The sequence below is a fragment of the Chelonoidis abingdonii genome, chromosome 10 (assembly GCF_003597395.2).
Source record: "Chelonoidis abingdonii isolate Lonesome George chromosome 10, CheloAbing_2.0, whole genome shotgun sequence".
NCBI lineage: Eukaryota > Metazoa > Chordata > Testudines > Testudinidae > Chelonoidis > Chelonoidis abingdonii.
In genome coordinates this window covers 6,484,549-6,555,617 of record NC_133778.1, presented here as the reverse complement: position 1 = coordinate 6,555,617, position 71,069 = coordinate 6,484,549, and the positions used below count along the sequence as shown (strand labels likewise).

The 71,069-nt window shown below is 45.2% G+C and overlaps 1 protein-coding gene across 2 annotated transcripts; it reads right to left on the bottom strand.

The window, feature by feature from the left end:
- Nucleotides 1–10,468: 10,468 nt before the first annotated feature.
- On the bottom strand, nucleotides 10,469–67,114 carry PCBP3 (poly(rC) binding protein 3). Of its 2 annotated transcripts, none has more exons than XM_032769701.2 (13): nucleotides 66,973–67,114; nucleotides 63,435–63,458; nucleotides 62,213–62,245; nucleotides 61,463–61,579; nucleotides 52,861–52,992; nucleotides 52,232–52,360; nucleotides 48,707–48,850; nucleotides 40,287–40,328; nucleotides 28,881–28,956; nucleotides 27,910–27,969; nucleotides 22,908–22,960; nucleotides 13,822–13,991; nucleotides 10,469–10,622 (listed from the first exon to the last, which is right to left on the bottom strand). In XM_032769701.2, the coding sequence occupies exons 1-13, from the start codon at nucleotides 67,039–67,041 to the stop codon at nucleotides 10,586–10,588; spliced, it is 1,086 nt and encodes a 361-aa protein (XP_032625592.1). In that variant the 5' UTR covers nucleotides 67,042–67,114; the 3' UTR covers nucleotides 10,469–10,585. The 2 variants fall into 2 exon arrangements, with proteins under 2 accessions (XP_032625592.1, XP_032625625.1); XM_032769734.2 differs by having other exon boundaries at nucleotides 48,776–48,850.
- Between the last annotated feature and the right edge of the window lie 3,955 nt (nucleotides 67,115–71,069).

Sequence of the window (71,069 nt, the reverse complement as noted above, 5' to 3'; positions counted from 1 at the left end):
TCCTGGTAAGTACAGACTCAATTCCCTTGAGCCTCAACTAGGGAAAAAATCAAACTGGTCTTAAAAAGCAAAACTTTTAATAAAAAGAAAGAAAAAAAGTAAAAGTTATCTCTGTAATCTAGATGGTAAATATTACAGGGTCTTTCAGCTTATAGACAATGGAGAAAAAGCTTCCTCCAACAGAAATACAATTTAAAATACTTTCAGACAAATACACATAAAAACTCTACCACCCAGATACACAGTTGCAAATACAGAAACAATCAAAAGACTATAACCGCCTTTCTACTCAATACTCACTATTATGAATATATAAGAGACTGTAGCAGGGAGATTGGCAAGAAACCTGGTTGCACGTCTAGTCCCTTCCAGGACTCAGAGAGAACAAAGCAAAATCCAAAACCCACAAACAAAGGCTTCTCTCCACCGAGATTTGAAAGTATCTTGTTTCCTGATTGGTCCTCTGGTCAGGTGTTGTTTGTTAACCCTTTACATGTAAAAGAGACATTAACCCTTAGCTATCTGTTTATGACAGCTAGGTAGTGGTATTATTTACTGGCTGCCAAACATTTCCAGATAGGAACCCTGGTCTCAGTCAATTCCAAAGGAGAACCATACCACACCATTATTTTGTGATGAATTTGTCCCATTATGACTGTACCGTCTGGAAGGGCTTCACACCCCTTCACATTGCTACAACAGTCAAATCTGGGTGGTTTGGCCTTTCTTACAGCCATTCACCCCTGCGCAGAGAGTCCACCGGGTCCTCCAGTCCCCTACAGATGATGAAATCCACCTCTGTGCAGATCCACGCAGGGTCTGTTCACCACATCAGTCCCACATAGCCCCTTCCAACAGGGCCCTGCACAAGGATGAAGGATGCCCCAAGGGCTCTAATGTTTCATGGGCCCTTGTACGGACCCTCTACACTGGTGCACCCTCCTTCCATTGCTTGCAGCTGAGCGATTAACACCCATTGTGGTCTTGTGAAAGAAACAGCCAGGATAGTAGCAGCAAACCAAGAGGCGGGAGTGCTGTTTTACTAGAGTCTGTGAGCAGAGCAGAGACCCACAGCGTGGTTAATCGCAGCTATTACGATAGCGCTTGTGCCCCTGCCCCGAGGAGATGGCTTTGGGCCTCTGGGGGAAGCGTAGAACACACCAGCAGGGAACGGCGTAGTAGTGCCCCGATGTATTGACTTCTGGTGGGTTTAGTTAGGAGGGGAGCCACTACATGGAAAGACAAGGGGAGGAAGGGGGCAGGTACAGAGTAAAGCTGAGTGAAGCACCAGTGAGAGCACTGGAGCAAACAGCCAATGAGCACAGGGCCGAGACCGTCCAGTCAAACTGTAGAAAGTTCTCCAAATGTCCCTGCCTGCCTGGGGCAGTGGATGGCTTCCCCCTGCAGCTCTGTGCTGCGCTCCACTCCGCTGGCTCCTGGCATCAGCTGCTGCCACAGGACAGACGGACCCTTCCCTTTTCTGGCAGGACCCTCCATCAGCACAGCCCCCCGTCTCCCACCCGCCCACAGTCACTGCTCCTGCCCCACACTGGGCAAGGGGCAGCCCCATCCCCCACCCCCAGTGAGGCGGCAATGAGGAGCAGCAGCAGGGAAGGAGGCGCACACGTGATGGCAGCCCACCCTTGTACCCACCACAGAGAAGGTGAGGGGGCTTTCTGGACATGGGAGGGGCCCTAGCATGTGCAGTGACAGTGGTGCCAGGTGAGTGTGCTGCTGGAGGGGGGGTCCCCCACAGGGTGACCAGATGCCTGATTTTACAGGGACAGTCCCGATTTTGGGGGCTTTTTCTTATACAGGCACCTATTACCCTCCTCCCCTCTCGTCCCGAATTTTCACATTTGCTGCCTGGTCATCCTACTCCCCCAGAGCTTGCTCTGTGTAAGCTGGAAAGCTTGTCTGTTTCATCAAAGAAACTGATCCAATGAAAGATCTGACCTCCCCTACCTTGTCTCTCTAAGGGGCACTAGCAGTATTTTATAGAATCACAGAACTGCGAGAGACCTCGCGAGGTCATCTAGACCAGTCCCCTGCACTCAGGGCAGGACTAAGTATTATCTAGATGATCCCTGACAGGTTTTTATCCAATGATGGAGATTCCACAACCTACCTAGGCAATTTATGCCAGTGCTTAACCACCCTGACAGTTAGGAACTTTTTCCTAATGTCCAACCTAAATCTCTCTTGCTGTAATTTAAGCCCATTGCTTCTTGTCCTATCCTCAGACGTTAAGAGGAACAATTTTTCTCCTTCCCCCTCATAACAACCTTTTATGTACTTGAAAACTGTTATCATGTCCCCTCTCAGTCGTCTCTTTTCCAGGCTAAACAAACCCAATTTTTTCAATCTTCCCTCATAGCTCATGTTTTCTAGACCTTTAACCATTTTTGTTGCTCTTTTCCAGATTCTCTCCAATTTGTTCACATCTTTCCTGAAATGTGGTGCCCAGAACTGGACACAATACTCCAGTTGAGGCCTAGTCAGGGTGGAGTAGAGCAGAAGAATTACTTCTCATGTCTTGCTTCCAACATTCCCCTGAATACATCCCAGAATGATGTTCACTTTTTTTTTGCAACAGTGTTATGCTGTTGACTCATATTATGGCAGGTTCTTGACTCTATTTCATTCCCTTTGTGCCTCTCGTGCAGCAGAAGCCTCCCTCAAGTCTCCAGCTACAGCAGGACTGGGATAGCTGGTTCCTGTGCCCTCCTTTACCCTGTGGTGCAAGGGGCATATTAGCTATGAGGACAGGTCATGGCTGCAGATCATTACCTGATGGGGCAGAGCATCAGGCAGCTGTCCTCCTTCTCTCCCTCCAGGCGACCGGACCGGCCCACAACAATTTGGCACCAGAGGTGGGGAGCTCAAATGATGCCCCCATGCCCCCTCGCATGGGCCAAAACTTTGAAAGTCTCAATTCTGCCTTCTTCCTGTTTCTCTCTTCTTATGGTACTGCTCTGCTGCCTACCCCAATAAAGGAGAACTAACAACTTAAAATGCCTTGTTCAAAATTTTTAAGTGACACTTAACTTTCAAACACCTGAACACCAAATGTAACTTTTCTTGTCTGCAGAGTGAACACTGGCATTTTTATCTGTTTGAATAATCAAAGTGCTGCTTTCCGTGTCTTTTTGGTTGCAAAGATTTGAACTGCTTCCTGCTGAAGGTCCACAGTCTGGGACAGCTCATGGTCTATTGAGATGGTTGCAAGGCAAACCGGCCTATCCTATCTCATTGTGAGAGTAGATGTGTTTTTATTAATTTCAGCTTGGAGAAGCTGCGTTCTCCACTGGCAACTGTTACAGGAAGTGTTAGAAGTATGCACAGAGCAACAAAAGCATATGGAAAGACGGTGGTCATCTTATTTGTGCACATATATTCCAGAACAGCCTTTGGAGTTGATCCTGCTGAAATGTATCTTGAAAGGGCCTTCAGTTCATCACCTAAATCACTCGCATCAATATCACACGTGCCATCACGTGTCAACACATTCTCTGGTGCCCTGCATTGCTGGTGCAGGTCTTCCTCAGATATAGGGAGGAGTTTGGGAAAATCATACAATATCCCAAATATACTGCTGTGTTCCTTGAGCTGCCTGAAATGTTCTTCAACTGACTGTATTGCACAATCTAGCACCTGGTTAAAGAATTCAACTTTGAATTGTTGTCTGGGGTCTCTTATGGGATTATCCTGTGCCTCATAATCAAAATGTCTTCTTCTTCGGTGACTCTTGTATTCTTGAATGGGTGGGAAAATAGCTTCAGTGTGAAGTTCCTCTGCCAACTTCTGTGCATTCTTCAGAACATTTTGAAATCCCTCATCTGACGGGTAAGACTGTAGGTATGACTTTGCTTTGTCCAGTTGTTCCATTGCTCCAGATATATCAAGGTCAACACCTTGGAGTCTCTTGCTTACAACATTTATTTCAAACAGTAGGTCATGCCACAACACTAAGCCAGACAATAATTTGAAGTTATGTATGTTTCCGGTGATTCCATTTCTTTCTGACACTGTTCTCCCACAAACAGTTCCTGTCATAGCATTATCCTCCATAATGGCAACTATGGCATTATCTATCTTCCCAGTTTGGTGTTTGACAGGCTTTATCGCCTTCACTCAACTTTCTCATCGTGTAGCACTCAGTGGTTTCAGTGTCAGAGAGGATGTTCCCAGATGTTGATTCAAAATTTGCAATCAATGAGTTGATGCAAATAAAAATACATATATGGTTTGAATTACATTAAAAAATTCAGCAGCCTCACTAGAAGCTGATGTTGCATCACTGACCACCAAGTGCAATGAATGAGAACTGCATGGGACAAAAAAAACTTGAGAGTTTAACTCTTGGATCCGTGTCTGCACTCCTCCGATCTTTCCTCTCATGTTCGCACCATTATCGTATGTAGCCCTGACCTCTCATGTCAGCTATCACAATTCCCGTATCTTCCAGCTTTTTAAGAAGCACATTTGTCATACCAGCTCCTGGAGTATCATCAATGTCAATAAATCCTAGAAAATACTCTCTGACAGTCACCATTGCAGGGACATTTTCACTAGGTTCTGTTGTTACAAAACGCACAACTAAAGTCATTTGTTCCGTATGGCTCATGTCAGGTGTGCAGTCCAGAATAACAGAGTAATATCTTGCTGACTTCAGATCTGCCACAGTCTTCTGTTTGACTTTTGTTGCCAGTAACTGTGTCATCTCATTTTGAATTGTTTTTCCAAGGTAGTGGTGTGTGTACATTTCTTGGGTGGTGACTCTTAGATGCTCCTGGAGTACAGCATCAAACACAGCCATCAATGCCACAATTTTAAGGAAGTTTCCACTGTTTGGCACATACAGGTGATCTGAAGTGCCACGCAGTGCTAGGTTTTGGGTAGCAAGCATTGTCACGACAATGAGCCTTTTCAGAACATTTTGCCAGTAAAGAGACTCTGATGCAATCTTCTCTTGATGCTGATCATCTATGGTGGCCTTTAACCTTAGTCTCATCTCAAGCTCTTTCCACCTATGGAATGTTCTCTGGTGATATGCTGCCTTCTCATGGCATGCCAGATTTCTAGCCAGAGTTTTCTCAGTCCTTGTTCGCTGTAAGAACCAATGTGCTTGGAAACAATAGACTGGAGAGTTGCAAACAAAACAGTTACAGCATGTCTGGGTTTTTGAGTACATAAGCCATGGCCTCTCCAAACTTTGTTCACAACATTGGGGATTTCACACCAAAGAATGTGTTGGACTGAAATTACTATTTTCAATTGAACTTTGAGAAACTAGAAGTGTTCACTTGCTGTGCCCATGCAGTACAGGAAAGTCCCTCAGGCTACTGCTCAAGTGGCGTTCCACTAGTCTTGGAATCATCTAGACTTAAGGAACTAAACTCAGCAGCAGCTGTGTCTTGTGCCTCCACCATCACTCTTCAGGAATGTCATGGTTCCATCCATTGAGATGACTATGGATGCTGCCAGTATGCCTGCCAGGTCACCTGTCACTACTGGAAGATCAGGCATCTCCTCACCATCTCACGATCCCCTGGGGCTGGAAGTCTCAACGTGAACATTTGTGTCTATGTATCTCAGGAGAGCTCCTTCCTGCTTAGATAGAAAAGCTTCCTTTGCTTTCTTTCTTTTTCTGAATGCTGCCCCAGAGGGGCGTTTTCTTCTTTCACTCATGGCTGCTGTTCTGTGCCAACTATAGTGGCTCTCAACACTCAGTTGAAGGGGACAAATAAACAGGCTGGTAGCAGGGCCTGAGTGAGGGAAGATATAACTGGCTCCTACTACTTCAGCTGACTGCCTGTTCTCCTCAAGTAGGTTCAGGGAAGCAGCAGGATACAGGAAGCTCCCTGAGAAGCTGGTGTGAATCAGTGCAGGCTCCTGGGGGTGCTAGAGAGGTACATAAGAGGCGCCTCCTCCTCTCTCTCCCTGCAGCTCCTGCTGCTTTCTGTTATTCCCTCTCACCTTTTCTCCTGCCTGCCTGTTATGTCTCCTGTGCCCTCCTTCCTCCAGCACAGCACTCCACCAGCTCTGTGCATCTAGAGCAGGGAGAATACATATGCACCAGCACCGGACACAATTTTCTACACTCTGGGTCCTAGTGGCACCTCCCACACTCTGGCACCTGAGGCGGTAACCTCATTTCTCCTCATGGTAAGGCCAGCCCTGCAGAGCGGCCCTGGGCCTTTCTCGGGGCCCTTCTAGGGTCAGAAAAAGATAGTCAAGCTACCACCAACATGAACTAACCATTCCTAGCAATTAACATATTTGATGAATGCCACTCGGTTGTCTCTCAGTGGAGTTTATGGTGCTGGTTTTAACCTACAAAGCCTGGGAGCTGGAGAAAACCCTCGCTCCCCCTGCTGCACCACTGCTGCTGAGATCAGACGAGTGGAGGGGCACCACCGTGGCCTTCACCGCTGGGAGAAACGTTTGCTGGTGGGACCTTCTCCACAAAGACCCCTTGGCTCCGGCACTTTATCCCCACACCTCTGACCTCCGGAGCATGCTTTCAAACCCGAGGTGGGACCAGTGTTCTGCGTGCAGAGTGATGAGGGATATTTTGCTGCTCTTCTTACTAGCTGGTGTGTTAGTGTATGCTGGTGTGAAACACGGCTGGGTGCCATTCTTCCATGGGCCATGTGTTGGTTTGTACAGGCATTTCTTGTCACTGAAATCAGAAAAACCAGTACAAATGCGACAGCCGAGTTAGAAATGGGAAGCCTCTGAGGAGTTCTGATACTGGAGGTGCCGGTCTTTAGCTAAGTCAGGGATAGGCAACCTATGGCACACATGCCGAAGGCGGCACGCAAGCTGATTTTCAGTGGCACTCACATTGCTGGGTCCTGGCCACCGGTCCGGGAGGCTCTGCATTTTAATTTAATTTTAAATGAAGCGTCTTAAACATTTTAAAAACCTTATTTACTTTACATACAACAATAGTTTAGTTATATATTACAGACTTATAGAAAGAGACCTTCTAAAAATGTTAAAATGTATCACTGGCACACGAAACCTTACATCAGAGTGAATAAATGAAGATTTGGCACACCACTGCTGAAAGGTTGCTGGCCCCTGGGCTAAGCTATTAAACTGAAATGTGGTTTGTGCTATAGAGTGAAATGGAAAGCTCACCCTTCAAGTGTTTGTTCTGTTTTTAAATGAGGAGACAGCTGTCACCCAGGCGCCTGCACTCATGGATTCTTTTGCCCAGACATCAGCACAGATGGGCCTGCGATCACTGTCTCCTGGCCACGTGGCTGCTGGCCCTGTTCGGAGCATGCAGCCCTCGGTTACCCATATGTAATGAGACACTTTGTAGTGCACTTGGGTGCCAGATCATGTGCACAGAGCCAGGGAAATACAAATGGGCGTGGATACCAAGTCACTCTGGCAGCAAGGCGGGAACGGGACAATGCATTTTAAGGAGTTTGACGCTCGTTTAAACATTTGGCCTTGAAATTCCTCAATGAACTCAAAATGCTCCAGACTAGAGTCACAACAGTACTTAGGTGCTTAACTGCCACTTTAGGTGCACAAAACCCTGCTCAGCTGCCACCAAACCTGTCGGTGCCCAGACTCATTCGGCACCTACATTTCTGCAGTAAAAGTCCTAGTCTGATCTCATGTGCGGCAGCCCCAGGCCCGGTGTCCAAGCACCCGAGTCCCAGAGCACTGCATGAACTGGCATTCCTCTAACTCACCTGCGCAGCCCAATCCAGCCTGTGGGCTTAGAGCTTGCCCTATAGGTGAGCTTACACTGAAGGGTACGGGGAGACGGTGCACCCTCATAACCATTAGCCTAGTGGTTAAAGTACTTGCCTGAGATGGGGGAGACCCTGGTTCAAGTCCCTGCTCTGCTTGAGAGGACAAGGGGATCTGAACAGGAGTTTCCTACCTCTCAGGTAAGCATACTCATCGGTGGGCTATGGGGTATTCTGATGTGGGACTCCTTCCAGCTTGCCTGCAGAAGTGTGGATAAATAACTAGAGAAGTCACTGAGACCAGGCAGGATCTCCCAGATGAGTGCTCGAAGCACCAGGCTACGGCATCATGCACATGATGGTATCCTCTCTCTGGTCCAATGGTTCTCTGAGGCCAGGCCTGTCTCCCTTAGGGGGCAGGGCCTATTACACCCCTCTCTGGTCAGCATCTCCCAGGTCAGGTTGGATGGGTTCCTGTCTAGCGTGCTGGCTTTTGTGGATCCCATTCTAAGGTGCCTCTCCCCCCCTGGTCATTGACCTGGGAGCCCAGGTGCTCAGCTCAGCCTTTGTGAATCCCAGGGCGTTTTGAGGCCCCTAAACTTAGGTGTTGAGATGCTCAGTGCTGCCATTTCTTTGAGAATCTAGCCCCTGAGGTTCAGACTTTTTAATGGGACAGATTCCAGTGCAAGGGAAGGGGGAAGACGCAGGGACCCCTGCATCTTTTGCACATCTTTCCAGGAGGCAGCCAGAATCCTGCTGCTTGCCCACCCATAGCACAAAGTGTGAGGTAATGTTACTGTACGAGGAGTGCTGTGCACCAAATAGAGATGTGATGGGAGGAGCTGGGCCACTGCCCCACCCTCTTCCTGCTCATAGACTGAGGCCTGCGCTGGAAGAAGCACATACTGCACCCCTTCAACTAATGAGTACAGCTCCAGCATGAACCTCCTCACCAACCTGCAGGCATTGCCCCTGTGTCTGTTATCTGCAGGAAGACTACCTCTAGCAACTGCCACTGCTGCAGAGTGCACACACACACACACGCACACCCTGACTACAGCGGTGGCTTAAATAGCTAGACCATGAAGGGTTATAGCTGCTGGAGAAACAGAAATACTTACATGTTCGTTCCTCCCCAACTGAGCTTATCAAATTGCAGTGGGTGCCGTGTGCAGCACTACATGAAAAAACATGGACTGATCTGCCTAACACATTTGTGGCCTCAGGAGCAATGCTGACCACACCCGCTAAGCTCAGCTCGGACAAGAGCATTACAAGCAGACTGGTTGAACAGTAGGTGCTAGGCCAGTAGCACAGTTCCTGAGGCAGAATAAAGGAAACCTGACACGTATGTGTTTATAGGTGTGCGTTTGTGAGAGACAGAGAGAGAGTGGGGAAGAGCAGGAGATCATGGAACTCAGATGGAAAAGTAACATATTTCCCATGTGTTCCAATGCAAACACGTATTGCACAGAGATTGTAGCTAGTTTTTATCATGGTATTTTATATACATGTAATATATTAAATATGTGCAATACATTTTGTACAGTATAAAGTTGTTACTTATGGAAAATACATAATTTTCCCCACATGGGAAATAGGATAGTGATACAAAGACAAAATTGTGGAAGCAGAAAGCAGGGCTTGGTCTGAAGAACAATAGGTAAGAGCACAGGACCCACCCATGGCTGGAGATGTATGGGTTTTTTTCATATTACAAGAGGTAAATTAATCTTACGGGAAAATGGAATCATTTTGCAACAGGAATACCTTCCTTTTATAAAAAGCATTGGGGAATTCAAAACCTCTCAAGCAATGCATCAATCAATGGGGAGCTGTAAAAAAAACCAACAGATCAGAAGGTTTTGTAGATGATCCCAGATTTTTCAGACAAAATGGAAAGTGCAGAAGGGGATGAAAAGCTCAGGATTAGCCAAGAAGCTCATTCGGGGAACCCAGGGAGAAAAACAGAGTCAGAAGTCAGAGCTCATTGGTAGCAGAGCTGCACAGATATTTATTGAATACAAACAATGGCAAACACAGCAGGCTCACAGAGATTTAAGCTTCCTGAGCAAAGTCCCAAATTCACTATGGGCTATTGTCTTCAGAGGTCCCTGTGGCTTTGAATTGGATATCACTATATCCACCACCCACCCCATTCCCAATTACTTCTGAGTTAAAAAATAAGACTGAATTTTTTTCTTCTTTCATTAGTAATAAAAATGGCTTTGTTTGGACCCTGCCACGTTGGAAAGAATATATTGTGTGTCGGAACCAAAGTGGACTCGTGGGTGTATTCATTGGCTGCTGCACATCCTGCTTCCAAAATTACATGGGGTAAACCATGCCACATTCTCTGGACATGGAGTCAAGGTTTAAAAGGTGAGCTGGGACAAGCAAAATGAAAAACGGACCTTTCAATAGGATAATTGTGAGCAGAGTATTTCAAAGCAAGCACAACTCTAGCTGGCATCATAAATCATACACTACAGTAAATGCTGTTAAAATGTCAAAATAAAACATTAAAAGAGCAAAGCTAAACTGACACCAGAGACCAAGCCTTCTTCCGAAGTCTCACCAATGGAAACCCTCCAAAAGGTAGTTAAAATAATTAACACTATACTTTGAAAAAATGGACAGGCCTGGGACCATAAATAAAGAGTTCAGGAGCAATATCAGGAGCACAGTATGGAATATATAAAGAAACTCTGTGTGTGTGTGTGTGTGTGTGTGTGTGTGTGTTAGTAAAGAAAAAGTATCTATGGAGGTAAAGGGAAGGTGGTAAAAATACAGATTGTACAAGCCGGGTGAAGTGTCGTTGGCTGGAGAGGGTCAGGTGATGCAGAATGAAGAATGATGGGTAGAAATTAGAGTGCGCCCATTCCAGTGACCTCAGACGTCAGCCTAGAATAGACAAAGGGGAAAAGAAAGGGGAAAGGGAAGAGATAAAAACAAACAGCAGGATTAGAAAAGAAAATGAAGATTTTGTGGCATACTCACAAGTCCTCTTTTCTGCTGTCTCCTACGCACTCTTCCCTTTCTGCCAGTGCAACCTGCCAGCTAAAGTGTTCATCACCAGCCTGGGTGTGACACCACAGTCAAGACTGCATTTTAAAAGGGGTCTAAACTGGAGGCAATAATGTCTGCTGGTCTCCAAGAGCAGATGGCCAATCAGTGACATTTCCCACAAGGTCAGTTTTATGCCCGCTGAAACGTCGAGGTAGCCTCTTTGGTTTCTTTCCACAAACTTTCAGTGGGAAGGTTCTGAACTGGGACTCCAGATGGCTGCTTTCCTTGGCACCCTGCTTTCATTGTTGACCAAGATCTCTTAAAAAAGATGGTCAATCTACACGAAGTGTAGTAGAAAGTTGGCCCTTGAGATCTCGTCCAGTGCGGAGTGAGAGGGGGAGGTTCAAAAAAAAGAGAGAGAGAGATTGGACTAGGGTGATTTTTAGACATAATTCACATAATGAATTGAAGTTTATGGCACTGTGCATACAAGCCTGATATACATGAGCCTGGGCACATGCAAGCCTGATTAGTCGGTGAGGAGGGACCTTGAGCTCATCCAGGCCTGACTGATTGGCTGGCCACACAAAAATCATTTCCTGTCTGCAATTATCAGTGATTATCCTACAGTGCACGAGAGCTCATGCACAGATTCTGACAGATAAAATATTTTCCTTCAGCAGCTGCACGTGTACTGTCACAAAGGTCTGCACCGCCCACACCTATGAAGCATTGCGAACCTTGGAAATGAACACACAGAGACTCCATTGTGAAGCAGTGAGGGTTGCTACCCACACAGAACACTTGACATAAGCCCACAACAACATGGAGATGAAAAGTTAAGTCACCTAACAGTACATACCCTCTACTCTCCCTCCAAGGTGCGTACTTTGCCACTATCATATCTCTTGTTCAACACAGACCCCACAACCTTAACTCTGCCCCCTGGATGCTAGCCTTCCCGCACCCTCTTTTGCACATGACCCTTTGCCAAACTACCTTCTCACAACACAAACAACTACTATGCCCAAAAACCTCCACCCACAACAACTAGTGTTGAGGGGGGAAATAATCTGGTAAAGAGTGTGTGTAGAAGGGCATAAGCGGGGCAGAATTAAGGTTGTGCTATGTGGCCTGTGATGTTCAGATCCATTAAGTGGCTTAACTTTTCATTTCCTTGCTTTTGTGAGTTTGTGTCAGGTGAAGTGTGTTCGTAGCACCCCTAACTGTGACATAACAAAGGGTTTTATATATTAAATTTCCTTTTTGTCTTTTCACGTTGCCACAGATTTTAAAACGTTGGGAGGAAATGATTTATTAACAATTTTGCTACATCCCAACTCCATCGCTTTCTCTGTGCTATTGGCAGCTGGAATTCAGATTGCCTAATCGTTATTATTAACAACAGCCCCGCCTGCAAAGAAAAGAGAGTTTGTTTAAAGAGGCACTTAAAGTTAAAAGGAAGTTCTATGCCAGCAACTCAGATATGGTTTTCAAATGTGGCTTTGCAGCTAGGGAAGGACAGACATTTCATACGAGACTTTGAGCAGTGTGCTAATCTCTGCTCAAGGGAAACCCAGGACTTGACCAACAGAGGTGCTACAGGTCAGAATGCAGGTGTTGCGGCACAGGGGTTTCGGATAGAAGGGCAGAGGTTGGGACAGGTCAGAATGGAGGTTAGTTGGCACAGCCTCCATTATGGCAAGAACACTCACACAGACCCTGTTTGCACTATACCTGATCTAGCCAGCGCAATCAGTCCCTCGCCTGAATGAGCACCAAAGTCATGAGGTTACTAAGAGAAGAGCACTCCTCGGGGGGCATTCTTACTGCAGGTTCATCCTGACAGTGTGATGGGGCAGGTGGAGAAACCCGTATCAGAAGGTAAAAAATGTGATGGGTAAATGCTAAAATTCCAGTGACCTCTCATGATTGGCTGGCATAATACAGACTCAGCCCTGTGTGGAAAGATTTGATAGTCAATCTAGCTGTATGAACCCCTTCTGCAACTGGTCCCTTTCTAATGTTAAAGTGATGCTTTGTTCAAGGGGCTCATAAATAGAAAACTATCACATTTCCTGTGAGGTCCGGTCCACTCTCCCCATCTCACCACCTGTGCATTTATACTAAGACACAAAAAGTCTGACTAAATCCAACTCCCTCCCCTTTTCCTCCTCGAGACTCGGTTACAGCTTGCCCTCTGGGATAAACTCAACCAACCACACCCAATTACAGCCCTCTTAAAAAGCATGTTTTATTCAATGGTTCCATACTTGCACATTCAGATTTGCACAACTAGGCTTTGCTCGGGGCATCCTTGCCCCAGCGAACCATAGACACTGTTATGACACCAGTTTGGGTCAATGTTGATAGTGAACATTCACCATCAGTTCAGCTACTTATTAGCTTAATGAAATCTTCTCTCTCCAATGTATTGCATGTGTGCTATTAGTAAAAGAAAATAAACAGGCTGTTTCATTTTTTTATTTATTGGTCTAATTTGTTTGAAAGAGGAAGACATTCCTGAGTCTTGGAAACACATAAAAGAGGCACCTGGGACTTAACATTTAGCATTTGTTGTTCTTTATATGTTTGTCATGTGGCCAAAGGGGCTAAATGAACTGTTTTCAAACTATGCCCTCTCCTCCAGAACAAATAACTTCCCACGCCCTGGCTGAGAACTTGCCATGCTTTTGAGGGAAAATAATATTACAGCCTAATCATAAACTCCTGCCAACAAGAGTACAACTAGAGAGACGTTAACAGTCCCATAGCTAGAGCAACACAAGCTCTGGCCCTGAGTTCTAGCACTGAGAAAATGGCTGAGTTGTCATTAGGAAGGTTTTCATGGGAGAAAGGCCGAAATCAATGATATAATATTCCCACTCACTTTGAATATCAACAAACAACAAAATTACCAGCGTGTTCACTTCAGCCAGTGCCCTGACACCTAATGAAATCACTCCCATGAAAGTAATGCTTGGAGTATATGTTACTGTCTGAGTTTTGTATGACTTATTCAATTGGCTTCTCTCTTTACAGGGAGGTCATGAGACTGTGGTGGATGAATGTGGCCTTGATTAGCACATCTCACCTGGCGTTGATGAGGTACTGGGCAAGGCTGATGTTAGCTGGGGTTCCTGTGATGGTAATTTGACGTTCCGATGAGCCTTCTGTGGCATTGGCAATTTTGATCTGCGCTCCAGACATCTGTCGAATTTCATTGATTTTGGTCCCTTGGCGTCCGATTATGCAGCCTATTAGCTAAAAAAAAGTATGGAGGGAATTTCTTAAAGCAGATCCTCAGACAGTAACTTGCAGGATGCAAGCATAATCACACGGTGAAGTTCTTAGGGGTTGTCAGACAACTCATCATTTCTGCTAAAGGATGTGAGTGACTTTAATGCTCATGAAGGCAAGAGACTAAAAGCACTGGTTTAAGCCATAGGTAATATGAGCAATTTCCTGCCCAAAGCTCTGCCATTGTAAGTTCATCCTGACCTGCAACAGCCTGGTGCTATTTCAGTCCTTTGGCTCTCTTGAGCAGAGACTGCTAGTTTTAGTGAGATTATGCCAACTAGTGCTGAGGGCCAAGATATAGACAGAGTACTGTGTCACCAAACTCATTTTCAGTTGTGTCCTCAGCTGGTTGGAACGTACCAAAGATGAAAGGCTATCTATCTGCATTGTTATTTTAGTGTGTGGGAGAGTTACAGAGTTTAAAATAATGAGTTACTGAACTTCTGCCAAATCACCAAAGACATCATCTGCTTCTGCCTTCTCCTTCTCTTTCTTTTAATAACACTTCGAATCAGCATGAATGGGTCTGTCCTGTCCCTGACACCCTCCTGGGTCAATCTGCCTCTCCACATTGAGTCAATCTCATGATAAGCAGATCCTAGAGGTCTCGATCTAAACAGGTCTGAAGTGGCCTGAGTTCACAAAGGTGAATGTCAGAGAGAAGGTGGTGGTATTTATTTTTGTGCTAGTGAAAGATAGCAGGTTGACAGCACTAGAGCCTGTCGTTCTCTATTCCCAGAGAAGACACATTACAGACATATGCTGCACATGGTTCCTCAGCCCTTTTCTGGAAAGGTTAGCTGTAGGGATGAGAAGGTCGGTCAGGTCTCCATTCCCATGCACTTGATAATGTCTTACATCAGAATGCCCTCAACGGTTACATGTTTACAAAAGGAATACCAGTCTACTTATGACAGCAGTGAGATCACAAACTTCCTTTGCATAGGCCCCCAATGGAGAAATTTATCAACAGTAAGAGGAAAGAATAGATAAACAAAGTGAGGGGGAAAACTGAGAGCCAGGAAAGTGCAAGGAGGATTTCTGAACGTTGCTGGGTTATTTTTCAAGAAAATCAAAACATTGCCAGAGTGGCTACTTTAAGGTATATGGAAGTAAGGAAAGTATGTCTATCTCCAGAGCTTCACCACTGTGTTCAAAGCAGTCAAAGAGAGCTAACGAACTTTGGGCCTGAGAAGTGGTGGTGAGGTATGCTAAGAAGATTTGCAGTGACCTGTTCACATTAAATATTCAGTTTTCCTGCCTTTCATCAATGGCATTCCCTCAGACATGGTGAATGACATAAGAAACAGACAGAGGGCAGGATCCTTCGGACAAGTGTCCCACCAGGAGATGAGGTGCCACATTTTCAGTAGTTCTCAATAATAACTCCTACTCCCCTTTCCCAATTTCCTCTCTCTCTCACTCTGTCTGTATGGGGATCAGAAACAGACTATGACACTGAGCAACCTAATAGACTCTCCAATACAATTCTCAAGAAATATGGGGCTAGAACCTCAGCTAGTGAAAACTGACCTAGCTTCATTGATTTCAACAGGACTTAAGCACAAGCTTAAAGTTAAGCTTGAGCTCATGTCCTTTGCTGACTTGGGGTCAAAGTAGACAACAAGTTATAGGGAAACTTATCTATTTAAAAATATGCTTATCTTAAAGATTAAGAAATCAGATTTTACCTTATACCAATTTTTAAGCCTCAATTTTCCAAAGGGGCCCAATGAGGGCCTCTAAGATTTGCCCTCCCTGCAGAGGTGAAAGTGGGCTGGTACGGGCCAGTACTGCGTACCAGTAAAAAGTGGCCGCTGGTACAGGGCCGTATACAGCTGATGTTTAACATCACTGCCCCTTTTGTCCTTTTGCCACTCCCCATCCTACAAGGCCACCAAGGCGGGGGGAGGGAGAAAAGGGACAGCTGCCCTGGGGCCCAGCAATTTAAACCTTTACATCGCCGCTGGAGCCCCAGGCGGCGCAGGCCCGCTAATGCAGAAGGGCTGGCTGGGAGAGGCTGACCCCAAGCCCCACCTCTTCCACCCTAGGCCCCCGCCCCTTCCGCCCGAGGCTGGGCCCCTGTACCAGTAAGACTTTTATGTTACTTTCTCCCCTGACTCCCTGACATTTGTGTGTGCAAATCATAGTATTTGCAAGAGCCAACAGGACTTGTGTGTACAAATCAATTAGCTGTCTAACTACTTGATTCGATGTATGTCAGTCTCATTTGTGTGTGCACGTTCTATTTGGGCATGCAATTTAAGTTCACTTCCAAGAAATTTGCCTTGAAATTCTGTATTTCATTCAAATGGCAGCTGTGCTCCCTCTGTCACAATCTGTACAACTGGTGACAGCTTCTTATCTGAATGTTTATTCTTCTTTGATCACATTGAAGACACATTAATAGAGCTTACAATGATTTGCTCCACTTTGAAATTAGATTTAGTATATGAATGCTGCTTCTATTACAGTGCAGATTTCCTCTTATTGCCAACTTCTCAGTAAGTGGAGGAGAATGATTAGGAAAGGGAATTCTCACTGGTAACATGTTATGTCTCCTTCTTCTGTGGCCCTATAGTACATAATACTAGCCTTACCAATGGAGCAATATGAAGTGGCGGTAAGTGAAGAAGGTGAACAGAGTTATCCTGGTGAGAGAAGACGGCACAGAGACCATTAGGCCACTAGAATTCCTCTTTAAAATCTCACAGGAGGCTCCTCCACCAACGAAATGCTTCTTAGCTCGGAGCACTAGGAGTGAGATAATTATAACATCACTTCATACAACATCATTCATCTAACAGGATGGGGTACTATATCCTGGAATGCAGAGACTCTGAAAAGGACATGGGGTCCTGGTGGAAAACCTGCTGATGTGGAAAACCTGTGTGATGCTGCAAAAAGGGCAAACATGATTCTACGATATATAAGCAGAAGAACATCAAACAGCAGTATGGAGTTGAGACTATTACTGGATACTGTGTCCAGTTCTGGCATCCACACTTCAGAAAGTATATTGATCATGTTGAAATGATTCACAAAGAATAAAAGAATGATGTGAGGTCTGGAAAAGCTGCCTTATAGTGAGTGACTAAAGGAGCTTAGTCTATTTCGTTCATCCAAGAGAAGGTTAAGAGGTGACTTGGATCATGGTCTATAAGCACATCCATGAGGAGAAAGATCTGACCATAGAGGACTCTTTAATCTACTAAGAGACGAAGACATAACAATGGCTTGAAATTGAAAGTAGACCAATTCAGACTAGGGACAAGGCAATACTTTTCAACAGTGAGGGTAATTGCCATTGGAACAATGTACCAATGGATGTGATGTACTGTCCATCATTTGAAGTATTTAAATTGAGATTGGATGTCTCTCTAAAGGATCTGTTCCAGCTCAACCACAAGTTACTAGGCTTTATGCAGAAATCACAGGATGACTTTTTCTGGCCTGTGTTACACAGGACCTCAGACAAGATGATCCTGACAGCCTTAAAATAAAAATCTGCCAATCTCCAAGCATTACTGGAGAACATACATACCCCAAAAAGGCCCAATCCCACAACTGAGAAGGAAGACTGTGCTGGGTAAAAAAAAAACGACCTAGTTTAGAGGGGAAGTGAAGGCAGCTATAAAAACTTTAAAAAATAATATATAACAAATGGAAGAAAGGAGAACTTGATAGTAATGAATATAAATCAGCAGTTATAAATTTTCTACAACTCCTAAGGGAAGCGAAGGAACACAAGGAAAAGTCTATGGCCAGCATAGTTCAGGCCAATAAGAAAGAGTTTTTCAAATAGGAACAAAAAGAATCCTAACAATGGTATTGGTCCTTTACCAGATGGAAACGGTAGAATTGTCAGTAGTAATGCAGATAAGGCAGAGGTTCAATAAAATATTTCTGTTCCTTATTTGGAGAAAAACAGATTATAAAGTCTGATCATATGGTGATGATAACACTCTTTCCATTCCATTAGTATCCCTGGAGGATGTTAAACAGAACTACTAAAGTTAGACATTTTTAAATCAGCAGGTTCATATAACTTGCAGCCATGAGTTTTAAAAGAGCTGGCTGAGGAGCTTGCTGGAATATTGATATTGATTTTCAATAAGTCTTGGATCACCAGAAGACTGGAAGAAAGCTAATGTCATGCCAATATTTAAAAAGGGTGAATGGTGTGATCCAGGTAATTATAGGCCTGTCAGCCTGCCATCAATCAAGTGAGAGATAATGGAGTGGCTGATATGGGACTTGGTTAATAAAGAATTAATGGAGGAGACTGTAGTTAATGCAAATCAACATGGATTTATGGAAAATAGATCCTGTCAGACTAGCCTCATATCTTTTTTGATGAGATTACAAGTTTGGTTGATAAAGGTAATAGTGTTAATGTAAGATATTTTGGCTTCTGTCAGGCATTTGGCTTGGTATCACATGACATTTTGATTGGTGTAAAACTAATATGGTATGCATTACATGGATTTAAAAGCTGGTTACTGTAAATGAGAAATAGTCATTGAGTGGGTCTGTTTCCAGTGGGATACCACAGAGATCAGTTCTTGGCCCTGTGTTATTTAGCCTCTTTTCAAGCAACTAGAAGAAAACACAGAATCATCACTGATAAAGGTTGCAGATGACACAAAAATCGGGGGACGGGTAAATAATGAAGAGAACAGGTCACTGACACAGTGATTTGGATCACTTGGTAAACTGGGGACAATCAAACAATATGGCTAAATATTAACACATACATCTAGGAACAAAGAATGTAGGACACACTAACAGGATGGGAGACTATCCTGGGAAGCAGAGACTCTGAAAAGGATATGAGGGTCACGGTAGATAATCAGCTGAACATGAGCTTCCAAGGTGATGCTGTGGCCAAGAGGACAAATGCAATCCTTGGATGCATAAACAGGGGAATCTTGAGTAGGAGTAGAGAGGACACTTTACTTCTGTATTGGCACTGGTATGACCACTGCTGCCATACTGTGTCCCCTTCTGGTGCCCACAGTTCAACAAGGATGATGATAAATTGGAGAAGGTTCAGAGAAGAGCCACAAGAATGATGAAAATTTAAGAAACCTTCCTTTTAGTGACAAATATCAGGAGCTCAATCTATTTAGCTTAACAAAGAGAAGGTTAAGGGGTGACTTGATCACAGTCTACAAGTATCTTCACATGGGAAAATATTTAATAATGGGCTCTTCAATCTAGCAGAGAAAAGGTCTAACACGATCCAATGGCTGGAAGCTGAAGCGAGACAAATCCACACTGCAAATAAAGCACAAAGTTTTGACTGTGAGGGTAATTAACCATTGGAACAACTTACCAAGGATCGTGGTGGATTCTCTGTCACAGGCCATTTTAAAATCAAGATCAATTGTTTTTCTCAAGGTCTGTCCTAGGAAGTATATTGAGGAAGTTCTCTGGCGTGTGCTATACACAACAGGTCAGACTAGATGATAACAACAGTCCCTTCTGGCCTTGGAATCTATGACCTTAAAGATGTTCTGCTCCTCCAACATATTTGTCAAGAACCTTGAAGCGTCTGTCTCACTCCTGACTGGAGACAGATGCTACATAACCAAAAGAAATGCAGGATTGGTCTGATATACATGTGCTACAGGAACAGAGAACCGTAATTCAGAGACCAAGTTTCAGGACTGATATTTTAAGCTTGTGAAGTTGAAGTGTGCATGAAAAAGGCCTTTTGCATATGTGGCTGCAAAGTGTAGCTTGCTTTCATATTAGAAGAGCTGTCAGTTAGCCATGAAGCACCAAGGACAATGGTGTTTCTTTCATTCAGGTCTGGCATATTAAACGCTTTTGCAAAAACCCAGGAGGTGATGGGGAGTGTTTGTTGACTGCTTCTGTGTTCTGCCGCAACAAGATTTCCTGTGTTTTTTGCCTGAAAAGAATCAAATTGAGATGGAAGCCTCCTGATTTGGAGATTTCAAAATGTTTTGATTTTAAAATAATGTTTTGAAAAGCAGAGCAGTTCTGAAATTAACCTTCTAGGATCAAAGAAAATACTTCACACCCTGGCACTCCCTTGACTCTCCCCACCCTGCCTAACACAGTTGACAAGGAACGCTCATGAGCGTATTGAATCATGATTAGTCAAGCAGAATTTCCAAACCCTAGGGCATGCATCCTTTGACTTCTGGCACTGATTCCTTCTGTAATACAAGGAAAGCTATTCCACATCTGCTAACAAGAGTTGTCAGGCTATTTGCCTTACGATATGGAAGGGCATGTGAGCCCTTTTTCTCCAGGTGAAGATAAATTAGGGGATTTGAAACCTTTCAAAACAGACTTCTTTATTTTCTTGGTCAAAATTATTTTGGTCACCAAGAGGTAAAGATAAAAAGATATTTTAGCATCCTGGATGAAAAAGCAGCTGCAAATATTCAGCGTGCTGTCAATGTCTGACAAAAGCTGTGTGAGAAGAAGTTTAGTTTCTAGTGATTGCAAGTCCCAAGTCATTGAAGTAACATATAGCAGTTTGTACATCACCTTCACAGAGATCAATACTTTATCAGAGACTAGAGCCTTCTGCAAATAGTTGCTCCAATCTTCACAAAAATGCTTTAAGAATCTCTACATTCACGTTTTCAATACCGAGATGACCCAACTATCTGAACCTTTGGGAATCAAGGCACAGGAAAGCACCTAACTGCCCAAGAGGATTTTTCTAAGAACATAAGAACAGCCATACTGGGTCCATCTAGCTCAGTATCCTGTCTTCTGACAGTGGCCAATGCCAGGTGCTTCAGAGGGAATGAACAAAATAGGAAGTTATTGGGTGATCTATTCCCTGTCATCCAGTCCCAGCTTCTGGCAGTTAGAGGTTTAGGGACATCCAGAGCCTGGGGTTGCGTCCCTGACCATCTTGGCTAATAGCCATCGATGGACCCATCCTCCATGAACTTATCCAGTTCTTTTTTTAACCCAGCTATCTGGCCTTCACAACATCCCTGACAACTAGTTCCACAGGTTGACTGTGCGTTGTGTGAAGTACTGCCTTATGTTAGTGTTAATCCCTCTGCCTATTAATTTAATTTGTGTGTTATGTGAAGAGGTAAATAACATTTCCCTATTCACTTCCTCCCCACCGTTCATGATTTTGTAGACTTTGACCATATCCCTCCTTAGTTGTCTCTTTTCTAAGATTAAAAAGATTCAGATGGTTTATCTCCCCTTATAGGGAAGCTGTTCCATACCCCTAAATCATTTTGTTGTTCTTCTCTGTATCTTTTCCATTTCTAATGTATCCTTCTTGAGATGGGGTGACCAGAACTGCACACAATATTCAAGGTGTGGGTGCATCATAGATTTATAGAGTGGCATTATGATATTATCTGTCTTATCTATCCCTTTCCTAGCTTTTTTGACTGCCGCTGCGCACTGAGTGGATGTTTTCAGAGAATGATCAACAAGGACTTCAAGATCTTTTTCTTAAGTGGTAAGAGTTAATTTAGACCCCATCACTTTATATGTATAATTAGAATTATGTTTTCCAATGTGCATTGCTATGCACTTATCAACATTGAATTTCAGGTGCCATTTTATTGCCTCATCACTAGTTTTATCAGATCCCTTTGCAACTCTTCACAGTCTGCTTTGGACTTCACTATCTAGAATAATTTTGTATCATCTGCAGATTTGCCACATCACTCTTTGCCTCTTTTTCCAGAGGTGAACCAGAGGAATAAGAGTAGCTTGGAAAGTGTCCTGTGACTAGCTATGTCATCTATGCTAGCCTCCAGCCTACTCATAGCGGAAGCTTGCCAAGGTGCAAAAGGCTTTGAGAATTTTCAGCTTCCCTGACCCTGGGCTGCCTGGGGACCAAAATGCCCTGGACGGCATGTACAGCAGCCTCAGGGCTGCTTTAAAATATGCTGCCTCCAGTGGTCCTACAGAAACCAGTGTGACAATCCAGCATCAATGAAGTGCCATGTGCTGTCTCTTTCATCCCTGTCCCTAACACTTTTCAATTTTTCAGTAGCATAGAGCTGGCTATGCCCCTGCAGCTCCACCTGAGAATTCCCCTTGAAATCCTTAGATTTTCCATTGGGACAGCTTTGTGCCTCAGCTGGGGCTGAGTCTAGCCCTTGAATGCTTCATTTCTGTCAATATCTGAGCATGTGAGTTTGACATTTACTTTATACTAACATACCAGTAACACTCAACAGCTCAGATGCTGTCAGAACAACCATGGGTACGTGCACCCATAGGCAATCTGCATGAATATTTACAAAAATATACATTCTATTTCCCTGCACCTGCTGAGGAACTTCGATCGTCTCATACTCTTCCTCCACACACCTGCCAATTTTTCCTAAATTGGAATTTCTCTTTCTCTGTACAATCAAGATTAAATTATAGTTAATCTCTTTCTAGATCTTCTTACAATAAATTAAACATATTGAACTGGCACTCAGCAGAGAGAACAAGGATTGAGTGGGCAGGTACATCACAGAGGTCCACATGGCTAAGGCACATTGGTGGGACAATGGAAAGAGTCTACTCCTGCTGCACTGGTCATGAAATATTAAACGACTTCATTCTCTAGAGCTGTCAACCAGGCATATTTCATGAGCATTAAATTCACTTTAAAGAAAAGACATAGTCATAGATTTTAAACTAGCAAAGACAAAAAAAAAAACGGGGAGACCCAGATTGACCCATTCTTAACGTTGTTTTTTTCTGTGCATTAAGTCTAGTAATCATATTAAAAGTTTTGACACACCACGGTCAAACCACATGGCTGGGCTCAATGAACTGGCTGCTATAAAGCTATGTAACTGATTTATTTGTAGCTTTCATATAGATCCTGGTACAGAGAGCGGTCAAAGGTGCTATACTCACATCATTGGGAATGGTGAGTTCATGAGTACTGGCCGGGGGAGTGGCATCCAAACCTGAGCATATGCAAGGGAAAATGATTACAGCTTGCAGAGAAAGCACTGTGTATTGCCTGTATTTTACCAAAACAGCAGACATTACAAATATTCCATACTCCTTCAGGGTCAGGAGGGAAGTGGACACCACAGTCTGGTATAATGACAAGGAACAAAAGTACTAACAACACTCCTGCAACGGGTTACCACTGTTCTTCTGGGACCCCCAAACCTCCGAGCTGATTCTCATTAGGAGGTTCACAGCTTCCAGTCTAAAAGCCAGTGACTGTAGGTGCCTTCCCATCACTTTGTCTTCCTTCCAAGAAACAAGGAGGCGGAGCTTCTTGCTACTGCCAGCTGGTCCATGCTTCCTTTCCTTTATTTTAACACTCAGACAATCCCTAGATTACTGTAAACCACTGTGCAAAATTACAGACCCACCTGGGAAATGCTGAAATAGGTTAAGCAAGCAACATTCTGTATTGCTTGAAGTCTGCCAATGAGAAATAAGAGATGCATTTTGTGAGGGGAAGTCTGTAAGTAAGCACTGGATAGTCAGAAATCACATGGCCCATAGCATATTAGAGGTAGTAAATGCCTTGTAGGACGAATGCTTTATCATCATGGTGATGACATCAAGGGGTAAATAGTATATACACTACAAACCTCTCTGATCACATGATACAGCAGAATATGCTTAAGGAAACAGTCATGGAGAGGAGGTACAACATAGATCAAGAATGGTCTTTGTTAGGACATGTGGCAGTGCTACATCACATGATATCATATTTCTGCATGTCCTTCTGGCAGCAGTGTTCACCAGTGGTTTACCAATGATACTGAAAGTGGAATACTGTGTCACAATGCATCAGATAATACAGGCTGAGAGTAAAAGTTCTTCATGTGTACTCGTTTGTGTTCTGCAATGCAACTCTGGGAGTCCAAGCACCACAGATTTACACTCAGTGAATCAAAGACACAAATATGAAACATGAACTGACTAACTGAATTCAATACCTATCATTCACTTCCACCATAGGAAGAGCAAGACATCCAGTTTTAGAGCCTGCATCATTGTTTAACCAGATAGAAACATGTGGTACCTAGTGATCGATATTTATAGAGACATATTTCCTTTCAGTTTCCCTAAAGAGATAAAGAACACTTTCGTTAAGATGGAAAGTGGAGGACTCGGGACAAATCTCTGCAGCTTGAAATGTAATCAATCAGCATTTCATAATGTTCTCAGTACAGGACCAAGCATATGTCACCAGTAGTTTCTCTAAATAAACATCTTCACTTATTGCTGAAATAGTGACATTCATGTCCCTATTTGCAGCACTAGGAGAGTGAAGGTTTCTGGTAGCCAATGTGAATTTAGTTGCTCACAAAAACTTTAATCATTATATAGAATAAACTACCAGAGAAGGAATTTAAGGCAAAGAATATAAATGAGTTCAAGAGACACCAAGGTTTGTGTCTGGAGAAATAGGGGATTAAGAGCATGAAGAAAGAGCACACAGAATATAGAATTAAAATGAAACAAAAGAAAAGGCAGGTGTGTTGAGGCCAGATGGCTTTCATTGTTGCTAAACTGCCTCATGTTTTCTCACTTCTCCCAATTAACAGCGATTAATGCAATTACTTACAGTGTCACTATGAAAAAACACAGCAACATTACTGAACTCTATCATGCAAGTCACAAAATGAAATGACCCCAGAATTGCTGCTGCATGTCCTGTGGTATTTTGAAGTTGCTCCAAAAGGAATATATAAACAATACAAGTAATGATCTAGCATTGCTACCCTTCAGTTCCACCAACATTTTCTGTCCTGCTAGAGAGAATTCCCCATCTAATTTTGCTGATAACAACAGAGTACATTTAGAAAAGGAATGAACCAATCATAGATGCTGGAACTAGGGGTCCGGGGGTGGGGGGTTGCCCACTATACAAATTGTTCCACCACCCCTGGAACCAACAAGCCACATTTCTGTTAGTATCATTGTGTTTTAAGAATTCAAAACAGAACAACCATAGTTTACAATATTAAGTCCATAACAAAGATTGACGTTTCATTAATAATACAATGAAGACTGAATATATGGAAAATTTCTTAAAAGAAATGTGATGTGTTGCCATTTTCCTTAGCATGCCAGAATTGACATGATGCAAAGTACTTCTCACCAAGACTGAAATCTATGACCATATTGGAAAATAAAGGTTTACGTTTAAATAAGCATTTCGGAGACTACTCCTGGAAATAACTCTGTCAAATTGCTTTGCTTTGCTAGAAGATATAGCACTTCCCATATATTACTGAATTTAGCCTCACGACCACCCCAGGAGGCCAGGTAAGTGTTGTACCTATCCTCTAGAAGAAGAAACTGAAGGAAGGGTAAGGCCACAATTTTCAAACTTGGCTGCTCGAGGTTAGATACCGAAGGGTCCAGATTTTCAGAACTGATGAGCTCTCACTAGTCCCAGAAATTTCCAAGGGATTTGGTAAGAACCTCTCAGAATCTGGGCACTTATTTAAATATTTAACTATAGATTTAGTTGCCTAACCTTAGGCCCCCAAGTTTGAGTATTTTGGCCGAAATGACTAGTCTAAGGACCCGAGACAGGAGGGGCAGAGCTGGGAATACAAGCCAGGTCTTCCAATGGCCAATCACGTGCCTTACCACAGGAGCACGCATCCTGTCATGCAGCATTAGCCGTTGGCTGGGACACCAGCACAAGAGACTTACCACTAGCTCTCCCTTGGGTTTAATATTGGTTTTACAACAGAGGAAAGACTTTACTGGTCAGCAGTAGGCTCCTAAATGCCAAGACTTAATGAAAAGCACTTCTCACCAGGTAGACTTGCAGAGTAACCCACTCACTGAAATAGATGCAGCCTTCTTTTCTATTACTCCATATTGTCACTAATACTCCCTTTCTGGGTTAACAAATCCACCCCCACAGTGTTAACGGGAAGGGCAAATCATAGAGGCAAAATAACAGCTGATCCTAACCAATACTCAAATGGGACTGGAGCCTCTGCTTCAAGCCCGGACAAATTCCCTCCTCTCCACCATTCCATCTCCCCCTTGCTCCCAGTTCTGATCCAATCCTGACCCCATGGATCCCTCCTCATAATGCCTATCTAGAACCTACTCCTCATTCACTCTGATGCTCTACATCCTCTCCCACACTGAACATTGGACGGTCCAGTAGGTCTTCTGGCTTCCTTGCTGGGTGCCCCTAACTATCACATCCCATAGGCTGGAGTCTGGGTTGTCCCTGTTACTTGCACCTTAGAGTGCACCACACAGCAGTGATGGAAAATCCCAGAGTCCATGACCTTGAACTCTCTGGAGTTCTCACATGCATTATGAGGTTCAATTTAGTAACTGTTGCAATTCCACAGGTGACATTTTCTAAATCGATATGTTACACAGTTACAAAATTTATAGTGGGGGCGAGGCGAGGGGATGCTATGTCAGTATCCACGTCTGTCATGAAGTCGTGGAAGTCACAGATTCTGCAATTTTCCGTGACCTCTGTGACTTCTTCAGGGACCAGTGTGGCCGACCACAGGGCTGCCCAAGCAGCTGGCAACTGGGCCAGCTGCTCAGGTGGTCCCCAGGACATCCACACCAGCCACTGCTGGAGTGGCCCGGGGCACAGCCACACGAGCTCCTTCTCCGGCAGCCCCAGGCAACGGTCCCCAGCCAGCCAGTCAGCTGGAGCAGCCACAGTTCGTTGGCTTGGACAGCTGGTGCCACTGGCCTCAGATGCGCCCCCCCGAATGGAATCCCTCCCCCGATCCCACCCCCAGACACCCTCCAAGAAGTGGGCCCAGCGCAATACCCCCCTGTCCCCCCCAAGATTTAATCACAGGCATTTTTAACACAAGTCATGGACAGGTCACGGGCCATAAAAAAATTTTTATTGCCTGTGACCTGTCCATGACTTTTACTAAAAATACAAGTCTCTATATGTAAGGCTACGATTTAAACATAAGGCGAGATCTTCAGCTGACATAAATAGATGTGACTCCATTGGCTTCATTGGAGCTAAGCTGATATTTACATGGGCTGAGGATATAGCCCACAAAATATACCCATACTGCTTTAACCAAATGTACTTCCATTCCCCAACAAGAGATATTATAGTACAATAAGATCCCAAAAATTCCTTTCATTGGCATGCAGAATAAAATATTCACTGGAAAATACATTAACTTATTAGCACTAGGCCATATTATGAAATGATTATTTTGCAAATGTATGTTTAAATTAATGGTATTTTATGTTATGTGAATGTCAACAATATTTTTCAAGAGGTTAACTTCTTTTATCATTTACTCTCAAGTGCTAAAAACACCCTGTTCTGACTGCATTTAAGATATAAACAATCATTATTATTAAAAAAAGTCTGTGCTGGCATGTGTTAGCTTCTTAGCCAATTGTCAGCACAGAAAATTTGAAATAGGAATTTATCAAAAATGACCACTTTACTCAGATACATTAATGCACTGCATAGCTTAGAAAGTTATCTTACTTTGGATGGATTAATAAAGCTACACTAACAGAGCAATGCTGTCTCATGCCTCCCATGGGTATTCTTCTGTTATCCCATGGAGAACTTTATAAAAAATCAAATACAATAATATAGGTCATAATTCTGTTATTTTCTTGACCATGCATAATACCTATTAGCGTGAATGATACACACATATGAAGAGACTATATTAGTGGACTATTGAAGTACAGTACAGTATGGGCAAATGTATTCACTTCCGTGGATATACTGTAGAAGGAAAATGGCAGATACTGTCCTACACCATCAGTTCTTGCCCACTGGAAGTCGCACTGTCTTGTCAACACAATAAGACAATCTATGTATGGTTACAGCAACGATAGGGTCCTATTCAAGAAATATTGCAACAGAAGCCTACTAATTTCCCTGTAGCTTTTATTTTACCTGATGATTGGCCCATCAGATTTTGAGCTTCTTCGGAGGAATGTAAGGGCAGCTTTTCTCCTGAAGAGCAAAGAAGAAACAGATTTAATGCTTTTGCCTTCAAGGAGATAAGCAATGTCACTTCATCTAGGAAGCTCAAAATATGATGGACAAAATGGCAGAAAACGAATTTCCAGTTGGCATTTTGACCATCGAGTGAAATGAAGGTATTTTAAGTATTTTAATTCCCTACTCTATAGCTGCCACCCTAGTTCACAATGAAAAATTTAAATTGTATTATCAATTCTACTAGCAAAGTTTGAGACATAGCCGTAACTAGAGTGCTGGGGGTCCTCCATTGTAGCATACTTCTTCAAAAGCCTCCTTCACCAGAGGACAGGATTTCCCCCTAAAACTAAGGTTAATTCCCACCACTTCCCATGAAGCACAACACAAAGAGGCTTCATGCATGGTACGTTTCTGTCAACATTCTACTGCTACTTTGTGCATATGAAGAGAGCATCCTGGATAGTGATTGAGATCAACAGGAAGAGCTGAAAGGAATTTACACAACCTTTACAGATTTTGGAATCTGCAGACAATGCTCAACAAATGAAGCACTGTCAGAGTGCATGGATGTCTCCCAAAGGACATACCAACCCGTGGCAGTAAATACCCACTCCTCTGTGCTAGAAAGGGCCCACAAATATTAGTTTTATCCCAAGGTTGATTAACCTCTACTCAAGCTAGAAAAGCAGGAAGCAGATAAACATGGCTTCCCAAGAGCAGACTGTACAAACACAATTACAGGGAACTGAGCCATAGGAAAAGCACTTTGAAATACTAATCTTTGTTAACTTTTCACCATTGACATTTGCAACTTCACTTTACTTGTCCTATTTATTTCCATTAAATAAAACAAGCTTAGAAAGAGAGAGAAATTCTACAGGTAAGAAGAGAAGGAAATCTGTAAAGGGCATCTGGGTACGTACCAGGGAAAGCGGGGGTGGTCTGTCCAAGGGGAGTAAAGGGGGTTTGCTGCATAGCCAACTGGTGGAGCTTGGTCAACTGCTGAGGGGTAGGAGGGACATTAGAACTAAGAAGGTTATTGTTATAGAATACAACAAGTCACACCAAAAAAATTAAGAACAAAAGTACAATAAAAAAACCAAAGCAGGACGCCATGTTAAGACATGGCAAACACGACATTAACAGAAGGACTTGGCCTGGGTAGACACGGTAAAGCCCAAATCTTTAGCAGAAGTGCTTGATCAGGGTCTGAAGTACGATACCAGCACCAAGCCCAGTTTTGGTTTCTAACTAAAATCATTTAACTTTGTCAGTGCAGATCTCTCCTGATCCTGCAAGCCCACAGATAGTGTCACGTGCCCTTATGGAACAGGGAGCTGTCCAAGCAGGTAGAAGGGTGTCAAAGCAAAGCAATTCCAGCTGCAGCTTGGCTGATCAGACTTAGTAACTCATTGTGACTGACTGCTGCTAGCTGAGAATAGCTGTAAAAATATCTGAGCAGTGTCAAATAAGCTGCCTGGTCCATAACAATCAAATTCCAATATTTTAAAAGCACGGCTAGTTCCTGGGATAGCTCTCAGAAATGTACAGTAATTGGCCATTTTGGGTTATTACCCACTGGATGTTCCCCTTGCTTGACTTGGATACTGCACATTTAAAGGAAAATGTATCTAGCTGTCAAACCAATTGTAGCTCTTGAAGTAGTCGCTTTTTCAAGACAAACCACCCAGCAGTTGGCAAAACATGGGCTTCAGCCAAAACAGGTAAGTATTTCAGAGCCTGTATATCCCTTCTTGTGCTCGGAGTCTTTTCCTGGTCCCTTAAAAGGAGACCTCGGAAGAATGATGTGTTTGGAATACATTTTGTGCTCTGTTTTATTGCTTCAAATTTAAGAAAATTGAAGAGATAGAAATTCCATCCTGATAAGGCCCCCTTTGAGATTTTGCTGTGTATGCAGGAAGGAGTGCCCTGTAACACTTCACCTTCAATAACCTTCTAGAGCTTGGGTGGCCTGGGAAGTTTAACAGAATCACAGACATCAGAAATGGAAAAGACCTGTTAGATCAATGAGTCCAGTCCCCCACAGGTAAGTGGGGGAGCTGTCATTTAAATTTGCATGTGAAACAACATCCTAAAGATACTGGCTCCTGCAGCACATCTGAGGGAGGGAGTGCAGGGGAGTCTGACATCAGCAGTGGTGAGGGTGAAGCACTGGAGGCAGAAGAAAGCAGGTGGGAAAGCGGAGAGGAGTTTTGTAAATGGTATCTATCAGTCAGTTACCAGAGAGCTGGCAAATAAGAACATCAGAAGCATTTGGCATGCAAAGTGTCAATTTTTAAACAAACTAGTGGAAAAGAGTATCATACAATATCAGGGTTGGAAGGGACCTCAGGAGGTCATCTAGTCCAACCCCCTGCTCAAATCAGGATCAATCCCCCACTAAATCATCCCAGCCAGGGCTTTGTCAAGCCTGACCTTAAAAACCTCTAAGGAAGGCGATTCCACCACCTCCCTAGGTAATACATTGCAGTGCTTCGCCACCCTCATAGTGAAAAAGTTTTCCCTAATATCCAACCTAAACCTCCCCCACTGCAACTTGAGACCATTACTCCTTGTTCTGTCATCTGCTACCACTGAGAACAGTCTAGATCCATCCTCTTTGGAACCCCCTTTCAGGTAGTTTGAAAACAGCTACCAAATCCCCTCATTCTTCTTTTCTGCGCTGCAGACTCAATATAGCCAGTTCCCGACGGGCCTCTCCTCAAAATCATGTGCTTTCACCCCCTAATCATTTTTATTGCCCTCTGGCGGACTCCTTCCAATTTTTCCACATTTCATTTAAGTTGGTGGGCCCAAAACTGACACAGGTAACCCAGATAGGCCTCGCACAATTGTCGAACAGAGGGGATATGATCACGTCCCTCGATCTGCTGGCACATGCCCCTACTTTACAGCCCAAATGCCATTAAGTCTTCTTGGCAGAAGGCACGCTGTTGACTTATATCCAGCTCTCGACAACGGTAACCCCGCAGTCCTTTTTCGCAGAACTCTGCCTAGGCCATTCAGTCCCTAGTCTGTAACAGTTGAATGGGATTCTTCTTCCTAAGTGCAGAACTCTGGCACTATGTTCCCTTTTGAACCTCATCGGTTCTTTTGGCCCAGTCCTCCAATATTGTCTAGGTCCCTCTGTATCCTATCCCTACCCTCCAATGTATCTACCACTTCTCCCAGTTTAGTGTTCATCTGCCAACTTGCTGAGGGTGCAATCCACACCATCCTCCAGATCATTAATCAAGATATTGAACAAAACCAGCCCCAGGACCGACCCTTGGGGCACTGCGCTTGATACTGGCTGCCAACTAGACATGGAACCATTGATCACTACCCATTGAGCCCAACGATCTAGCCAGCTTTCTTTCCACCTTATAGTCCGTTCATCCAGGTCATACTTATTTAACTTGCTGGCAAGAATACTGTGGGAGACCATATCAAATGCTTTGCTAAAGTTAAGGAATAAAAGGCCAGATTCCAACCAACCCAAGAGGGTGAGCTTGCATCAGGTGTTCAAGTTCAACAACATACATGAAGTATCAGCTTTTAAACTCTTTCAAGACTTTACTGATCGAGGGGGCACAGTGTCATGTCAGTGCACAGAGTTTTGTGTATAAGTCCCAATGAATCAAAATGAGAATAACTCCTAGTGTCACATGCAGTATGATTCCAGCAAACCAACATGGAAACCTGGGAATAAGGCATGTTAGTCTACTGGGCAGATAACTCTCTAACTCAGGGGTGGGCAAACTTTTTGGCCTGAGGGCCACATCTGTGTATGGAAATTGTATGGTGGGCCATGAATGCTCACAAAATTGGGGTTGGGGTGCAGGAGCAGGTGAGGAGGAGGACTCCTGCTGGAGGTGTGGCTCTGGGGTGGGGCTAGGGATGCAGGATTTGGGTGTAGGAGGGTCCCCCAGGCTGGGACCAAGGAGTTCGGAGGGTGGGAGGGGGATCAGGGCTGGAGCAGGGAATTGGGGCACAGGGGAGGGTGAGCTCTGGCTGGGGGTGTGGGCCTTGGAGTGAGGCCAGAAATGAGGAGTTCAGGGTGTGGGAGGGGACTCTGGGCTGGGGCAGGGGGTTAGGGTGAGGGAGTGGGATCATGGCTGAGGCAGGAGGTTGGGGCATGGGAGGAGGTCGGGGTGCAGGCTCCAGGTGGCGCTTATGTGATGCAGCTCCTGGGAACAGCGACATGTCCCCCCTTCAGCTCCTATGCGGAGGTGTGGCCAGGCTGTTCTGCACACTGCTCCGTCCGCAGTTCCCAGCCAATGGGAGCTGTGGGGACGGTGCTTGGGGCGGAGGCAGTGCATGCAGCCCTCTGGCTGCCCCTAAGCATAGGAACCAGAGGGGGGACATGCTGCTGCTTCTGGGAGCCTCGCCTGCGTGTGTGGAGCAGCCTCCAACCCCACTCCCCGGCTGGAGTGTGGGAGCAGGGCAAGCCCCAGACCCCATTTCCCAGCAGGAGCTCAAGGGCCAGATTTTCACCCCTGCTCTAAATGAAACAAAAAACAGGATTATTTTCTAAAAAACAGACCTTATCCTGCTTTACACTAAAATGGAGACCAAAACAATCTCTTGGGGTTCATTTTCAATGGTTCTTTACCCCTTCACTTTCCTCTTTTAAAATTTGCATCTCCATGCTGAAGCCTCTCATCGCTGCCACACAAGAACAGCTGCTGTGCAGCACCTTACAAGAGCAGTTTCCTCACTGCCACCCTTACCAGACTAGCTTTCCTATCCTTCCTGCCCTGAACGACACAACTCCTGCCCACTGCTATTGGGGCTGTGAAATGGAAACCAGAGTAAAGCCAATCAGATTGCTCATTGACCTGAGCATTCCTAACTACATCAGTGTGAAGAGATGATGTTTTGCCCAATGGAACGACTTCAGGAGCCACAGACCATTTATGGGAGCTGCTCCGGCCCAGGGAAGACAGTGAAACCCTATCTGTTTCTGTTATTGAATGAAAATATTTTTCATATGGATATGTAACAAACGCACCTGAGTGTAATGAAAAATCTCAGAAAATGTAGGGAACTCCGCATCCAGGCATTCAGGTAAGGCAGCTGTTTAAACTAATGCCTAAACGGCTTACAACATGCCCTATATTTCTAATTTCTGTACTCTGAACAGCTGGCAAGAGCTGCGAGGAAAGTGTTGTGAGCCAGCATTTCACAGAATCATAGAAGATTAGAGTTGGAAGAGACCTTAGGAGGCCAACTAGTCCTCCCTCTCACCTGACTGGAGTGAGCTTCTTTTTAAACCCAGGTGCCCTGATTAGCCTGCCTTGACTGGCTGCAGGTGATCTAATCAGCCTGTTTGCCTTAATTGGTTCTAGCAAATTCCTGATTACTCTAGTGCAGCCCCTGCTCTGGTCACTCAGGGAACAGAAAACTACTCATCCAGTGACCAGTATATTTGTCCTCTACCAGACTCCTGTACCCCACTGGCCAGGGTCTGTCACAGTACTGGCAAAATGTCTGCTTATACCCTATTAAAGGTAACCTGGTAATCTGGCTTGGGACACACAGTATCAGGTCCCACTATGTTAAAACAGTTCCTATGCTCATCATACTCCAAAAAAACCTAGTCTCCCGGTCACCACTGGCTTCCCTTTCATTGCAAATTCCACATAGAGCCTACCTGTCTCAAGCTGCACATGAATGCCCAAGGACCATCCTGAAGTCCTGAATGAGATAAAACTCCCATTCACTCGAGTGACCAATTTATCCACGGCAAAACTGAGAAAAGAATTTAAGGTTTGGCCCAGGATATATGTATTCATTCATTCCTTACGGATAGTTACAAATCCCCAGGATAACAATGTTACTACAGTATCAGTAAAAAGGGAAAGATCAAAGACAAATGTGTGTTGCAGCAAGCGAAAGAGAAAATTACCTTGTAAAATTGTTTTCACATTTCCATTAACTAAATAATTGAGTATTGTTTTAAATAATAAAGCCTTGAAAGAGAGACAAATACAGAGCCAAATTACTCAGGTGCTGAATGAGGTCTCTGTAAATTCTGCAGGATTTGGCCACAGAGTATTGAACAAATCACAAATATTATTTGCTATCACTGAGCAGAGCACAAATGCTTCCACAATACAGCATATACCAGAACGTGTTTTGCTCCTCTGTCAGAGAGCTACATCATAACAATAAGAAATACAGTCTGAGTCAATGCTGGGGTGTATTGAGAAGGACAATTAGGAGAAAGGGCATGTTGATCTGACTAGCAAAGTACACTCATCATTATTCACAGTCTATTTAAGGAGCAAAAATGAAATATAAGATAAAAACTTCCTAGAAAAAAATATACAATGTTATGTTAAAAGGGATACATTGGAAACCAATGGGTAACACTGATCTCTGTTATACTCGACTAAAACGGTGCCTCTAACAGAATTTGGCCCAGTCTCTGTGCTATTACCACTACATTTGGCTGCAGAGTAAACATCGTTTCAGTAATTTCCATTTTCAGAAGCGTCATTTGTGACACCATAAAAGCTTTTATTTGTACGTTGTTATGCAAGTAGTCATGAGTTTTAAACCCACCGGCCAAAAATATCAATGTTAAACCATATTGATTATTGAACAACATGAGATTTGGAATGGATTGTTCAGATTGCACAACACAAAGCGAGGGGGGTTACAGCTGAGATTTTAGGAGGGGTCTAGGAAAATTAGGTGCTCACATCTCATTGATGCTCACTGGGAGTTGGGCACCTGATTCCCTTCAACTCCTTTGCCAACAGCTTCTGCCAATGGTTCACGCAGAGTGCTGTCAAGAGGTTACCATTGTGCTGAACTGAGAGGCCACTGTGGCATATTTTGTCTTTGTAATGACATCTGTTGCATAAGTGATATGAAGTGCTACACACGTGTGTCGCAGAGATGGGGCGATCCAGTCCAACATGTCACACACATCCTAGAATCGTATGGTCATGGTATAGGAGGTGCTGTTGGGAAGCATAAGTGAAGGGGACACAACTGAAGTTGCCCAGGGAAACCTAACCCTGAATGCCCTGGGTCAGACAGCCCACTGCAGTAATGCCAGTTTACACCAGGGGAGCATCTGGCTTCCTGGCAGCGTGCAATTAAATCTCTGTCTTCACGCTGCAGTAAAGCAGCTTCTTGCATCTTATTTCTTTGTTGTTTATAAAAAAGGACAAAACATTTAAAATAAATCATGTTTTCCATTTTTATCAAGTATTTTGTCAAAAAAAAAAAAAAGTCCCAATATTCATCTGTATATTTGCTCCTCAAAAATCTTCTGTATCCCCTTCCTCCCCAACTCCACTCCAAAATAATAAAAGCCGCAACAAATGTGGATCCTGGCAAGAATGAATCAAAATTGCAAAACTAGATGTGGACAGTACAGGCTTATGCGAAGTATCCATGCAGCTATCTGCCAGATAAAGGCTTGTCCTTATTTGTGATGACCACATTCCAGGGAGATAGTAAATCAAATCCAGTACGGTTACCTAGCAAACAAAAGGAGACTCTGGTATACTGTTAGTAGCTAGCAAGAGCTCAGGTCAGTGTGCCTGGTACACAAAGGATACATGGATTCCACAGACCTCACCTTGCCCTGGTCTCCCATCTAATTACTAACCAGGCCCATATCTGCTTAGCATTTAAATACAAGCATCGGGCCAATCAACACAGCTCCTTTCTATCACTCATTGCAGCGAGGTGAACACCCACTCCAGCCCGGAAGGGGTTGGAAAAGCCCTGCAGAGGGCAGGGGCTGCAGAAGGAAGCAAAACCCCGGCCTATTGGAAGTGGCTGCTGCTGGGGCCACGCGCCACACTGAGCAACTGGACCTTATAAGAAGGCCATGGCAGCCAGAAGCTCAGGAGTCTCACTCTGACTGGAGAGAGAGACAGGCCTGGCTGCTGGGGAACTCACCGGGGACCTAGAGTGAGGCAGGGCTGGGGAAAGGCCTTGGGGGCTGGGAAACACTAGGCCAGCAACTCCCCAGGCTGCAGGGCCTGGTCCTAGGCCCACATAGGTATTGGGGTTGCCTGTGATGATTGGCTGATAGACTGCAGTCCGCCCCAGGGCGCCAGGGCTAGATAGAGACTGGCAGTGGCCATGACTGAGGTGATGTGGGGATAGGGGGTGGGGGTTCCCTTGGGTGGGGAGACCCAGAGAGAGTGGGGTACTGCCAGGGGGCAGCACCCAAGACAAGGACACCAGGGTCTGGGAGGGACACGGGGGCCAACAACAGGCAGGTCACCTGGCCTGCAGCAGGCACTCTGATGACTGGTGAGCTAATTCCTTAGATGACCAGGAGGAGGCGGTGCCGGGTCAGTCCGCGCCTGATTACACTCATCCAGCCACTGGCTCTTCAATCAACACACTCTACAAATTTCATAAAATGATTGCCAACTATAGAGAAGGCGACCACTTCACTCACCACTGAAATGCAACCACCTCTAAGTAGAAGTTGGTAGCCTTCAAACTGCGCACACAAAAAATATACAACTAAGGCGGCCAGGAAGGGAAGAATATCAAACCCATGCCACAGATTTTGGGGAGCAGAATTTCACCATGGCACTCATTTTTGTGGAAAGCGCAAAGGCATTTCTACTTTACATTTTGTCTAAAAGTTGGGATTCTAACAGCACAGAGCCACTAACCGCATATGAAGTCCTACCTCAGCACTGCCTCAGAGGGAAGAGTTCCACCTACTGAATCTCCAATATCACTTTCTAAAGCACCTGCAGGTATATGTCATAGCTGGAAGTCTCACATACAAGTACTGATTATGGCCAACCTTCATAGCTTAAAAGATCTGACAAAATCACATCACAAGGCCCACAGAATGCATCTGCAAATAGACTAACAGAGTATGAGCTTACTATTCCATTAAATCACTAAGATCAGTTTTCATGACCCTCATGGGTTTGTCATATCCTGGATTGTTTGTGAGGCTGTGCATGCAAACAGACACAGTGGAGATGATCTTAGGCAATAGCCTGACCATTGTACTCAGAGGAGTATGCCTGCATCATGGTCTCTTCGCCACTTCCTGCAGGAGAGTCCTTCCATTATGCTAATGAGGCAAAGGACCCAGCTCTAAGAGTCTGGTCTCAACGACTCATAGACCTTAAGGCCAGAAGGAACCATCTCACCCACCTCATCCTCTAAAACAGAGGTTCTCAACCAGCGGTCTGGGGCCCCTTGCAGGGGCGCAAACAGACCAGTGTTAGACTCGCTGGGGCCCAGGGCAGAAAGCCAGAGTCCCATTGCATGGGGCTGAAGCCCAGGGCCCTGAGCCCAGCCACCTAGGGCTGAAGCAGAAGCCTGAGCAACTTAGCTTCATGATGCCCCCTGTGGCATGGGGCCTTGGACAATTGACCAGCTTGCTACCCCTTAAAGGAGCCCCTGGCATTTATATCCAGAAAACCAGTTATTGTGGTACAGGTGGGCCGTGGAATTTTTATAGCATGTCTGGGAGGGGAGGGGGGCTTAGAAAGAAAAGGTTGAGAAACACTTCTCTAAAAGACCCCTAACCTCTCGCTGCATTATTTAAGGCCTCAAATTATGGTTTAAAGTCTTTAAGTTACAGAGAATTCACCATTCACACTAGTTCCAACCAGCAAGTGACCTGTTCCCCATGCTGCAGAGGAAGGTGAAAATCCCCCAGGGTCTCTGCCAGTCTGCCCTGGGGGAAAATTCCTTCCTGATCCCAAATATGGTGATCAGTTGAAACTTGAGCACATGGGCAAGATCCTCTAGCCTGACATCTGGGAAAGAATTTTCTGTAGTAACTCAGAGCCCTCCCCATCCAGTGTCCCATCTCTAGCCATTGGGGATTTTTGCTACTAGCAGTCACAGATGAGCCACATGCCATTGTAGGTAATCTTATCATACCATCCCCTCCATAAATGTATCAAGTTCAGTCTTGAACCAAGTTAGTTTTTTGCCCCCATTGCTCCCCTTGGGAAGCTGTTCCAGGACTTCACTCCAATAAGCCTATGTCCTTTGTTAATAAAAGCAGCAGAGGATCCTGTGGCACCTTATAGACTAACAGACGTTTTGGAGCATGAGCTTTCGTGGGTGAATACGTGCATCCGACAAAGTGGGTATTCACCCACGAAAGCTCATGCTCCAAAACGTCTGTTAGTCTATAAGGTGCTACAGGATCCTCTGCTGCTTTTACAGATCCAGACTAACACGGCTACCCCTCTGATACTTTGTTAATAAACTTATTCTTGTTTTGTTACAAACCCATCTCAGTACTGTGTGTTAGTGGGGACGGGGGAGTCCTCAGCCAGCTTACCAGGCTGCTATGTGCTCAGTCTCTCTGGGAGTGGGGATCGCTGTGTGTTACCTGTGGGCAGGGCTGGACTGGCAGATGCTGCAGGGTTTGCTGGCAAGGCAAGCAGGCTGGCGTATCGGGGACAGATTCCCAGCTTAGCTGCAGCATAGCACCCTCCCGCTGAGGCAGAGTGGTAACACAGTGGCTCACAGGTCTGGGTTTGCTGAGCAAGCCGTCACAGTGTCATTCAATCAGGCGTCAAGCTGGGCTAGGGCATGGAAATAGCATGATCTTGGCAGTCAGTGGTCTCCTCAGGGCAACAAACAGAGGTGAGACATCTGTGCTAACACCGCTAGGTTGGTCAGTGGCTTTAGGTCCTAGTGACTACATGGTGCTGCTGATCCAGCTGTGGCCTCTGGCAGGTCAGGGCTATATTCCTTCCAAGTGGCTCCACTTATTTTAGGGGAATGCAAAGGGCTGTTTTGGCTGCCTGCTGTGGTGTCCCTGTCACTCCTCTTCTTCAGCGTCCGTGTAAAGCCACTGGGGAAGGTCATAAAGACCTCAGGGCCAAAGTGTCACCAATAAGCAGATGATCCCCAGCTCTGTCTCAACTCCTCTTTGACCATTTCCTTGCTTTCCCAGAGACAGATGGGGTCCTAAACCGCCCACCGGAATAAGCGCACATTTTGTAAAAGTGGTCCCCAACCTTGAGGTCTTACTAGACTCACTCTTACTTGTACACTCACCGAGAGCCGTGTAGCTGGGAGTTCTTCCCTCCACTATGGAAGGCTAAGAGACTGCCTCTTTTCACCCCACCTCAGTGCACTTGCCCTAGTTTACACCCACCATTATAAAACATATGGTTTGGCCTTCTTCCCTGCTTCTCCTCACACTAAGGAGGGAAAGCCTCAAAATAACATGGACCGAGTCAGCAAGGGAAGATATGGAACACGCCTATACCCCAGGAGAGAGATGCCTCCTGGAGATGGTGGCATCTGTATCCATCCCACCTTCCCTGGGGGACCTGTCAAGGGGGATAATTTTAATTTATGCTGGGGGCTGCATATGAGCCACACAGGTGAAATCTACGGAGGGGATGTGTTTATTCCCTGCTCCCTGTGACCAGTTTTTCTCACTAGAAATATGCATTAACCAGGAATGAATTTGGCACAGAGCCTCCTTTTCTTTCTTTCCTCTCTCTGTCACCTCTCCCCACGACTAACAGTTAAGATCAACAGAAAAAAATCCACAGCCTTACCAGAAAAGACAGAGAACACCAAGGGCCTTCCTCTCCAGTCCTGACTAGAAATTGAACTCGACACAGAAACCTGTGCTGCCATTCATTTCTAGGCAACTGACTTTTGGCTGTTGCTTGTAAGCCATGCTGAAGAGAGTGGTTGGGACATTTCTTCCCTTCCACCAAAACACAAGGAATGTGTGCATCTATGTTTAGGCTACTGAAAAGTTTGACTGTAAAATTAATCATCAGCCTAAAATAATAGCTAGAAAGTGGGGAGAGAAATCAGCATCACCAGACATGCAGACTTCCTTTGCAATATGACTGAGAACATACCCAAAGACAGACCAACCTGTGGGAAGGCACAGCTTTTAGAAAGCAAAATCTATGAGACAGCCATAACACTCCAAGCTTTCAAACGTAGCTACGCCCTCACAAAAGCACCCGAACAAGCCATTGTACGTATTTCATTAGCAACATTTTATGGAGAGGGGGACACAGAGGGAAAAGACTATTTTTGACCATTCTCTGAGGCACAAAATGCATATAGGGTTTATGTCTTAGTAAAGGGATAGCACTGAACAATACGAATAATTTAACATCAGGCCAAGTCCTCAATATTAATAAAGTTTTGTGCTAATAGGTTAAAAGGCTATTCAAGGTATTACAGATACAACACGCAGACTGTTACTTTGAGAATATGCTATTAATATTATGGTCTAATATTAATATTAGTAGTAATTAATAGTATCATGCAGGTGACGTAAAGAGTAAAATGGGTATAAGAAAAATTAGGGTAAAACTCACATCCGGGTGTGGAATTGCATATTGTCCCTGAATTGTATAGGCCTGCAGAAGGAAAAGATATGTCATTAGGTTTGGGTGTAGTATCCATTTAAGCCCTATGCCTCAGCTGCAGCTGCTATCCAAATTCCTTCCCCCTGTAATAGCTAATCTGGGAAGGGGAAGAAGCCCCTTACAATTTTTGGAAAAGTATTTTTTATGTATAAATGAAGCCAGACAAGGCATCCACCCCCTCCCCATAAAGAACCCTATCATCACTGTTAAAACCGCTCCTCTCACAACTCTTGTCAGCACTGTTTTTTTGGACTGGCCACTATAAAGCACTCAGCACCCCAGACTGCTGGCATTACACAATGAGCATGCGTCTCTGCTTGAAACGATTTCTGTCACAGGGAGCAGCGCTGCCCACTAAGCAGCTCCAGAGCCCTCACTTAACAATACACAATTATAGCAAATGTATGTATGAGTCCCCAAGTGCCCCTCTTTGGATTACAGGATCCTCATTTAGAGGTCAGCACTGGGATGTCGCTGCAGAATTGCTGCACAGTTCTTACATCCAATGCACAAATTGCCCTGAAGATTTTTGAACAGTAGCACGCTTGGGAAACTGTATAAATACATAGCAGCAGCTGGCTAGCTTGGAAAATCCCTTGTCATGTGACCACCTCCAATCTCTCCAGTGTGAATCTGATTAAAAAATAACTCTTAGGTTATGAGTAGGGCCCTACCAAATTCACAGTCCATTTTGATCAATTTCATGGCCAGAGGGTTTTTTAATTGGTTAATTTCACCATTTTTGCTTTTTACATCTGAAATTTCACAGTGTTGTAATCAGTGGATCTGATCCTGCCATTCCAGAGCTTCAATGCAAGGGAAGGACAAGTCCTGACCCTTTGCAGCCCAGCAGGGACTCACAGCTAGGACACACTCCCCCCACCAGCCGGGGTGCTTTCAGGAGCATGGGGATATTGGACCAGCTCCACAAGTCTGCTCCACTTGCAGGAACCTCTGGGGATGGAGTTTCCTGCAGCAGAGGGAGGCACCCTAAGGTGAGTCTGATCTCCCCCTGAGAACAAGAGCGGCCGTGCAGGGGAAAGACAAGTCCTCTCCCTCCCTAGCCAAGCCAGGACTTGCAACTAGGAGTCCCCTAACTGAGGCACTCCCAGCAGCAAGGGGGAGATCAGATTTCACAGGGAAGGGCTTATTTCACAGTCTGAGACACATTTTTCAGGGTTGTTAAATTGGTAGGACCCTAGTTCCAAGGTTGCAGGAAGGGGCGCCATGTTGGGTGATCAGAAAGCTGCTGTGTTTGCACCGAAGAAGATCTATGTAGTCGGCACTATCGTACCACAGAGGCTGAGACTGAGGGCTTGTCTACACTTACGGCACTGCAACCATGCCACTGCAGCACTGAGTCATGATGCTACCTATGCTGATGGGAGAGCTTCTCCTGTCGGTGCAAGTACTCCACCTCCCTGAGAGGTGGTAGCCGGGTCACTGGGAGTTAGGTTAGTGTTTTCCAAACCCCCGAGCGATGTTGTTATACCGACATATGTTTGCAGTATAGACCAGAGCTGGGAGGTCAAAACTATGGAAACATTTGAGTGGAAAGCAAATTAATGTATTCATCCCTGGATTCCATGGTATGCCATGAAACAGATATCACATGTGGTTCTTAGGGTTACACTATCCATCTGTTCCATGTGTGTATCATAGAAGTTCCTTCTAGGAGTTGATGGGCATTCCACATGCTGTGGAACTGAGAGCATTATAAGTCAGACAGGGAGGCATTTAGGTTACATCTATGCTGCAATTGTGGAGGGGAAAGGTAGATATACCCGCACTAGCTTTAATGTAGCTAACTCACTAAAAATAGCAGTAACGACATGGCAGCATGGGCTGTACAAGCCTGCTTGGCCTCCTTGGGTACATATTGTCATTGCTAGCCTCCACTGAAGCCCCCATCATGGCATTCTTTTTAGCTTGCTAGCCAGATGAAAGCTAGTGCAAGTACTTCTGCCCGAGCTGTAAACCATACCATGCCGCACAGACCGATCCTTAGAGAGAGCGTGGGCCGTGGGTTTGAATTTATTTCTGAGAACTTTTTTCTTTTATCTAGAGACCATCCTTTCATGATAGTCTAACTTGAATTTAGAAGTTGCACAGCTGAACAGACAACACAACTGCAAGCCTGAGTCACCTCTAACGACCAGCCTGATCCCTCAGGGACCAGCCATCCGACAGGAGCTCAGCAACCTCACGTTAGGGCCGGACCCTAGCTCTTTAATAGCTTGCACCCTAATTGATAGAGCTAAACGGCTTTGTACTGACATCCCACAAATGTCACCATCACTTAATAGACAGCAGATATTTGGGAAGCCAGTATTAACCAGAGCTCTAAATTTGCCAGCTTGCTGCTATACTTATGGCCAGAGCATGAGATGTGCGCAGAATATACCATCTGTAAAGGGCACCAACTACATCCCTTTTCCCCCTGTACATGGCCTATACTCCTACCCAGAACTGATCATTCTGAACCCACATCCTAACAGTGCCGATATAGTGTCCTTCCTCCAGACAGAATTTCCATCTGTCAGTGGGAGTTTAGCCAGAGGAAGACTTCCACTGGCAGAACTGAATCCTTTAGTCATATTCATCTACCCTACAAAATGCTATGGCTGGGGTTTGCAAAGCCACATAAGAGATTTGGACATCCAATTTCTCTTGCAGTTAGTGGGAACTGGACATCCAAACCCCACAGGTGACATTGAAAATAGTCAGCCCATAGACATGCTAACACCACAAAGCAGGGTATTTAGAGAGAAAAAAAAGAATTTAGTCCAGGATCTGTGGCTGGTGTAGGGAAAAGGGGGCTAAGGAAATGTCTCTGTCCTTGGTACTGACTTCAACAGACAGTGTTTTCCCCCTCCTGGTCACTACAGATGAATTGTCTCTATCCATTGTCCAAAAGGGACATAACAAAAATCACCGAAACAGCACCTTTGTGCAGAGTGAGTGTGATTTGCTTCTCAGGTCTGACAAAGGGTTTGCTGAGCCCTGGAGCTCAGCATCTTGGAAGAGTTTGTTTAGAAATAAACACTCAAATCAGTGACAGAATGGCCTGTAATGTGTAGAATTAGCAATGAAAGGCCCAATTCTGTTTTACATCATTGATGGTGTAAGTGAGCTCAGAATCAGACCCTAAACCCTTCAGTTATTTAGATGTTTGTGATGTCACCATTAGCTTTTGCAGGGGTAATGCAAAATCCTGCTCTCGAGTCTTAGAAAGTGAGAAATATTTTGTTTAAAATTATAAAATGTCCAATATTTATACACTTTTAATCTGTACATACATAATGTAACTATATTAGGGTGAAATGTACCCCATGCAGAGATGCAGCAAAAGTCCAGGGTGCCATTTATGTCTCACTTATACCCTCAAAATAGCACGTAAGTGGCATTTAAGTGGCATATAGGCCTTGTGGTGGCTCTCTACATTGTGGTGAGTTTCACCCGCTGTAATTCAGGGTTTGGTGTTTCCTAGGTATCTCTTCAGCAAAGTTTTGCAACAATCCTTTAACATACTCTTTTTATCACTTTGAAAATAAGCAGTATTGTCTGCCAACATTGTAAAGTAAATGTCCCAGTGCTAAGGGGTTTATTAGGTAGTAATACGTATCTGATCAATTCAAACATTTTTCAGATGATTCCACAATAAATGGCATAAAGGATGAACAACACTTTGTAAAGGGAGAGTAAAGACAGTAAAGAAGCAGAAAGTTTTGTAACCTTTGAAAAGTTACATCACTCTTTGCAAACAACAAGCTGTTTGGCTCAGTCATGTCCTCAGCTTGGTGGGGTGAAGATCAACAACAAGTGTAGGGAAATCGGACACAAAAGCCAATTCAGTGTCTTCTTGCCATGAAAAATTCTATTCTTGATTCTTAGAACACTGACAAAGATAAGGTGGGTGAGGTAATATCTTTTACTCTCATTATACATGACCACAGTCTCCAAAGGGTTAAATTCCCATTGCCAAATCTTTCACTCCCTGGGCTGTATTCACACAGGGTATAGTAATAGAAAGGAAAACAGATTGAGGATGTTCTCTAAATTGTTCAATTTTTCCTTTACATTTCCATTTGATATTTTGCTTTAATTTTTTTTTAATGGTCAGGCTCTGAACATAGCTCATTAGTGTACACGCTTGTCAGCTCTTAATTACAAATCAGGTCCAAAAGGATCAGTAATATACATATTTATTTCCAAAGGGGACTTGGTAACTAAAGATGTCGAAATGAAAAGTGGTGCAATAAGCATAACATTAAATAATGTTCAAAATAAGCAGTCCAACCTCTAGGCTATTCTGTGATATCTTTCGATGATTACATACAGAATTAGCCACAGATAGGACGGTGTCCTGGACAGATGCAAATCAACTTTCTTAAAGAATAAATTGGATACAGTAGTTGTTTTTAAAAGGTCAACATTTCCCAACAGAGACTTTAGAGATATAGCCAATCCAAAGCACATGGGAAAACCACAGAGGGCTAATTCTAAGAAAACACTGATATTTTAATGGGAACCACTGGAAATATATTTGAAAATACTGGAGTTTTACTACAAGTCAAAATGCACCTAGAGTTGATCTACATGCAAATTCCCATCCCCCCATGGACCTTGTCCACACTGTAGTTTTCTCAAACACCTCCCTTTTGCTGCCATGTGGCATACCAGTGACCCAAAGGGACACATTGCTTGGAGCCCTCCATTGCTTTGACACTGGAGATCTCATGCAATCAATCAGGTGTGAGGCCTTCCCTCCCCTGGAGAGATAGGGCGTATGGCCTAAACTGTGCCATCTGCATAGAGGACCGGGATCTGTGTGTGACTCCTGAAAGAGCCACATTGCCAGGACTCAGAGGTGGGGGTGGCTCTTGGAAGCATGGAGAGGGAAGCTGTGCATTAGTTGCTAAAGGTACAGTGTGCACTAACCTGTACTACCCTGGTGCTGGGGAGCAGTGGAATCTGCAGGGTCCAGCCAGCCCCTAGCCCTGCTCCCTGCTAACCCACAGAGCCTTCCTTTGCACAGTCCCTACAGAAGGGCTCCCAAAGGATCCGGAACATGTTGTGGAAGTGGCACTCCCCTTTTCCCCTTCTCCCCATCCAGCATCAGAGCTACCAAGTTCTGTTCAACTCCATGGGTGCCATGTCTCACCAGGAACAGTCACTGACTCCCCTCAGGGTTCCCCAGGGCTGCTCTGGCAAGGAGGCAGGAGCACTCCTTCTCTGCACAAGAGGTTGGATCAGGCAGAGCACGAGCAGCTGCAGAATGGGAAGTCAGAAGTGACTGGGGAGCCTGGAAAAGTCAGTGGGGTCCAGAGCATTTCAGGGAGTCAGAGTTTGAGTGTGGCAGACTTGGTTCACTGAGTCATTACGAGTGGGGTGGAGAGAAAGCACTGGTGGAGCCTGAGGCTGGTGGGGGTTGCTGGTGGGATGGGAGACCCTGAGACTGTTGGAGATGGAACAGTCTGAAGTGGAGAGTGGGGAGAGCCTCAGCAGATGGTGGGATTGCTGGTGGGGGGCAGCCTGAGGCTGTTGCAGGATTATTGGGGGGATGGAACAGCCTGAGGTGGGTGGGGTGTGGCAGAGCCTCAGGCAGTTGGAGGGTTGTTGAGGGGATGGAACTGCCTGAGGTGGGGGTGTGTGGTGTGGCAGAGCCTCAGGCAGTTGGGGGGATTGTTGGGGAAGCGATGGGGGGCAGTACCTGTGCCAGGAACTGTAGCTGGGGATGCTGAGCTGGAGACTGCCTGCAGGGTTGAGGTTACATGGGAGTGTGGCACCGAATGCCTAACACCCCTCAACCCTGCTGTATACAAAGGGAGATCTGAGGCAGCTGGGGGCATTTTTCTGCATACATTTGTTCTTCCAGTCCCAGGACAGGGCACTTGCCCCTTTCTGAGGCAGAGCCCTTACAACTAATGGCTTCTTATGCAGAGTAGCTAAGGAATTTTTCTTTATACAGCCAATGAGGATTTCTGACCTCTAGCGCCCCACTTCTTCCCTTGAAATAAACCTCTGCTCAAGATACCAGAAATTTAACAGCAGCGGGAAGTTCCTTCCATCTTACTCTCCCTTTTGAGAAGATACAGTTCACTCCACAGCTGGACCCAAAGCTCTTCTGCAGGACTGCTGTTCAGAGGACACTGATACACTCGATTTAGCAAGCTTTTGGCGACTGGTTAAAAAGTCAGATGCTAAGTCTGCATTCTGCTGTGTGTCCTTATCATGTGCTCCCACACTTGGTTTGCATTTCTGCTAGCAATTATGGGCTGGGAGAACAACATGTTTTAAACAGGGTTGCCTTGAAAGGCACATAGATGTTTAGCTACCACAAAGATATAAATTGACTACTAATGCCCATTTTTCCAAGGGCACACATTGGAGTGGCTCCTTTTTTGAGCATCTAAATGGAGAGAACTGGGGCCTCACTTCCAGGACTCTCTGGAAATCAATGGTCCCTGCAGGTGCTCATCCCTTCTGAAAATCAGGCTTCAGTGTTTCAAATTGGGCACTCACTCACTGAGGCACCCAAAAGGATGTTTGGAGAATTTTTGGCCACATGTTTTTCTGTTTGTTATCATTGTGGTTTGAAGGGAAATTACTGGAGACTAGGAGAATTCCCATCCTAATTTACTTCTTAGATACAACAATGATAAGTCCTACAGAAAACAATTAGAGACAATTAGATTAGACAGATGACATAAGTGTAATTCATATCATTGCAAGCTGGACTCCGAACTTCAGAATATGGCTACCTACACATCTGAAAATGCCCTGCGCACTTAAGCACTCTCTCTACAAAGTTGCTAGGGTTTAATTCAGATTGGTTTTATAAGGCAGTTGCAAACCAATTTCAGGGTTTCCATCCAGAGGTTTGCATTGGTTTAATTAAACTGATTTTTAAATGACTTCAGTTAAACTGGTGCAACAAGGTATATAGAGCAGCCCCCTCAAGCCAGCTCCGGCTCTAAGGAATGATGTGTAATAAATATGGCAATGTCGGTCTCACAGGGGACTTGCTGACAGTCACTTCCCCGCTTGAGGAGTAATGAGAAATCACAACGCTACAGGAGAGATGGGGATGCTAACATTTACTTCATATTTTATATCAGTTTTTAAAATTCATGTAATTCTTGATCCGTGTTTGATTTTTAAAAATGTGCATTGATTATCTTAAGCAAAAAGCAGCGCCAGCAACCAAGAATTCAGACGCTCTGCAAATCTCCGGCAAGCCAATGTGGGCGAGTGCCACAAAAGGCACTAGTCACTACGGAAAAGAAAGTGCAGATTCACTTTCAAAGGGTTATTATAAACACATTCAATGTTCCTTAACTGTGGGCCAAACTCTGCCCTGATTTACAGGCAGTAAAGGTAGTGCAATATTGCCTGTTATTTTTCAGTCCCTCCATTAAAAACAATAGTGATTATGTAGTAACAAACGTTACTGGGACAGCATTAGCTCCCACTAACGGTGTAAAAACTGCGCAACACCTCCCTGTATTGTGGGCTTTAATAAAAGGCCCAACTCAGGCAAAACTTTAATGCGAGGTTTGTGTAAATAAGGACTTAGGACCCATGGGGCTGAGCTCCAAGTCCAGTCCTACTGCTACCAAAGTGATGTTTAACTGGGGCGGTGTGAAATTTTCTGAGTGAAATTGAAAACACTAGAAGTAAGAAAGCTTTTGGATTCCTCTGAGAAGATATTAACTGGCCTATCTCACTAGAAAATGGGAAAATGTCAGTGAAAACAGCTTCCTTTTTATGCATCAAAGGTGAAATGTTGCTCAAAACTGAGCAGAATATACGAAAAATAAAGCTAAGGTTCCAGCACAGATGGGGCTGCAGCAGAAACATGCCAAAGTGTGATGTTTTACATCACAAGTGGTATTTTAACTGTGTGTAGGCATCCCAAACAAACTAGTGAAAAGCGTTCCCATTCCTCACAGCACGAAGGGATCGATCCTGCAAGCTGTTCAGTCCTCCGAGACAAACCCAGCACAGCTCTTCATCATGTGCTGAATATGCACGTGCTAAGGTTCTTTCCTGGCTCAGGACTAGAGCGCCCAGCACCTTACCTTGCAGACTCAAGCCCCAAATGTGCCTGCTAAGAATGTTCAGTTGTTTCCTAGAACGCAAGACAGTATGTAAGCGGGTTGTAAAATTCACTTCTGTTCCCAGCAATTTGGCTGGAGGAAGAATTTTTCATACTCTCCTCCCACGGATGGAGCAACTAAGCCAGGTATTCAGGAAAATTAACCAAGAGCAGTTTAGCAAAGAGCTTTCAGTCCAGCTGCTTTGGCACAATATGAATGGGATGAAACCATGCAAGTCAGAAGGCGAGAAAACCTGAGTGCACTAACAGGCAGCGGCTGGTGCTGCAGTAAAAGGCTGAGGTTGGCAGTGGAGGCCGCAAGCGGGTCGGCTCTTACCTGACCACCTGCAAAAATGACAGGGGTGGAGGCGGGCTTTGGGCGATAGGGAATGGTGGCACCTTTCGGTGGGGACTAGGAAAAGGTACAAGGAGAGGGAGAGAGAACATTAGAACAGCTTTCCTGAAACATCAGTAAAAAGAAAGTTAGAAACCAACCAACCCAACACAGGTCATGGACACCACAAGGCACACGAATTCTATTAGATTGTCCTTGTCCCGCAGAGATTCCTTCAATAACTTTAACAAACTTTGGGACTGGGCAAATATCATTTCCAAATGATAGAAGACAAGGGAAATAGTCATATGAATGGGGGAGAAGTCCTTAAATTAAATGAGATGAGGCTTCTCAGCAATTCCTTTTCCTATGGGCTTTACTCCAATGAACCTTCTCAACTTAAATCTATTTAACTCTCCTACACTCATCACCATACACACTGTATATACTTATTTCTCCGCTAATCTACATTCATAATTACCAGGCTTTTGTGCATGACAGAGCATCCTAGCAGCACGACCCTCAAACTCTCATTGAAGACACATGTATCTGGAGACAAGTGGCAATAGCAGGATGTGCTGGCTATGGGATATGCAGTGGGGTTGCTAGGGAGATAACTCGTTAGGAATACATATAGAGAAGTTTTCTTCATATCGTAGCCTTTGTTACCATCATCAAGCTATGCTGTACATATCAACAGCTGATTACAGTATCGCATCGGTGATGTCAAGTGTTGGATATGATGCTGTGGCACTAGTGTGGAGCACCGCACACTATAAGTGTGTTGGAGGGAAATTAGAAAGAGTGAGAAGATTGTACAACAGATTGACCATCTTTGTCTTCTCCACTTAAAAAAATATTTTTTAGTTTCCTCCAATGCAGATAGACCACCGGTGTTGCTGGTCCTGCTTTTAATCTTATGAACTGTGACAAAGTTCCTCCTGTACCTTGGTGGGTCCTGCGCTTATTGGCAGATTTGCTCACCTCAGTGATCTCCCCCACAGTCTGCGTCAACTCCTCCTGTGTCTGATCAGGAGTTGGGAGGTTTGGGGGGAACCCGGGCCCGCCCTCTACTCTGGGTTCCAGCCCAGGGCCCTGTGGATTGCAGCTGTCTGTAGTGCCTCCTGTAACAGCTGCATGACAGCACACCTCCTGGGCTACTTCCCCATGGCCTCCTCAAACACCCTCTTTATCCCACCACAGACCCTTCCTCCTGGTGTCTGATAATGCTTGTACTCCTTAGTCCCTCAGTCTCAGCTCCTTGTGTCTCTTACTCCCAGCTCCTACACGCACTCCCTCTCCTCTGGCTCCTCCCCATCTGACTGGAGTGAGCTCCTTTTAAAACCCAGGTGCCCTGATTTGCCTGCCTTGATTGGCTGCAGGTGATTTCATCAGCCTGTCTGTCTAAGTGGTTCTAGCAAGTCCTGACTACTCTAGTGCAGCCCCTGCTCTGGTCACTCAGGGAACAGAAAACTACTCACCCAGTGACCTGTATATTTGCCCTCTACCAGACTGCTGTACCCCACTGGCCAGGGTCTGTCACAGAACCTTGCAACCATTGCAAGGTCTTTGGGGCAGAGACTGTCTGGTTACTATATATCCATACAGGACAGTGCAGGACTTTAGTGGAATGGGGCCTGCTATGTGGTGCAGTGATAGCAATAAAGAACACACACAGGGCAGCTCACAAACTGTTGTCCCACAAAGGCTTGGAAATTACCCTGCCTCTCCAATGATCTCTAGATTTTAGAAGAGAAGCATTTTATTATTACACTCGGTGGTAAGTGATTTCCTTGTTTCCTGGTTTAGACAGGAAATAGCACACAGCTATTGTGACCCCTTTCTGTGACGTTACTGTACTGATTAAAAGGATCACGCTGGGGGCATGGAAGATTCAAGTCCTTTGCTTATCCACAGAACAGGGACAGCATAAGCAGCAATTGTGCAAGCTGCACACACACACACAAACTCCAACAATGTGCTCGTGAAGCAAGTGAGCAGCGACTGAAGAACCACCATGTAGCCACATGCCGTTGGCATGCCACACACGCTCTGTCTTTTCATCCTGCCACAAGCCAATGCCATTTGCCATTTCAGTCTCCTGCTTCAGCCTGACCTGTCTGTTGTGAAGGCAGTGCAAGAGCTGTATTCTGTGACTATTGCTCCTAATAGCGTTTGTGACAGGTGTATGCCGAGTTCTGTCTGAGAACCAAATCATTGTTAATGCAGGAAAGAAATCTTGTGAAAGCTTCTTCCTATGAGATTTCAGACCAAAATGTTTGGATTCGTATCCATTATTGTTTGTATTATATACAATACATATTTACAGGTGATTATAGTTTATATCTATAATTGCAATTACAAACACACATGCACACCTACTATCTGCAGAACGCACGGCACATAAAATCAAGATGAGTATTAAGAACCTCACAATAAATATTAACACACAAAAAAGTGTGTGATCAAATCCCCCAAATGAACTACAGTATTTTCAGGCTATATATTCACAAGTCTGCTTTCTCTCATACTGCATTAACAACACAGGAAAAATGAGAATTTCACTGGTTAAGTAACAGAAAGGTGACAGGATTGTAATGAAAGTCATTGTAAAGCTTTACAAAAAATATCGATACTTCAGCTCAGAGACCTATCTCCCGTTTTGACTCAAGCTTCCCATTTGCCTCTACTGCCATAATGGGCACTGAGTTCTGCATTTCCAAACTGATACTTGGTGCTGCAAACCTGTCCATCACTAGTGCAGTCCTGCCTGTGATTACTGCTGCTCCAAACCCACCTCTGACAAAATCCTCATCCCATCCTCCTCCCTCTCCCAGCTTCCCTTGCTAAGAACTCCCCAGATTCCAGTATGCAGAAGGCTGATTCCTGCTTTCCCTCACATACTAAATACAGTGACCGTATCGCTCCGGTCCTCAGACAATACCACTGCCCTATTCATTTCAGGATCCAGTTCAAAATGATCTTCCTAGTTTTTCAAATGCTCCACGGACTGGTTCCAGCTCATGTCACAGATCTTATTTCTCTCTATACCCTTCCCACTCCCCTTGCTTTTCTAGCACTAAGCCATCTGGGTCCCGCCGCACAAGCTCTCCGGCCTAAGGGAGAGAGCCTATGGTCTCCTAATTTCAAAAGCAACCTTCTTGTGACTCTATTGCTGATTCCTCCACCATCTCATTTCAAATCTCAAGAGAAAACATTGTATTTCACTGATCAGTTAAGTTAGAGTTCAGCCCCAGACCCCATAACTAGTAAATGAACAGAGTGAATGGCTGGCCAAGAACATATTGTGAGGATTTTAAAACAGAGGTACCAGGAAACATCTATGATCCAGTAACTGAGAGTGAACAACAACATCAATAGCTATTCCAGAGTTTTCACTGTAGTTTGGTTGTTGATAGATTTTCCTATATACTTTACCCCCATTGTTACAGACTGTACCTCCAGCATCACCACACAGATCTGTTTGACACACTGGATAATTGCATCGGGGGTCCCCGAAATTGTCACTGCCCGCTCTGTGGAGTTGGGCAGCATGTCCCCCGCCACTTGAACCTGAGCACCTGTTGACTGGAGAAAGCAGGAAGGGAGAGAGAGAGACAGGAAGAATAGCAAAGTTGAATGCGCAGCATCTGTAACAAAGAAAACACCTAATCGTCCCTTTCTTTGTTGCCAGCAGCAACTTCAGTGCACTCATGTTTTGGTGCATTAGACCCTGGTTAAGAATTGCTTGCTTTGCAAATATTACATGACAATCACCCTCCCTCCTCTTGCCATGCCATGTACACAGTGAATATGTCAGTCTGCAAGGCCTGTCAAAGTCAAACGTAATGCCATGCCAGTGCTGGCAGGAGCCCATGTCACTTACACGCTGGGATCCTTAGGAAATCAAAAGTCCCAGTTTAACATTTCTGAGTCAGCTGCTGGTGGCAGGCATTTTGCTGGAGGTGACACCATTTGTGAAGCTGGCTGCATGTGGCTGCAAAGTCAGTTTCCATTCTCACTTGAGTTAAATGTAGCTTTTAAATGGTGCACTTACAACTGAGGTTTAAGAAAATGGTCTGCCTTACCTCCCTGATTTCCTTAATCTTGGAGCCTCCTTTGCCAATCAGTGACCCACACTGGCTAGCAGGCACAACCAACCTCAATGTTACTGGTGGTTTACTGGTAGCAGTGCTGTTACTCATTGAGTTGATTATATCCTTGGGAAAGAGAAAAATAAAACTGCCTTTATTTTTCTGCCATACACACCCTATCCCAATTGGTGAAAACATACAAGGAAGGGGACAGCTTAATCTTCCCTTAAATTGCACGTAAGATCATATCATGCTTTCAGAAACCAAAAGCACTGTCAGTCAACTATTTCCATAGCTCATAATTATCTATCTTGGGTGTCTGTCTGGTGCCAGTCACTGTTCTACACCCGTAGCTCTCCACAGACAGTACCTCCCAGTCAGGTGCAGCCATTTGTAATACCTTCTTGACAAATATCTAAGGCATTTCTATTTCTGATGGGTTAATCTGGTGCTCAGGAAAATGAGGAAAAGACAGCATTGATATTATTCTTGTAAATCATAGAATCATAGGACTGGAAGGGACCCTGAGAGTTCATCCAGTCCAATCCCCTGCACTCATGGCAGGACTAAGTATTATCCAGGGGTGGGCAAACTTTTTGGCCTGAGGGCCACATCTGGATATGGAAATTGCATAGTGGGCCATGAATGCTCACTAAATTGAGGGTTGGGCTCTGGGATGGGGCCAGAAATGAGAAGTTCAGGGCGCGGGAGGGGGCTCTGGGTTGGGGCATGGGGTTGGGGTGCCGGTGTGGGGGATAAGGCTCCAGCTGGGGGTGCAGGCTCTGCAGTGCAGGAGGAGGCTGGGACCAAGAGGTTCAGAGGGCAGGATGGGGGATCAGGACTGGGGCAGGGGTTGAGGCATGGATAGTGGTCATGGGTGCAGGCTCCGGACAGCACTTACCTCAAGCAGCTCCTAGAAGCAGCAGCATGTCCCCCCTCCGGCTCCTACACGAAGGTGCAGCCAAGTGGCACTGTGTGCTGCCCCATCTGCAGGCACCACCCTTGCAGCTCCCATTGGCTGTGGTGGCTGGCCAATGGGAGCTGTCGGAGACACATGGAGCCATGGTATGCATGGAATAGGGCAAGCCCTGACACTACTCCTCAGCTGGAGTGCCGGAGTGGGGCAAGCCCCAGACGCTGCTCCCCGGCAGGAGCTTGAGGGTCTGATTAAAATATCTGAAGGGCTGGACGCGGTCCCCGGGCTGTAGTTTGCCCACCCCTGATCTAGACCATCTCTGACAGGTGTTTGTCCAACCTGCTCTTAAAAACCTGCAGTGATGGAGATTCCACAACCTCCCTGGGCAATTTATTCCAGTGCTTAACCACCCTGACAGTTAGGAACTTGTTCTAATGTCCAACCTAAACCTCACTTGCTGCAGTTTAAGCCCATTGCTTCTTGTCCTATCCTCAGAAGTTAAAAACAACAATTTTTTTCCTTCCCCCTCATAACAACCTTTTATGTACTTGAAAACTGTTATCACGTCCCTCCTCAGTCTTCTCTTTTCCAGACTAAACAAACCCAGTTTTTTCAATCTTCCCTGATAGGTCATGTTTTCTAGACCTTTAATCATTTTTATTGTTCTTCTCTGGACTTTCTCTAATTTGTCAAAGCTCTTCCTGAATGTGCATTGCCAGAACTGGATACAATACTCCACTTGAGGCCTAATCAGCGTGGCAGTAGAGCAGAAGAAATACTTCTCAATATCTGGCTTACAATCACTCCTGGTAATCATCCAGAATGATGTTTGCTCTTTTTGCAACAGCGTACACTGTGACTTCAGTATTTAGCTATGATCCCCAGATCCATCCGCAGGCTCCTTCCTAAGCAGCTCATGTTCCCATTTTGTATGTTGTGCAGCTGATTTGTTCCTTCGACAAGTGAAGTCCTTTGCATTTGCTTTATTGTGATTGTATCCTATTTCTTCAAACCATTTCCCAGTTTGGCCAGATCATTTGCACTTTAATTCTTCCTCTAAAGCACTTGGCAACCCCTCCCACTTCTGGTATCATCCACAAACTTATAAGTGTGCTCTCTATGCCATTTCTCTAAATCACGAGTGGACAACTTTTTGGCCGAGGCCACATTGGGGTTTTGAAAATGGTATGGAGGTCCGGATAGGGAAGGTTGTGCCTCCCCAAACAGCCTGGCCCCTGCCCCCTTACGCCCCAACATTCCCCCCCGACTGCCCCTCAGGCCCCCAAGCAACCACCCTCCCTGCTCCTTGTCCCCTGACCACCCCCCCTGGCCCGCGCCCGCAGACCTCACCCCTATCCAACCCACCCCGCCTCCCTGTCACTGACTGCCCCACCCTATCACACCTCCACCTCCTGAGGCCCTCGGACTCCCAACCTATCCAAACCACCCCCCAGTTCCGCCCTGACCTCCCTCACCCAGAACCTCAACTCATCCAAACTGCTCTCTGCTACTGCCTCTGACTGCTCTCCAGGACCTCCTACCCCTTTAGTCAACCCCCACTCCCACCCCTTACCATGCTTGCTCAAGCGCAGGACTGGTTATTGAAAGCCGAGGAAGTGGACGGGCACAAGCCGTGCAGCCCGGCAAGGCAGCAGCGGGCTCAGAGTGCTTCCCACGCGCAGCGTGGCTGCAGGGAGGGGGAGATAGTCAGGGAGGGGCCAAAGGGTTAGCCTCCGCCGGCCGGAGAGCTCAAGGGCCAGGCAGGACAGTCCCGCGGGCCGACATGTGGCCCCACAGGCCATAGTTTGCCCACCTCTGCCATCTAAATCATGTTGAAGATATTGACAGAACTGGACCCAGAACTGGATCCCTGTGGACTCCACTTGTTTATGCCCTTCCAGCAATGAATGTGAACCACTGAATAACTACTCTTCGGAACGGTTTTCCTACCAGTTTTGCACCCACCTTATGATAGCTCCATCTAGGTTGCATTTCCCTAGATGGTTTATGAGCAGGTCACATGAGACAGTATCAAAAGCTTTACTAACGTCAAGATGTACCACATCTACCGCTTCCCTCCTATCCACCAGGCTTGTTACCCTGTCAAAGAAAGCTATCAGGTTGGTTTGACATGATTTGGTTTTTACAAATCCATGCTGGGATTGTTACTTGTCACCTTATTATCTTCTAGATGTTTGCAGACTGATTGCTTAATTATTTGCTCCATTATCTTTCCTGGTACAGAAGTTAAGCTGACCAGTCTGTAATTCCCCAGGTTGTTCTTATTTCCCTTTTTATAGATGGGCACTATAGTTGCCCTTTTCCAGTCTTCTGGAGTCTCTCCTATCTTCCATGACTTTTCAAAGATAATCACTAGTGGCTCTGATATCTCCTCAGTCAGCTCCTTGAGTATTCTAGGATGCATTTAATCACGTCCTGATGACTTGAAGACATCTAATATGTCTAAGTAATTTTTAATTTGTTCCTTCCCTATTTTAGCCTCTGATCCTGCCTGATTTTCACTGGCATTCACTATGTTAGATGTCCAATCACCACCAACCTTCTTCATGAAAACCGAAAATGCTCTATAAGTTCCCTCAACACAGCTCTGACCCAGCACCTCAATTCCTATTTGGAGCACTCACAAAGCTGCTTTGAGAAATCTTGGGGCCATTTAGCTCACTCCCCACGAATTGTAGTGCTCAAATAACATGTGAGCTGACTCCTTTTTAAAGTGTGTGAAAAGTCCATGCAAGTTTTAAAATATTCCAATTTAATGGAAGTGCAGTGTTCACATAGACTGAAAAGCCACCTGCATGACGATGAACTAAGTTACTTTGGAACAAATTCACAAATTCCAAACCCAGAAAAGACCATTGTCATTATCTGGTCTGACCTCCTGAATAACACAGGCCACAGACATGCCCCAGAATAATTCCTTTTGTACGACAGTAGATCTTTTAAAAAATTAAAGTTGCCAGTGATGAAGCATTCAGCACAGGCCTTGGTAAATTGTTCCACATGTTAAATCATTATTATTGTTACAAATTTACAACTTATTTCCAGTCTGAATTTGTCTAGCTTCAACTTCCAGCGATTGGGTTATTTTATAACTTTGTCTACTAGGTTGAAGAGCCCATTTTCAAGTATTTCTTCCCCATGTAGATATCTATAGACCATGATAAAGTCAACCCTTCCATTTCTCTTTGTTAAACTAAATAGACAGAGCTCCTTGTGTTTATCACTATACGACACATTATACAATCCTTTAATCATTCTTATGGTTTTTCTCTGACCTCTCTCCAATTCATCAACATCCTTCCTGAATTGCGGGCATCAGAACTGGGCACAAGATTCCAGCAGCGGTTGCACCAGTGCCAAATACAGTAGTAAAATAACCTCTCTGCTCCTAGCTGAGATTCCCATGTTTATGCATTCAAGGATTGCATTAGTCCTTTTGGCCACAGCATCAACTGAGAGCTCATGTTCAGCTGATTATCAACCATGACCGCCAAATCTTTTTCAGAGTCTCTGCTTCCCAGGATAGAGTCTTTCCTCATGTAAGACTCGTATGACTCTATGATTTTTGTTGAGAGATATATATGCACTTATTCCTGTGTATTTAGGCCACATTTTCTCAAACTCACACTGTGTCTCATAAAAATAAAGTTCAAGATCTTCCAGGACCATGAGATGAAACTCAACTCTTTTCTAGCTAGAGATGTAAATATTGAGTGGAAGGTTTTCTGTTGAACACTAGCTGGGAGAGAAGGCATATGTAGGCCTGATAGAAGCCTGAGGTAGATTTTAAGAGTCTGCTCTGATAACATTTAAGTATAAGCATAAGTAGAGTAATCATTTTTGTGAGAACAAGAAAAGATAGAGTAACGAAAAATCTAGAAAAGATTGGTTTGAACTAACGCAACACCTGTACTGATAGGGGAGGAGAGTTAACATGGAAATGAGAGACTTAATACACATAAGAAAAAGTAACAAAAAATTATAAATAAGTTTGTGTAACAAAGGGAGGTTGAAGCTGTATAGTACCAAGCCCTGACACAGGGACCATCTGATGGGGATTTTCCTAGCAACCATTTTTACATGAGCACAGAGCTCTGTCATGCAAAATATGTGCATTTCTATATGCAAATGATAGCAAAAGTGGTGCCAAATTTCAGACAGACAATGGATGGGATGGAAGAGGAAGAAATTTGGTGGCCTGAGAAGGGAAAGAGAAAGAGGAAGAAAGATAAGAGAGATCATATAGGAACAGTATTAGGAGTTGGGGTGTTGGGAACTTCCACATGGAATCATATAGATATCACAGTATTGTGGGAAGAAAACCTGAAAATTAGACTTAAATTACAAAACCTGTTAACAAAGTTACACAAACAACAGAATGGGGGTATAGGGGAGGATTTAAAGGCTGTTCGGGATGCTAGGATAACGGGATAGCTGTTATGGAAAGAGGAAGCAGCAATCAGCTAAATGGGAAAAATCATGAATCATCCTCATATATCAAAGGCATGATATAGTATGGCATAAGGTATGGCAGCTTCCTAATAGTGGAGCTACCGGTAGGACTAAAGGAAACTCAAAGAGGGGAAGTGCCTGGGTTCAGAACAAATAAGACGCTAGACAGGAATAAAGGGAGTAGCTTGGTGCAAGGTTAGGTGCTACTCAAGGGTCTGTTATGCTGAGAAAGGGTGCAAGCTTGATGGACCATGGATCCTTCCTCTGGTGCTAGCTGTGCCAGTGGCCCCAGGACCAAGTGAGGCATTAAAAGTTATAGTGTCCAGTCCACAGATATGATGGAACCTTCCGTGACAGATTACATCTCAAAGGAACATGTCACTCGTCCTCAGACACTGGACAGGATGGATGGGGGAGTCTGGAAAGTCCCAGATACCTCACATTGTTCCAAGAGGCATGGCACCTGGTTGTGTTGTTGTGATGCACTGCACAGTGCATCGCTGGCATGGAGGTTCATCTTGGATGAAGAAACCTGGAATTGCAAAGTATGGCTGAGGCAAGGTTGCAAGGGCTGGAGAAGCTCTTGGGCTGGACACTTCCAGTATGGGACACAAACATGCTGTTATGACTGGCCAATCTTCTGCCAAGAAATTTTACCTGAATAGGGGACAAGAGAATTTTTCCAGTTCCCCAGCATGAGATCCACAGTGTATCAGCTGATGCTCATCTGATTGGTGCTGCCCTCGACTGCATGATAAAGCTAAGCTGAGTCGTACCATCACTGCATTGAAATGTGCAGGCTTTAATGGGCAGATGCCCAGAACATTTGTTGACCTTAAGACAAGAGAGTTGAGATATTCAGAGCAACTTAGATACACTGGGAAATGCCCCATGGCGGGAGTTAGTATATGATATTGGGGAACATCCACGGATATGTATGATATCAGTGGACTTCACAATTGCACAAGCCATACTAGTAGAGGTGTTAATTGCATTGATCTGGAAGGTTAGGAGGCAGTTGGAAAAGAGAAGAGACGTATATGAAATACAGGATTAGATGAAGCCTTAGAAAGGCTTCTGTTGCTTCACGGTGGGGAGTGTTGGGAGCAAAGGCATATGTAGGCCTGACAGAAGCCTGCTGCAGATTTTAAGAGACTGTGTTTATAACGTTTAACAGCATAAGCATAAGTTGAACCGCATATGTGTGAGAAATTGCAGAGCAATCATGTTTATGAGAACAAGATAAGATAAAATCACTAAAAAGCTAGAAAAGATCGGTTTGAACTAACACGACACCTGTACCGATGGGGGAGGACAGTTGACATGGAAATGAGAGACTGATACATATGAGACAAGATAACAAAAAGTTATAAATAATTTGCATAACAAAGGGAGGTGGAAGCTGTATTGTCCGGTGCTGGTGGCGACTGTGATGAGATCGTCCTAATGAGCTTTCTACTTGTAAGTAACTGATCACTACTTGCTGAGTGTTTTCCCTTAATAACTATTTGCTAGATCTATCTGTTGAGTAAGTGAACCTCAATGGAACGATTTGTATCGAGTGTACAGATACCTCCTTCCTATTCCCATCAGCATGAGAAGGGCTGTCTTGAGGAGCTGTAACCAGGAAGCACGAGGGCACTGATTCAGGGGTGGAATTTGCCTCTCTTCCCACACGACTGCATAGGAATCCTTACACTTGACAGAAAGATGATGGGCAAAGACTGAATTTCATGTGAAGGAGATCACCTGCTGACAAAGTCAGAGACAGCGACCGTGTAATATACAGGAATGGTATCTCCTCCAGCACACACCGCCTGTGAACTCTGTTTCCTCACAGCAGTTTTACCAAGGAGTAAAGCTTTTGCTTTTCTCACCCTCCCTGGAAGAGACCACTCCTTGTGCCATCAATGCTCACAGCTCTGTGTAATGCACAAAGCCCTCTACTGCAGGGGGATTCTGTGGCTGTATTTTTCATCTGTTGCGCACAAATGTAGTGAAGGGGTGTGGTCTAGTGGATAGTACCCTGCCCCGGGATTCCTAGCCCTGGCTCTGCCACTGGCTGACTTTGGGCAAGTTACTGTATTGCCCTATGCCTCAGTTTCCCCATGTGTAGAGTGGGGATAATGATACTGATCTCCTTTATAAAGTGCTGTGAGATCTACTGATGAAAAGTGCTGCGTATTCAGAAAAGTACTGTACTGGGAGGTGCAGAAACGGATTTTCCCACTCAGGAACAGGTGCAGGATCCATGCTGGCCTATCCGACGCCACCCAATCCAGGCAGCTCAACCCTGGCCAGGAGGGACAAACTCTACAAATAAGTACTTCTGTTTCTAATCCTGCCCATTTCGGTTCTTGGTCTCTCTGCTGAAACTACCTGAAACCATGCCAGCTAGTGACCTTCACCTTGCGCGAGGGCTACCCCCTTCTCCACTAAGAAATGGACAAATCTCACTCTCAGGGCTGGAATGAACCTGTTGCCAGCATGTCAGACTCCAAAACAAGAACAGAAACAGGGCGACTCTGTATCTTCCAGCATGAGGTGGCTCTGCATGGACTTGCTCACTCCAGCTCCTGACCAGTGGATCACCTCTTCAATGGATTTTGGCATCCCTGTGATTTTCCTCCCTCCCGCCCTGCTCCACCACCCCTGTTCCACACACACATGTGCACACCCACACGCACACACACCCCCCAGCTCTCCCCTTCCCCTCTCTGCCTCACCTTTCCATCTCCCCTGCTTCCCAAGCTCCCTGGCCCTCTTCCCAGGTCCGTCTGGTAGTATTCCCTGATATAGCACCGCCACTGACATCACAGCCATTGGCTCCTCACAGCAGCAGCCAGAGGGTGCACAGCAAGAGACTGCAGCGGCAACCTCAGAAAGCTTTTCCACCCTGTCTCACTACTTGATGCTCCAGCCTAGAAACTTTTTCCTGTTGCCCCTATCCCCAGCCTGAGGTGACAGCTGTGTCCTGACATTACATCGCAGCCTTGTAACCCTGTGCCGTGACAATGTCATGTAAAGCTACATCATAATAGTGAGCTGTAGGCACAGCAGCATGATAAACTTGTGTGCACTGACCCACAATTTCCACCAGACTTTAGTGGTCCTGGCAGCATTAGGGATGGTCCCCCAGCTCTGGAACTTTGTCAAAAATCGGCTCACCAGTTCTCCTTCTGCAAAGGAGCGTGTGTGTTTCCTCACCTCCTCAAATTTGTAAGCAATCATGGCAAAAGCCTTGAAGATGGCATCTGTGGGGCCTGTTATGGTCACAATTCTTTCGGGACAGTTTCCCTCAGAGATGTTGATTCTTGCTCCACTCTAGAAAGAAAAGAAAAACATCTCCTCAGACCATTAAAAAGCCCATCAACCTGCACGGCCACACGCTGAACCATAACTGGCTACTGACCTAGAGAAACAGGCTAGAGGTTCACCAATAACCTCAGCTCCTGCAATCTGACCAGTGTGTAAGTAAATCCCTGCACCCATGGGGACTGCTGGTGGCTCCCCTCCAATGTAAAGGTACGCTGGCAGGGGCCAGGTTCATTTAAAAAACAAACCAACCTTTTATACGGACATGACAACCAATCAGTACGCAAAAGCACAAAGTGCTCGGACGATGAACTTGTAAGGCAAATTAATAGTTCAGGTGAATCTCCACTGAAGTTAATGGGAGCTTTCCTGAGTATGGCATGAATAAAAACTGACAAAGGGTCTCCAGGCATAGTCTGCATTTTTATTTTATGCAGCTTGCTTAAATTTCTTGAATAATGGATCAATGGTCTTTAGTACTGAGCACATAACTAATTGCATGTTTTCTCAGAGAAAATATCTGCAGAGCTCTAGGCAACTATACACCGAAATTCCCACAAACTGGGCCGTAGGAGCAAGGCCTTTCCATTAGTCTCCATGGCGCTTTCATTAGAAATCATTTCAGATGTCTGGGTAGCTCACCTCCTCCCGCATCTTTTTCACGGTCTCTCCTTTCTGAAATAAGATGCAGAAACACAACCATTAGAATATCAATAGCTTCATCCAAACACCTATCCCGATTAAAGTTTCTAATGGATTTTCATAAAATACAAATACATAAAATACAGTTTAGAAAGCTGAGAGAAGAGTTCACCCCCTGTTCCCCCTCCCCAATCCTGCTAGAGCTTTGAGGTGTATATGCATTCTGAGAATAGACTATTAACAATTTCCTTTTCATACCCTGCAGATTTTATCCCTGCGTGAATTGGAATCATGTCTGCTCACTTAACTGACAAAACAGCATTCAGATAATTCTCATAGCGATTCACAATGAGTTTCTTCCTTTCTAAATGTCCTTCTCCATGGAAGAAGCTCAAAGACATTCACACCCATAAAAAAGTTGGCTAAACAATCTGAGTTTGATAAGAAAATAATGGAAAAAATAAAGGCCATGTGTGGAGGGACAAGTATCCTCCTCTTACCAGTCGTTGTCATGACCCCTTCTTCTGCCGACCTACCAATCTGTAAAAATACTTCAGCCTTCTCCAATAACGGTCCTCCATAATGCTGTAGTAATGTCACTGCAAACATTGTTCTTTGGGGCCAGTGCCCTAGAATATTATGGCTCTTTCCACAAAGGTCCAGTGGGGCAAATGATATTCTGTGTTCTTTACTGTCAGTGCCATCCAATTTTGAACTTTAACACATAAGCACCTGTCCATTTTTCAGGAAGGTTGTAATTGTAATTGGAGCAGTTGTGTAAACAGGTCACTTATAACTGAGAATTCTGCTATAGAAGAATTGTAGGAATTTCTTTGTTGTTATGCTAATTTGCCAAGGTCGTGAAACCAATGTATTTACTGACATTTTGCTACTCTTGTGATGAGATTCATCTTTTTCCTTAATGTAGCAATGGGAACAAAATTATCATCATCCCGGAATGAACATATATATTAGTAGCCAGACTGATGCAGCAATAGTGATAGACTAGAAAAATTACAGTATTTTAGGTGCATTTTGTAAGAAGAACATTCTTTGATTTCTTCTTCAGATACATGAATAATCTATCATGCAATCAGAAAAATAGATCCTCAAAATGATAATTTTCAGAGGTGTGTCATGCAATAATTAACAGCTGTAAAATACAAGTTATAACTACTATACAACTAACATATACAATGATGGAATCTGAAGAAATATTTACCTTCCCAATGATGCTTCCAACTTCCTATAAAAGACCCAAACACAAAGACAGAAATTACAGAATTTAAGAAACTCCAATAAAATCTCATAGTGACAGACAGGAGTTGGTGCACTCACTGAATTCAATGAATTATGAACCACACAGAGTGATTTTCAAACAGCCACAAAAAACACGGAGCAGAAAGGGAATTACTTCTTTATTTCAGAGGGCGTGCTCACATGTGTTTCCCAAAGGTACATGGTGCTCTGCCCTGAGGAGGATATAAACTCTGTTTGCTCTCTGAGGTGCCTCACAGATACTGTTGGTTTTGAACTATGGCCCCGGTTCAGGAGATCACGTTAAGTACATGCTTTCCTGAATAGGGCCTAGTGAAGCCAAGTGGCTGCATGATCTCCTGGACAAGCTGGTTGCGAGGCAGCCTAGAACAGAGCTATAGCACTCTCATGGCATCATCTGCAAAAAACAGTATCTAGGTAATAAAGGAAAGTTTAATTTTTTTTAAAGAAAATATATATCTCCTAAACATGGAACTGTGACTCTCAGAACGGAGCAATCAGTTGTGTTTCAGTTCCACGATATGTGGCCCTCCTCCACCACATGAGCATGCATGTCTTCTGGCACGTTCAGCCAGTCAAGCAAAACGACAGGCTGTACATTCCCAGGTACATGACTTCACAAGGAGTTCAGAAGTGGTTTGTGTTGCAGTTGATGAGCGCAGCCATACCCACAGTGAGCAAGTGAGAGGAATGTCTGTCACTCAGAGCATACTGGCACATTAGGGGGAGGCGCACACCTTCCCAAATGCCATCAGTTGGAGAATTAGACCTTCCTCTAGAGCCCCCTTTCTCAGCTGGAGGATTGTGACCCCTGGAGGGCTATGAGAGGCCAACAGGGAAAGGGTTGTGAGGTGTTGAAACTTCTATTACAGTCTAAAGCAAAGGAAATCTCATTCCCCCACTTCCCATAATCCCTTCCATTTCAGGATCAAGCCCCTTGAAACACACCCACAAATCAATGATACAGGCTTATCACTGAAAATTATTTTGCTCTTACTCTTTTAATAAATGTAAGGGAACCACAAATATTTTTTACTTTAAATACTAAGTCAATGCCAACCTGAAAAGGTTGAGAAACACTTCTCTAAAGCTGTGGAATGGTGCTAAATTCATGCGACTTCAAGTGTATAATAATGCTCCATCAGGTCTCATCCTTCACTAAGCTCTGCAAAGAGCTCCTTTACTTTGAAAACGGGAAATGAAGAGGAAGAATCTTGATATCATCTTCTTGGTACACAGACTTCTATTGTCTGATATTTTTGATCAGTTCTCCCCGTATTCCCCAGCAGACCCAGAGTTTTCAAAGGTGTGAGGTGGGTGGGCACCAAGGCGGCAGGGCACCAGTCTGATGCTGGTTTCCTGAAAGGTTTTGAAAGCTTGGGATGGGCAGAGCTATGGCTTTGAAACCACAAGGTGCCATTTGCCTGAGCAGGCTGCTTGGGCTGACACCTGCAGTGAAGGCTCTTGGGAGGAAGCAGTCCCTTGTTCACAGCACTTGAGGGCTGCACTGATACAGCCATGGTAGCAGCTGTGGACTGCTGGCACCCGAGGAGTCTGACAGGGCACACAGAGTTGGGGGCACGGCTGAAAGACACTGCCTCTCATCAGAGCAGGGCACTGGGTGGCACCGTCTGTGACTGTAACGCCATGGCTCACGATGGTGACCAGGAAATAGGAGTGAATGAGGCAGGAGGGGCTGTGGCTCGATGTGGCTGGAGACCCGAGTGCAGACCAGAGAGCTTGCGCGGAGGAGAATTCGGAAAGGAATATATGGAGTCTAGAAGTCTGTGCAAAGTCTATACAAATGCCCCATGCTCATGGCCCTGCATGTCAGCACCCATCTGTCTGCCTAGTATGTGGAAACCATTCATTACATCTTACACTCAGGGAGCAGGTGGAAGAAGTGGACCAGGGTCAGAGAAGTGCTCGGTGTCCAGTGCACAGCCCAGCATGGGCCTGGGAGATGCTGAAAAGAAACCTGAGCATGGGAATGGATGCCCAGAGAGGGCATGGCTGGTCCTGGTGATGGGCCATGGAGGGATGCACTGTCTGGAGAGGACAAGCTAAGCTTCTGCCTTCACATAGAAATACTGTGCTCCAGGGTCCCACGCTCACCAGTGCTGAGCTGTTAGGCAGCTCCCAAGCGAGAGGAACAAGCATTCTTTGCAATGCTGAGCTAAAGACAATGGCTAGCCACAGCCGGAGGGGGTGCTGAAGGGTGGGGTCTGGCCCCAGAGGCTGCTATTCCCAGCGTCCAGAATATCAGACTCCCCATCTCCCCACTCCTGCACTCCCCTGGGCTCGCTGCCCCACCCCTCGCTGCAGCAGCTGCCCAGGGTAGAGATGTGCAGTCCTGTCTGCTCTCTCCCATCATCTGCCTCCAGCGGATTCGCCTGCCTGCATGAAGAGCTGCACTTGTTGCACCAGAGAGCATCCCTAGGCCCTGTTCCTGCTGCACCCTCACACAGAGGGGCACCAGGACGTGGGCCAGGTGTGTTCCCCCCAGCCCAGCCTGACCTCCTCTAGGCATGGTGCCTACAGTTTTAGCCTAAGGAGCACCACCTCCTGGGGCTGGTGGGCTGGGGCCCGGAACACCCTCAAGCATATTACTGCATATTATGGGTGTGGGGGGGGTTACATTAACACAAGCACTGCCCTCTATCCCCCCAGCCCTGTCCCATGCCGCAGACCAGTGGCTTTCTCCTTGTCTCCCTTTCAGTGGGGCCCATCGCTGGCAGGGGGGAATCTTCCAGGCCCCTCCATGCCGCCTTGTGCCTTTGCCTCAAGGTGCCTTCCCTGCTTTTTCCAGCACAGCCCTGCAATGGTGGAAGGCTGGTGGTTTGTGGTGGAGAATGGGGAGAGGGACGATGCCTTAACCCTAGTCTGTGTTTGCTATCTCAGCCCTTGGGATGGCTGGAGAGGGCCCTCCAGCTGGTGCCAGTTCACATGATAACATGGGACCAGCATGTGGGGAGGGCTCTGTGTGTGTGTGAGCGTGTGTGTGAGGGTGGCAGGGAGTCCCTCTCACTCTGTGTCTCTCTAATGGATTGTTCCCACCGCTCTGCCTGGGGAGCAGCGGCAGGGCTGAGCCAAAGCCATGCATGTCCTGCATCCTGGGCGCCTAGGCCAGCCCTCCCCAGAAGATGGCAAGCAGAGGGGGAGTCTATCTGCTCCTGCTGAGTTTTTCATGGGAGAGCAGGTGGAGCCCGTGACATCACTGAACCTGTGCAATGGGGGAAGTCAGCTGCACTCCTGTCAGGGCTGGCCCAAGCAGGGAGCTGGAATTGCACCCCTCAGAGTCACAGTTCCCTCCCAGGCTTCTCCTGGAGCAGCACAGTGACACGGTGCCCCTGGCTCGGGGCGGGGATGAACAGCTCGATCTAGCATTTCACCTTCCTCCATTTGTAAACACTGATTACTTCACTGTTACGTGCAATGCAGCTGAAATGAAGACAAATGAAGAATGTGCATCCACTCCTTACCTTTCCATGCATGAGAAGCCGGATGGTGAGAGTAACATTCAGGCCACCTTCCGAGACTTTTGATTCCATTTCCTACCAAGTACAGGAGATGTGTGGTAAGGAACAGAGAGGCCCCAAGGAAGGACAAGACAGTCCTGAAACAATCACCTGTAAGGAGACAGAGGCAGAGCTGATTAGTGCTCCCTGCTTTATGAATCAGTGAAGTCTACCAGCTGATTTCACTCTTTCCACAACACCTGCAGCCAGTGGCTGGGGATTTGGACATGGCCTTCCACGGAACACAAACAAGCTTGGAGACAAGGTTCTGTTCACTGACCAACGGGGAGATGCTTTGCTCTGCCCTTGCCCTGCTCAGCTAGGCATGCAGCTCCCATGGTCAGGGCTCCTGAATACTCACGGGTTTGCTTCTTTGTTTATGTTACAGTAAAAGGATGTGGGTGCATGTATGTGACACACAGTACATTGCCTGTGCGACATGGCAAGAGCTCGTTGCGTGGGGCACACCAAAAACAGAAGAGTGAGGTAGAGGCTCACTTCTGTCTGGGACAGACAAAGGGTATGTCTATACTGCGATTAGACACCTGTGGCTGGCCCGTGCCAGCTGACTCAGACATGCAGGGCTCAGGATAAGGGGCTGTTTACAGGTTCCCCTCCCACCTTTCCGGGTCCTAGATCCCAGGCTCCAGCCCAAACCTGAATGTCCACACTGCAATTTGACAGCCCTGGAACCCAAGCCTGAGTCAGCTGGCACAGGCCAGCTGTGGATTTTTAATCACAGCATAAACACACCCAATGAGTGCAGCCAATCTTTGTAATATACATTTTTCATCTTGCTTATAACCAAGAGTAGAACCTACCCAGCCAGCTTTTCTTCCCAGAGTGAGGAGTCAGCTCATGTGCTGCTGAACTTTTATGTGTGGTTTTCTCTTTGGGTCAGCTCCTCGGCTTGCGGATCTCCAGCTTTACCAGCTGCCTAGGAATTCTGCAAGGAGAATCCCTGCTTGTCAAGAGCCAGCTCAGTGCTACCCACCCCTCAGGAAGAGGGAAGTGTACCTTGGGGCACAGGGAGCCTGATATGCACCAGGGGCCAAAGCATTCTCTGGATGGCCCAAGGATCAGAGAAACACAAAAGTGGCATGTGCTAAATTCCCTCTGGTCCCATGCCAAGCACACCTGCGTGTGCCAGAGAACCTGGGCCAGATGTTTATTGTCTACAACTGCAGCTGGAACCAAACGCATCCAGTGGGCTGTTACACTCACTAGCAGCCTCAAGCAATGATGCTTTTTCTGATTGGTTACATGTGAGCTATAGACATTCATGGATACATGGCCAGAAGGGACCATCAGATCAACTACTCTGACCACCTATGTAGAACAGCCCATTACAATTCACCCAGTTATCCTGTACTCAGCCCAGGCACTTGTGCTTGTAGAGGGGGGAGGGATAGTTCAGTGATTTGAGCATTGGCCTGCTAAACCCAGTGTTGTGAGTTCAATCCTTTATGGATCTGGGGCAAAATCTGTCTGGGGATTGGTCCTCCTCTGAGCAGGGGGTGGGATTAGATGACTTCCTGAGGTCCCTTCCAACCCTAATATTCTATGTCTTCCAGAAAGGCATCCAGTCTGAAGACAACACAAGATGGAGAATGCACCACTTCCCTTGAAGTTTGGCTGCAATGGATAATTCCCCATCACTGTTAACAATCCACACCTGACTTCTAATTTGAATTTGTCTGGCTTCAGCATCCAGCCACTGGTGCTTGTTACATTTTTTCTCCACTAGATTAAAGATCCCTGTAGTATCTTGTATTTTTCTTCTTGTGAAGGTCCTTACACATCTCAGTTCCTTCCATTTGACTCTGAAACATCAGGCACTGACCACAACCAGAAGCAGAATACAGGACTTAATGGACCAGTCATTTCATCCATCTAACCCACCAAAACATATGTCCTTAAAGCAATGGAAAACCTTCCCTTTCTTCACTGGACCAGTGAGTTGCCCTGTGGGACCATGACAGCAAGCAGAACACTGCTGTACTGCCTTTATTACAGCCATCTGCAATTGCTTTTGACCCCCCCATAGCCCCCTCACTTGGGCCAAAACTTTGAAAGTCTCAATTGTGCCTTCTTCCTGTTATTCTCCTCTCATGATACTGCTCTGCTACCTACCCCAATAAAGAAGAACTAACAACTTAAAATGCCTTGTTCAAAATTTTTAAGTGACACTTGACTTTCAAACACCTGAACAGCAAATGTAACTTTTCTTGTCTGCACAGTAAACACTGGCATTTTTATCTCTTTGAATAATCAAAGTGATGCTTTCCGTGCCTTCTTGCTTGCAAAGATTTGAACTGCTTCCTGAAGGTCCACAGTCTGGGCCAGCTCATGCACTATCGAGATGGTTGCAAGGCAAACAGGCCTATCCTATGTCATTGTGAGAGTAGATGTGTTTTTATCTGGAAAGAGGGTGGTCACCTTATTTGTGCACACATATTCCCAAACAGCCTTTGGAGCTGATGCTGCTGAAATGTATCTTGAAAGGACTTTCAGTTCATCACCTAAATCACTCGCATCAATATCACGCATGTCATCATGTGTCAACACAGTCTCTAGTGCCCTGCATTGCTGGAGCAGGTCTTCTTCAGGTATAGGGAGGAGTTTTGGAATATCATACAACATCGCAGATATACTGCTGTGTTCCTTGAGCTGCCTGAAATGTTCTTCAACTGACTGTATTGCACAATCTAGCACCTGGTTAAAGAATTCAACTCTGAATTGTTGTTTGGGGTCTCTTATGGGATTATCCTGTGCCTCATGATCAAAATGTCTTCTTCTTCGGTGACTCTTGTATTCTTGAATGGGTGGGAAAATAGCTTCAGTGTGAAGTTCCTCTGCCAACTTCTGTGCACTCTTCAGAACATTTTGAAATCCCTCATCTGACTGGTAAGACTGTAGGTATGACTTTGCTTTGTCCAGTTGTTCCATTGCTCCAGATATAGCAAGGTCAATACCTTGGAGTCTCTTGCTTACAGCATTTATTTCAAACAGTAGGCCTTGCCACAACACTAAGCCACATAGAAATTTGAAGTTATGTATATTTCTGGTGATTCCATTTTCCTCTGCCACTGTTCTCCCAACAACAGTTCCTGTCATGCATTATCCTCCATAATGGCAACTATGACATCCTCTATCTTCCAAATTTGGTGTTTGGTAGGCTTTATCGCCTTCACTCAACTTTCCCATCATGTGGCACTCAGTGGTTTCAGTGTCAGAGAGGATGTTCCCAGATGTTGATTCAAAATTTGCCATCGATGAGTTGATGCAGAGAAAAAGACATAGATGCTTTGAATTACATTAAAAAATTCAGCAGCCTCACTAGAAGCTGATGCTGCATCACTGACCACCAGGATCAATGAATGAGAACTGCATGGGACAAAAAAAGCTTGAGTGTTTAACTCTCAGATCCGCATCTGCACTCCTCTGTTCTTTCCTCTCATGTTGGCACCATTATCGTAGCCCTGACCTCTCATGTCAGCTATTGCAATTCCCGAATCTTCTAGCTTTTTAAGCACATTTGTCATACCAGCTCCTGGAGTATCATCAATGTCAATAAATTCTAGAAAATGCTCTCTGACAGTCACCATTGCAGGGACATTTTCACTAGGTTCTGTTGTTGTCACAAAACGCACAATTAAAGTCATTTGTTCCGTATGGCTGATGTCAGGTGTGCAGTCCAGAATAACAGAGTATATCTTGCTGACTTCAGATCTGCCACAATCTTCTGTTTGACTTTGTTGCCAGTAACTGTGTCATCTTATTTTGAATTGTTTTTCCAAGATAGTGGTGTGTGTACATTTCTTGGGTGGTGACTCTTCTTAGATGCTCCTGGAGTACAGCATCGAACTCAGCCATCAGCTGAAGTTTCCATTGTTTGGCACATACAGCTGATCTGAAGTGCCATGCAGTGCTAGGTTTTGAGTAGCAAGCAATGTCACAATGGCAATGAACCTTTTCAGAACATTTTGCCAGTAAAGAGACTCCGATGCAATCTTCTCTTGATGCTAATCATCTATGGTGGCCTTTAACCTTAGGCTCAT

Coding starts and splice junctions, on each gene's coding strand:
- PCBP3 (XM_032769701.2), bottom strand. CDS start 67,041: ATGGAATCAAAAGTCTCGGAAGGTGGCCTGAATGTTACTCTCACCATC. Junction 13,992..22,907: donor AACTCACCATTCCCAATGAT/GTGAGTATAGCA, acceptor ACTTTTTTTTAG/CTAATAGGCTGCATAATCGG. Junction 10,623..13,821: donor CAGTACCTCATCAACGCCAG/GTGAGATGTGCT, acceptor TGTCTATTCTAG/GCTGACGTCTGAGGTCACTG.